Source organism: Leptonychotes weddellii, chromosome 2 (genome assembly GCF_054177405.1).
Source record: "Leptonychotes weddellii isolate Sample4059 chromosome 2, ASM5417740v2, whole genome shotgun sequence".
NCBI classification, from domain to species: Eukaryota; Metazoa; Chordata; class Mammalia; order Carnivora; family Phocidae; genus Leptonychotes; species Leptonychotes weddellii.
In genome coordinates, this window is record NC_138370.1 from 31,624,347 (window position 1) to 31,695,788 (window position 71,442).

Below are 71,442 nucleotides of genomic sequence, written 5' to 3' on the forward strand. Positions count from 1 at the left end.
CAAAGTTCCTATATATCCAACCCCTAGTTTCTCCTAATATTAACACCTTGCAGAACATTTGTCAAAACTAAGAGATTAACATTGATACAGTACTATGAACTAAACTCAAGACTTTCCTTGGATTTCACCAGCTTTTCCATTAATGTCCTTTTCTATTCCAGAATTCAATCAGGATGGCACACTGCATTTAGTCATCATAAGTCCTTAGTTCCTCTGGACTGTGACTTTTCCCAATCTTTTGTTGCTTTTGTTATCTTGACAGTTTTGAAGAGTACTAGTCAAATATTTTGTACAGTGTTGCTCCATTCATGTTTCTCATGTTTAGACCGGGGTTATATGGAGTTTTTTTTTTGTTTTTTTTTAAAGATTTTATTTATTTATTTGAGAGAGAGAGAATGAGAGAGAGCACATGAGAGGGGGGAGGGTCAGAGGGAGAAGCAGGCTCCCCGCCGAGCAGGGAGCCCGATGCGGAACTCGATCCAGGGACTCCAGGATCATGACCTGAGCCGAAGGCAGTTGCTCAACCAACTGAGCCACCCAGGCGCCCGGTTATATGGAGTTTTGGGGAAGAATACCACAGATGTGAAGTGCCCTTCTCATGATATCATGTCAGGAGATCAATGACATTAACATAGTACTGATATATGAACCTTGATTATTTTATTAAGATTCTGTCAGCTCTCTCACTGTAAAATTACTATATTTCCCATTCCATATTCTTTCTTTGGGAAGTGAGTTACTCAGCTCAGCCACACTCTGAGGGTAGAGATGGGAAAATTAAAATATATTTTTGCTATTTTCATCATGTCTGTTTCTGCATGTTTCTTCTGAGTAATTTTTTTTTGTCCTAGTTGTGAGTTATGCATTTTCTTGATTTTTTGCAAATCTGGTGATTTTGTGAATTTTATACATTATTGAATGCTGGATTTTATTTTGTGTCTTTCAAAGGTGCTGAACTTTATTCTGGAAGTCAGGTAGGTTATCTGCATATCAGTTTAATCTTCTGTGCTCTTATAAAACCTTTTGTCAGGCAGGTCTAGAGAAGCCTTTGTTCTAGATTAGTTAAGTCCTACTATTAAGGGAGGTCCAATCTGGGGCCTTTATGGTATTGAACAAGCTTTCTCCCCACAGTCTGGTAGAAGGATTCCCAATCCTGTGTGAGCTCTGGGAGTATTTTGGCCATAGCTCCTTAGTAATTATTCTTTACTTAGCAGCGATCTTCTCCCAGTCTCTTGAATGGTCTCCCAAAGACTAAGGAACACTTATGCACATTTCTGAAGCTCCTTCTCTGTGTAACTCTTTCATCTCTGGTATCCACCTCCCAAATTTCAGCCACCTCAGCCTCTCTGAACCCCAACTTCTGCCTCCTAAATTCAGCGGGACATTGGGTTCTGTTGAGGTTCCCCCAGCCCCCTTGTACCACAGTCCAGAAATTAACTCCCAGCAGAAGCCTGGGAAATTGTAGAGCTTGCCCCTTTCCTTTTCCTTCTCTCAGAGATCACAGTCCTGAGCTGCCTGTTACCCAGGGTTCAACAATGGCTAATTCATTAATTGCATCCAGTTTTCTAGTTGTCTATGGCAAAGGGACCATGACAGATCTTTTTGCCACTTGTGGTGGGAAGTGCTTCTAAATTTTTATAGTTTCTACATCTTCCCTCAGTTCCCTGACTGGGGTGGCAGCAGTGGGTAGCTACTTACTAGAGTTACCTTAGTAGCTGGTTCCCTAATACCTTTGTGGCTGGTTTTGCTTTTTCAGTTCTCCAATAAAACTGGAAAATTGTTTTGTTTTTTTTTTTTTGGAAAATTGTATTTTTAGTAGTCATTTACATTATATTCTCTCCATTAAAATAATGTGTTTTCTCTCTTCTATCAGGACCAATCACCTCCCTTTGGTTTAAAAGGTAAGAAAAAGAGATGGAGGGAGAGAGTTGGTAAGATGTATTTCTTGGATGAAGATTGGTAGTTTGGTAATGGTAGATATGGATGTTCTCTGTCCCTCTCCCCACTTCTAGCAAAGGAGCACTGGGACCAGAGCAAAGCTTGGTAAAAAAATTCTTAGGAGAGCATTAAAAAGTGTCCCCTGGAGTTGGAGGTGCCAGGGTCATGTGTCTGATTCTCCACAGAAGACCTCTGAGTGCAGAGGGTAGGTAGTTATGAGGAAAGGCACCATGATAAGAAGTTGCACAGGGAGTGGCCTTCCAGGGCTTCACAGGGCCAGAGTGCCAGGTTTTCCCTCTGGGCCAGAAATGGTGGCTAGGCTGAACCCATCTAAAGAGTACACTCATGAAAGCTTCCTCCAGGACCCTGACAGACAGCTTGGGTTATATACTTCTAGAAGCAGGAACTGAGGAGTTTGCTTATCAGTTGAAGGATTAGGGTTCTCCATTGGGAGGAAGAGAGGACTTCCAATAATTCATGAAAATCCCATGAGAGAAAGATCCTAGTGTTGGGCACCAGAGAAATTAGAGGGCACCTATTCCAGACCACTACACATTAGCTAAAGACAAGAACTTCACCCATTTTTGGCTCCCTTGACCCCACCCACCACTCCCCAACAAACAGGAAAGCCAGTGGGGGAGGAAGCAGGACCACCTACCCTTTCTCTGCCGTGGGTTGCAGTGGATGTGGGGAGAGAGAGAAGGAAGAGTTTAACTTGAATAAGAACTTAAAATTTTGTAGATGAGTCTGGACTATCTGGTACATGATCCTTACTACCTGCAAGGGACCAGAAAGCTATGGCATCTACATGAGTTCTCAGGCTAGGGATCCAATTGAGCAGGTAGGAATGGTAATAGTCAGAAAACAGAGAAGTATTTCATTATTTCAAACCAAATCCAGTTCATTCAGTAAACTAGGTACAAATCCTACACATGTAAAAATAGTTCATAGGAAAAGAGATGGGACTCTAGAGGTCAGAGACAAAGAGCAGGCTGCTGCCAGGCCTCTCCTAAGTTCACAACCATGGCATTGCTGTGGTGGGACTTTGGTTCAGGTCCTCCTCACTACCTGTGGGTGTGTCCCCAGAGGGGTGGAGCCCCAAATACTAGCCCCTGCTTTCACAGACACCTTAGACTCCTGTCCCTGACCCACTATGTGGGACTCCAACACCGCAGTGCTCTCATGGTCCACCAGGAGGGAGGAAACAGATTAGTCTTCAGACACCAGGCCTCAGCCAACAGTGTGAGGCTGGAACACATGTTGCCAAGGGAAAATGGAGCCTCTTTCAGGAAGAATGGCAGGGAGAAGCTAAGGTGGTTCCTACTCAAATTAGTTGCTTTTTCTTTCCTGTCTGTCATGGAACTCTATTTTATAAAATACAATAAAAACAAATTATCAGAAAAAAATTGAAGACAAACAGAGCATGCAAAATACAAGCTCAAAATTTGCATTAGATTCGATAGACACAAAACTATTCCATTAAATTGCAATTTCTGCACGAATTTCATTGTGTATCAGGGAGAGCCAGGCTATGGATCATGCTGTGAGTGGCACTAACTGGGCTCAGTTAAATGGCGGCCATTGCATCTCCACGTGGCCAATCATTAAAACCTGCAGGATTTTGACAGACCCAGGCTGAGAGAGCTTTAGTCTCTCCAGCCTCCTTGAGGCAACTTCTGATTGGGTAAATCTCCAAGCATCAACATTCTGGGCCCTCCATCATCAGCTCCATGCTCTAAATCTCTCTCTCTCAAGGTTCATGCTACTCCTTGTGCCTAGCATACCCTCTTCCTGACATGGCATGTCCAGCCCTAACTATTCTGTGAGGCCCAGCTTCAGTGCCACCTGGCCCATTTTTCCCATCCTCCTGGATAGCATTGCCCTGAGGCCTCTCAAGGGGGCTGAGCCATACTTCTCTTAAGCACACTTCATGTCTTGCCAACACTGTGGTGATTTATGTCCATGTCTCACCTTCCCTGTGAGACTGTAAGGTACTTGGGGGCAGGACTCATTTCTCCTTTATCTTTGCAAACTTCATAATAGTGGCACAGTGGCTACCTCATAAATTTGGGCTTTTATCAATGATTGAAAACAACAGAACCCTCTCCCTCAGTCCGGGTGGAGCCGGCTGGGCAGAGATAAATAGCTGTTTGTCTGTTCTTCCTACCTCGAGTGCCAGGAAGTTCCAGGCCCTGATGGACCCCAGCCAGAGAAATCCCAACAGCACTGAGGAAAATGGCTGGTTGCTAAGTGGACCCTTTTGAAGGGCTCTGTGCCTCTCTAAGCTCTTCAGAAAATGAGGACACCAGCTGTCTCCTGTCTCAGGCAAGCAGGCGCTTCTTTTCATCTCTCCCAGGCCTCTTACTGCCCAGCAGGGTGTCAGAGCCCAATGCCAGTTGTCCCAAGATGGGGAAGCAGACTTGACAGATGGAAGATAGGTTAGCGTTGTGTGAAGGGAAACCACTTTTGTTTAGACCCCCATGTGCATGGCGGGCACAAGGCTTGATTACAGGGTGAGGAGCTGTGGAAGGAATGTGCCTCCCAGCTGGAAAACAACCGTGGGCTGTTTTTGTTCCTGCATCCCAGGGTGCACCAGGACGGATGGCAGCAAGCAGGCTCAATGTGCCACAGTTCATATCTGCAGGAACCAAACCCACGTCCCTCCAGCCCCTCGGAGAGGCTGCCATGCCTGCAATTCCTCCTCGATGTCCCTGCCATAAATCAGGCGTGGCTACCCCCAAGTCACCAGCAGTCTGAGCTCGGCTACTGAGAAATGTGAGGAGCAGGGACAGCCTCCTGTGTGGCTTTGCCTGAACCTCTATGGCAGGGACAGATTCCCTGAGAGGGTCCCTGAGCTAGGCCCTGCCATGTCAAACCTCAAAACAAGAGTCCCTGTGCCGAGGATTGTATCCAGCTATGAAAGAGAGCCGAGGAAGAGAGAAAGAAGGAGGGATCTAAGAAAACAGATGCGGGTGTGGGGCTGGGAGGAGCCAGAGGGAAAGAGATGAAGAAAGATGGTTCTTTAAAAAACAAACAAACAAACAACAACAAAAAACAGAAAAGAGAAAAGACAGAAAAAAGTGAGCAGGGGAAAAAAAGAGAAAATAAAGAAATCTTAAAAGCTGGGGAGAAAAGAGATGGCAAATAAGTAATGTGAGCAGTAACGGTTTTGGAGAGCCTTGCTGATTGATATCAACGTTTCTTGAATACACTTCCCCTCCAAGGTGGAGCCCTTGACCCGCGCTCCCTCTGATGGTGCCAGAAAGGAGCGGGGCCACCCAGGTAAAGCTGTGAGTCTCTCAGTGAAGCCCAAAGAAGTCCCTTCCTCTCGCTCCTAGGCAGCCCCAGTCCTAGGAGGCCCTGGGAGGTGAGTTCAGGGCTAAGCCCAGTGCAGCAGGGAGCCGGGGAAATGGTGTCATCTCACGGAGGAGGTCTGCTGAGCTGCTGGAAAAGCTCCTGCATCCATGTATGTGTGCGTGTGCACGCCTGCATGCCTGAGAGAGAGAGAGAGAGAGAGAGTTGAGGGACGGATGAGGAGCTCGCCTGCCAGGGTTGGAAAATCTTGCCACTGCGAAGAGAGTTCTGATCACTTTTGATTTGGTGTAGCTGTTTTCCTCTTGTAATCCCCAGTGTGGTGAGCAGAAGGAGGTGGAAAAAACACTCCGTGAAGTCTTTTTCCATTAGGAGGCCACTAAACTGCGTAAGTAATTCAGAAATAAGGGTCTGCCGCACGCAAAGCTTCCAACTCATATATTCCTGGACTTTGAAGAACTTCCTTTGTTCCAAAATGCCCAAGAGAGAGGGGACAATATTTTTTTTAATTATTTTTGTGATAAATGCACATAACAAAGTTTACCATACTTACCATTTTTAAGTGTACAGTTCAGTTGTGTTAAGTATGTTCACATTGTTGTGCAACCAGTCCCCAGAACTTTTTTCATTTTGCAAGCTTGAAACTCTATACCTATTAAACAACTCCCCATTCCCCCTCCTCCAGCCCCTGGCATCCACCATTCTACTTTCTGTCCCTATGAATCGGACTACTCCCAGCACCTCATATAAGTGCAATTTTACAGTATTTGTCTTTGTGTGACTGGCTTATTTCACGTCACATAATGTCCTCCAGGTTCGCTCATGTTGTAGCCTGGGTCAGAATTCCTTCCCTTTTTAAGACTGAATAATATTCCATTTTGTTTACCCGCTCATCTACCTTCTGGCTATTGTGAATAATGCTTCTATGAACGTGAATGTACAAACACCTCCTCAAGATCCTGATTTCAGTTCTTTTGAGTATATACCCAGAATTGGAACTTCCAGATCATACTGGTAACTCTATTTTTAATTTCTGAGGACCTGCCATATTATCTCCCATGGCGGCCTACTATTTTACATTCCCACCAACACTGCACAAGCGTTGCAATTTCTCCCCATCCCGGCTGACACTTACTCTTTTCTGGTTTTTTGATACAACTCATCCAAGTGGGTGTGAGATGGTATCTCTTTGTGGTTTTGATTTGCCTTTTCTTCATGATGAGTGACATTGAGCATCTTTTCCTGAGCTTATTAGCCATTCGTGTATCTTCTTTGCAGAAATGTCTATTCAAGTCCTTTGCCCATTTATTAATCAGGTTGTTTTGTATTGTTTTTGACTTGTGGGGATTCTTTTTGTATTCTGGTTATTATGTTATCACATATACGATTTGCAAATTCTTCCATTCCACGGGTTGCCTTTCACAGCTGATCCTGTCCTTTGATGCACAGAAGTTTTTAATTTTGAAGTCATCCAATTTAATTTTTTTTTCTCTTCTTGCCATTAAGGAGCAGTATTTTAAGCCAACTTCAATACTATGGCTCTTCTCAAGCTGCCATTAAGAAAAAGAGCAAGATAAAACCCTGTCCCAGTGAATGCGATGTGTATATCCCAATAGCTCAGACCGGCCCCAAGGGAGCAGGCATGGACCAGGTTAGGAGCTAACCTTACATTCTGTTTCTTTCCGTGTCAGAGTTTGCATGTGAGGCTATCAGAAATTCTTTCTTTGAAGGCCCATGCTGAATTTAGGGTTTTGGTTTTGGGTTTTGTTGTTTTATTGCTGCTAGTTGGGTCCTACAACAAGGAATCTTGAAGAATTCACTACACATAAAAGATCCAAGAAAATGTCTCAGGTTTTCAGGCCAGCTCAGATCTTCACTATTTTCAGCAGAAGAGAATCATCTTAAAAAGTCAATAAATGGTCCCAAAGGAAGTGAGCCAATTGCAGGCATTTAACTGTTCAGAAAGAGTTGAAAGCATCTTATGAGAAGGTGCTCAGCATTCAGGGTCCAGCCTCTATGCTTCATGAGCCCTAATTCAGATCCAGTGTCAGTTGTTGGGTCCTCTGCCAAAGAAATACGGGAAAACCAGCTTTTCCCTAATTTCATTGATTATGTCAGCTGCTGATGGACACCATCTGTGAACCCAGACCAGCCTTAACACATTCAAATCTACTGGCATGAATTCATCATTTTCCTCTCCTCATGGAAAAAACAAAGCTAGTTTGTTGAAGACACTTTCAACCCAATAGTGCCAATAGGGGATGAGAAAGGGCCTTGCATGCATGGAGGGCAAAGCTGTTGGAACTCTGCCAACCTCATCACCCTGTAGCAGAACGTTCCTTTATCCTGGAAGGCCCCACGTAGGCCACAATCTGCAATGCTATGATGTCCAGTTGTTTCCCTCCATCCCTCTTCTTTCTTAACCAACCAGTCCAAGTTAATTGAGTGCAAAGCCATGTGCAAGGCACCATGCTGAGGGCAACGGCAGTGGCGAGGGGGAAGCAGACTAGAATTAGGCATGTATAATACTAGTAGAGTGTGCTGTGATACATAACGTGTATGCCACTAATATTAGACTTCATGGTGCCTACGGACAGGTTGAAGTGATTAAAAGACATCCCTGGAACAAGAGTGATCAATATGAGACAGACTTGGCACCACACAGCTGAATATTCCATAGTACATCAAGTATGGTGAGTGTTGCAGACGAGGGGTCTGTGAGGAGGGGAAATCCCAGTGCCCCGATACCAAAGCCACGCCACCCAAAGACACCAACACAAACTCAAGCACACATATCCCCAAACCATCACCTGCACAATCTGACCCTGATATACACCCACACACCCCCACACACAGACACCCATCCATACACATCCACACCCCGAAAAGAGATGTGCTCTTCACACGCAAGGTCAAGGGTAAATTATTTTTTAATTCTCCATGCAAGAAATGAGAAATGGACAAAAGCCCAGGGCTCCCTAGAGAGGTTTGGTGACCAGAGAAGTCACTCGCAGCTGAATTTATAATGTCATCATCCTTTGCCCCATTCCAAACAGGTTTCATGTGCACCCTGTAAGAAAACATACCCCAAGTTCCTCTAAGGGCTGGGTCTGTTGAAAGAGTAAATTAGTGTTCGTGGGAGGTGGTTGCTGGAATTTCAGGTGAAGAGAAGAGGCAATCATGGGTGTTTATTCTAGAATTCCACATGTTCTCCAGAGACATGCATTTATTTGTGTAAACAGATAATGGTCTTTTAATTGAGCTCTGGCTCATTTTCAGCACAAGTCAAGTTCAAGTGCTTTGTACTGTCTGGACAGTGACTGGGCCTTGAGGAAGTCCAGGTGGTTCTGACTGAGACTAGAAGCACATGACTTGTCCAATGGAGAGCCCAACTGATTCCAAAGGTCTGTGTTCCTGGACTCCTGACCAAGTTTCATTCCCAGTGGAATGCAGCTTCCTGGTTCAAAGATAAAAATCTTTGATTCCTTCCTCCCACCTACCCTATTCACAAAAGGTCATAAGAAAAAAAAAAGGCTGGCTTGGAATAGAAGCCCCAGAAGTTTATTTGGACACCACTGGCCCTTTGCAAATCAACTCAGTGTTTGAATGAGTTGAGTGCACATGAATCAGAAACACAAGGGTCATATTCCCTCTCAAATACTTGGGGTGCACAATGCAAATTTAGCCTAATCCCAAATTAGGAGTCAGGCCAGACCTTTGTTAAGTCCCCCTTGCTCCGATGTTTGGCCCAGCAACTGGGAACCCCAGCTGGTCAGGACAGGGCTGGAGCTCCCAGCCCTGAATTCCTGTGGCTAGCTCGTGATAGCCGCCTGACGGCCTGCCTGGGGTTTGGGGGGGGCCTGCACCCGGGCTCCATAATCCATACCAATAATACCAAAGGCATTGTGATGGGTCTTCCCCAGCAGGCAGAATGTGAGGCAAGCGATAATGAGAACAATGAAAGGGTCTGACATGGAAATTTCAGTAGGAAACAAGCAATTACATGAGAACAAACATTCCCAACGCCACTCACAATCATCAGAACACATAACAGTGATTATAAAAAACGATAGCAACAAATTTAGACCCGGAGCAGTTTGTGCTTTGGAAAAAGGAGTCCTCCTGGGATGGAGCTGTGACATTCCCTGGCACATGTGGACAGAGTGTGTGTGTGTGTGTGTGTGTGTGCACCTTTTGGAACACATGAATTTCATTTGACTTGATTTAAAGCTGGATCTCTTTTCCCTGCAGTTGAAACCACTTCTCTTGAACAAACACATTTCCATCCACCGGGCAGGGAGGAAATTGTGAGTCAGAAAAGAGGACAGGATTTTCTCTGGACCTGCTGTATGTTCAGTCTGAGGACTGCTGGAAAATGTTCAGACCTGGAGAAAAGAATGGTCCCCTAACTGTAGAGCTGCGCTCTCCAGCCCAGGACTAGAGGGTAGGGTCACAGTGAGGAGGGTCTAGGATGGAAATACCTTGCTAGGATCTAAACTGACGAGGTCACACCAGCTGTCCTTTTCTCATCGAGATTCATGACACCATCGATCCAGTGTCTATGGTTTTAAAGGTGAGTTCTTTCCTTCCGCTGGGTACAAATAAATGCAAGTCTCTGGGTGGCGCACCTCTACACAATCCCTGCTTCGTCTCCATCGTGAGATGCCTTTTTCACCCATCTCTAGCCTCCATATCATAAATAGCCCTTGGTCCTGGCTCTGCAAGGAGGAGGCATCCAAACGTAAGGAGACAGCCTGAGAGCATCATGAGAATATGCAAGGAGCTTACTCGTGGTGGTGGGTCCGCAAGTGGGGGGCAGAGCTAGGAAGGCTTCATGCTGACATTAATTACAGTTTAGGGCTGGTACTTATTTTTTCCTCTAGCCAACTACAAGCTGCCTCCTCCTCCCCTTCCTCCCCTGCGGGGCCCCTGGGGCCTCCCCCAGTCCTGGCCCAGGTCAGGCCCCAATTCACCATGCTGGAGGGGCATACTGCAGCTAGAAGTCACTGAGTCACCTGCCAAGACTAGCAGCCAAGTTTCGATTCCCGGTGGCCTCAGCTGCCAGCCTTGGGAGGCATGCTGACCCCAGAGGAATCCAGTTAATTCTGTGGAACCCACCCTGGCTGTCCGTGGGCCACACTGTGAAATCAGCACTTGGGTTTTGGCACGTGTCACCTTTATTCCTTCAGATTACTCTTCTAGGCGAAGAGGCAAAATTATTCAGATCTGCATAAACTCTCCAGAAAACTGGAGAGCCAAACTGGAAACTGAGGTCCTTACCCCACCCCCACCCCCACTCATTCCCAGTACAAACAGTGGCAGTGGATGCTGGTGGGGGTTATCCAAACATGCAACAGACGTGAGATCGTGTACAAAGCACTTTGACAGGGTCTCTTCTTCATGAATCTCTTTTTGGAAGAGAAATCTAAGAGACAGTTTCGGGTTTTGATTGCTTTATTTATCTTTCAGCCCTGACACCTAAAGAATCTCTGAGAATCCCTGGTGGGGGATCCCACCTGGCTAGCCAATGAACAGGCTTCCTGAGCACAAGTGGTTCTAGGGCCCAGGACTCAGGCACTCAGGGGAAGGAGTTGATCTCTTTCCCCAGCAGTTGAAAGTTTGCTGGGATCCAAATGGCCTGGGACCCACCAGCCGGTGTCCTTTTTTTCATCAAGATTCACAGCACCATCAATCCAGTTTTCTGGGTAAGAATTTCTCCTTGGAGCTCACACTGCCCACGGCATAGCTTAGCTGAAATCCCAAGGACAGGACCATGAGAATTCCAAAGCCTTCACCTCCGCCCCCATCCACCGACTCTGGTGCTCAGGTGATGGGAAGGTCATCCTAATTAAAACCACGTGGTGGGGTTTCAGCTGTGGAAAATTGCTGGATCCTTTCTCCTTCCTCCCACCTCCTCTTTCTCTCCTTAAACACACACATGCCACTTTCTCTCCCTTTATTTAAGCAAACAATTCTCTCCATGATTAAATACAGCTCCTTCTTATCTAAATAGTCCACAGATGTATAGAGACACAGGAGCTTTCTGCTCCTATTTGGAGCTTGTTCTGGTACCCATCTTCTCCAAACCTACAAAAAGGCCCTCGCTGACAGAAATTCCTAATGCCTGTTCCTCAGTAAATCAGCCCAGCTCGGCAGGCTGTCCACAATTTATCAAAGAGGTGGGATTTTTCCCTCCAAATACTTCAGTTTTCCCCTTTTCTTGGCCTCTCCCATAACCTAAGCTTGAAACTGCCCAGATGTGAACAAATGGAACATGAAAAGTCCCGATTCTATTGTCAGATTTTGACAGGACTTCAGCAGTCGAGGTAAATACCACCAGTTGGTCAACCTCAACGACCCCTGGTGGCCCAGGCCTGGGAACTGACGGAATTCGGTAGAGGGCAGAGGTTGGCCGTGCTCATGGTTTGCTGAGGAAGAAAAAAGGCAGGGATCTGTGAGTTTCCAGAATGAGTGGAGTGTGCGTAAGAAGAACCAGCCCTCAAGGCCTGGGACAAAAGTGAAATCGAATGAGTGGAGGGTTGAGAGGGTTAGCCCCCAGCTTTGGGTTTATAACTGTGGCTCCCCCATAGACTGATTTTCTTTCCAACCCAGAGCACTGTTAATACTGAGTCCCGAGGAGATGGGCTCTACATAGGGATCCCAGACGTGGCATTATTACAACCGGGAGCAAAGACACTGTTGAACCCCGCAGCCCTTCTCACTTGCCCCTTCCAGCCTCATCCTCAAAGTGTGCTCAGCAGACCTGTTGTGGGCCTCTCCCTACAACCAGGAGCCACCCCCTTACCCCATCAGAATCTGTATTTTCGGTCTCCAGTGGCTGGTGTGCATATCAAAGTCTGAGAAGCACTACTTGGGAAGCCTAATGTCCCTAGCTAAAGGAGAGAGGCTCATTCCTGCCCTCGCATCTCTACACTCCTCTTTTATTGACTCATACCTAGCAAGAATAACTCAGAACTTTAGAAAGGGCTGCAGTAATATGGAATATATAGGTAGGGCTAAGGGGATACCAAAATAATAGCCTGCCTGTCATTCTCAGGCCACTTATGTCCTACAAAAATGTTTTACAAGGTAAGATCCAACAGACTGCTGGCATATGAGAAACCTAGAGCACTATTCAAAGTTCAAATCCCCATGGCAAACCTTTTGAATCCGAATTTACAGGTGGAAGTCAGAAACTGCTTGTTAGCAAGCTCTCCCTTGATGATTTATGCTAAAAAAAATTTAAGTATTTTTCAATGAAATTTTGAGGTTTATCTGTCACTGAAGGTGTGTTACCTTAACTTTCCCTTACACCGGGGAAGACGTTGGAAACTTCCTTCTGATTATTTTCTCTCTGAAGGGTATGGATAAATATTAGGGGCTTGGAATGGGCTGGATTCCTGGGGAAATAATGAAATGAACCCATACTCGCATTTCTTGGATAGTTCTGGGGATCTATGCTAAAATTTAAGAGTGATTCCGTTTCCTTTGATCATTATTGGGTGATGGGTACAGATTTCTCTTCCTCAGGAGCAAAAGTGAATTGCTGACACTTCTGGACCCATTGTGGGGAGATGGCCTTAGAAGTAAGACCCACCTAGGGGCGCCTGGGTGGCTTAGTCATTAAGCGTCTGCCTTTGGCTCAGGTCATGATTCTGGGGTGGGATCGAGCCCCGCATCGGGCTCCCTGCTCAGCGGGAAGCCTGCTTCTCCCTCTCCCATTCCCCCTGCTTCTGTTCCCTCTCTCGTTGTCTCTCTCTCTGTCAAATAAATAAATAAAATCTTTAAAAAAAAAAAAAAAAAAAGAAGTAAGACCCACCTAACTTGGATAACAGTGTGACCCTTCATCTCTTTCTGCCCGAGTAGGAGAGCACCTGTATAATTCCCTGAAGAAGTGCGGAAGCTAATGAGCTTGAAAGCAAGGCTGCTGATCTTCGTGCTCCCCGCATCTCTAAGGCACAAGGTGTAAGCAGTCATAACCCTTGTCCCCAAACTCCAGTATGACTCCAGCAGCAGAAGCCAAGATGCCTTTGTACATACTTCATTATCTTTTTGCTGATTTGTTAAAAAGAAAAATTCAAAACAGCAATGGGAAATTATGGGTCGCAGTGACAGGGCTTCAGCCAAAGATGACAAAGACATCCACACCCAAGCTAAAAGACATTTTTCTTTTTCATTAACCATGGGGGAATAAAAAGGAAAATAATGCCGACATCTGCCTTGACTTGGCTAGCGAGCATATCACTAGCTCACCAGTCATGTACATTAGCATGGGAAAATCTTTAGATACTAGGGCACAGCTTTCATGGAATTTTCCCAAGTCCTCACACCATGCCTGAGAAATGGTGTCTCTGTGCTTCCATTTTTCGGTGACCCAGGAGTATTTACTCACTTCTGGGTAAAACTGCCAGTTGTCTTAGGCTTGGAGGTGCCTTGTTAATCAGAGAATGACATCAAATGAAGTTGTCACTATAAGTGCTTGCAGAATTAAAAGTCACACTGAGGAATTCCTTGGGCAAAAGGCATATCACCTAATATGAAATGGCTTGGGCTCAGCAAGTGCCACCCTCGGGGTCCAAAGAGAAGCTCGGCAGTCACTCAGATGTTGTTCCCACATGTCTAGCCCCTAGTAGTCCTGGGTTCCTGCTCCAGTGACATCATTGACCTGGGAACCCCAAGCTCCCTGTGAAACCCCAGGCATCCCCCATCTCAGCTTCTCCATCTTTTAATGAAACAGGTGGATGTGGTCTCCTCTAAGATCTCATGGAGGTCTAAGAATCCAGGTCCCAGAGAGTTTTCAAATTTTAGTTGGTAATTTTAACACGGAATTGGCTGAAGAGGAGAGAGCATCTGAAACCCAAAACATGGAAAAGAAAGGCAGTGTTGAAAAATACATTCTTTGTAGAACAAGTATGTAACCTTCTTTCTGGTCTGAAACACACACAGCCGGGAGAAACACTTCTGGAAGTTATTCACGGGAGCAGATGGTCAACGTGGGATGGAGGTGAGGAGAGTCGGTGGTGCCTCCCAGGGGCACCCCCAGCCCACCCACGCCCAGTTACCATTGCAAAGCTGTAAAGCTAAGGCCAGAAAACATCACTGAAGAAACTCAAGCAGGGCATGTAGACGGTGAGTGGTCTATCATTGGGGGTGGGGGGAAGGCACAACTCACATTATCATTGATTAACTGAGTGATTTTAGTCAAGTGAATATTGATACATGGCAGGAAAAGCATGAAAGTAAAATGAACACATATGGGAAAATTACTATTAACATAAGTGATAACATCAAAACATCTGGTAAAATGCAGTTAAAACAACAACACAAATGAAATGGAATGTAAAACATTTTCACAGTATTCAAAGCTTTTGTAAAAGATTTAGACTCTAAAAGAGGAGTGCTACGTGAGGGGACTAGAGGAAACAGGAATTTCACCCACGCCCTATGTATCTGCTGGTGACAGATCAGAATGGCCGCAAAGCTATTCTCTAGGGGTCACCCAAGGTGTGCTTCAGAAACAGATGGCCCGAGCCCACAACTGCGGAGTTCCAACAGAGCAACTAGTTATTTGGGAGTCTGATGAGAAACACACATTTTGTAGCTTTGGGCACTGGGGTTTCTGTAATTTACAGATCCAAATGAAAACTGGAGCTGTGACCAGATTCTGCCTTCAGGAGCCCTCATTGCTAAGGCACCAGCAGAAGAGCCAAGTGTTACACAGGATAGTCTAAAAGTAAAGTGTTCTTGGGATTCTCATCTCACTAAGAGAGCTAGCAATCTTCAAAGATTGAGCTGAGTTCTGCCAATGACTTCGCAGGATTCCACCCAGAATGATTTTTAACCTTTACAAATACGACCTTTGAACTAGCTAGACCAAATTACCAAATTACCAGACCTCCACTTTTGGAAACAGATGACCAAGCCGATAGTCTACACATTGGTTTTGTCGTACCCTTTGTTGAGAAAAACAAAGGTTTGTGATAAAAATGCAGCTTTGGGCCCATAGCCTCTCTTTTGTGCCCTCAAATTGCCGATGTGTTATAGACAAAGATAGTGTGTCTCTCAAATCCGCGTGAAGCTCACAGGTCCTGGGACTGTCTGGTTGGGGTAAAACCGGCAGCTGCAATTCACACTTCCCATTTACTGTGAACTCGTGCTGCAGATGTCTCTTCCTACCTGAGAATTCCCACTTAGAGAGTTGCGCAACACAGCCACCCATTCTTCCGCAGTCTCTCTGCAGTAACTGTGAATACCCCCACACAAACCCCTTCCTAAGGCCCTGCTTTGGACAGATGCCTGTTGCATCATGCTCTCTGTCAAAATGAGCAGATACACATGAGCACTGAACTCTTGAGTTCATCAACCCAAGCAACGCAAACGAAGGCCCAGATCCATGCCTTCATGAAATCATTCGGAATTTCAGTTAACAATAGGGAAGTAGAATATTTCTAATTAACTAATATATATACACATTTTTTTAAAAAAATCATCCAAAATTACAGGCAAATCACTTAAGATCCCCAACACTTTATGATTAAAGGTCAGAGAGAACCAAAAACAAAACGTGTTAAAGTAATAGGATCACTAATTGTGAGAGGTTAATTATATCAGGATAACCCTCAGGTAGGTAATGAAGTTGGCATGCTGATTTGCAGACTGGAGTCTTCAGGAGTTAACAGAATCTTCCGCTGTTTCTGTGTCAGTCCAGGGGCCTCGAGGGTGTCACCTCCCAGCATCACTGCAGCTTCCGGATTGGTATAAACATTTGCCCAGAGGGACAACCACTACCTCTCACCACCTTCAGGTGTTACAGAGAATGAAGAATAGGGCTTGAGGAGCAAATTAACATTAATTGCTTAGAGTGACTTCCTATACACTGAACAAGAGGAGTAAAGTTGCTTATGTGAATGAATTTATATACATCGCCTATCAAACGCAAGGGTTTTAAGAAGCATCTTAGGGCACTCAAGAAAACTTGCAGAGATGTGTTGCCTTTGAAACTCACTCCTTGGATGGGGACACTTTGGGCTTAACTTTCCCTCTGCAGAAATTTGAAAGAAAAAAAAATTGTTTTTAAGTGCAGAGGACAGCAGGCTGATTGTTCTGAATTTCTTTGATCGACAGGCAATCAGGTTGAAAGGAATCCACTTCTTCGCAGGGAAGGAAAGCACGGGGAGCACTGGGAGTTTTGACTGGCACTGGGTTGGGGCCAGGGCAATCCAGAACACCTCAGAAAAGGGGGCCACATGGTTACGATATCCGGCAAATCCACCTCACACCCCAAATGCCCAGTGAGAGAGCTGCCCCCTGGAAAGTAGCCTCAAATGCACCAAAAGACCCTCAGCCCAGTACCCCTTTCAAATGTCAATGTAGATTTAAAAAAAAAAAAATAGAAAAGTAAATAGGGTTTTGTTGTTGTTCTCAAAAAAAAAAAAAAACACAAAAGTGAAATGAGCAGACAGATGAAATTAGAACACTAAGCTCTTCACCCAATTACAATTCACACTGACTAGCAATTTGCAGGGCTGTTCCTAATGTTTTTTTCTTTGTTTTTTTCTTTAACTACTTTTTTTGAAAACCACTAACCATTGCCTTCTCCGTGTGAAAATCATGGTCTCTCTCATGTCATGGGTTTGGTGCCCACGGTGTTTCCTTTTTCTCACACAAAGGCAGGCACGTGCGGCCCTTCACACGTGCGGCGGTGAGATCACGCCCGGAGGCCGATGTTAACTGCCATTTACACGGCATCTGAGACTAGCTGATTCATGTCAAAAGATAATCACATGGAAAAGCAGAGTAGGCATGACCTCCCTATGTTTTCACTATTACATACTGTCCTTGTGCTTTTTCCCCCTGCGCTGACTTTCTGGAATTGATCTCAAGTTTTAAGTGTGGTGGTGTGTTTCTAAGGCAGACAGAAAGAGAAGCAACTCTGGAACTGAAAGCAACCCATCTTACCAATAGCTGGAACGTTCTAGTTCCAAAGGCTTAGATTAGCTGATAGATCCATAAGAAACTTGTAACAACACAAAGAAAGTTGCAGAACTGAATTTTTGCTGCTGTCTTTCACTTTTTGTCCAATCTCGTTTTTGGTTTTGTTTTTTGTTTCTTTGTTTACTGGCAAAATTTTCTTTTTTAGCGGCTGTCTCTGGTTGAAATGGTTTGCATCTGCTTTGACTCAGTGATGTGCTGTTCCACGCTGTAGATCCTAAAAGACTTCCTAATCTAAATGGTTTTCCTTACCGGGGCATGCGGCTTTAAATACTGGCAGTACTGGGTCTGGAGCGTGACTATGGAGGGGAAGGCGTGGGGATGCAGCCAGAGCAAAGCCAACTGGATTACAATGTTCTCTACCAACCGAAGGAGCACTGAGTGTGAACCCCCGGCTTCCAGGGTTGTCTGCTCAGCCCCACCCCTCACCCCAACCCCCGGGTCCCTCCCCAACCCACCCAGGGCGAATCACTTAAAGACTGACTGAAAAGTGGGACATTCATGATTTTTCATTTTCTTCATGAAGTTTTTGAATTCCTTGTTTTTCTTGTCCCACTTGTGGATAGCCGTCAGCAAGTACTGGCTCTTCACTTTCCGGCCCATGATGAGGAAATGGTGGCTGAGGTTGTCCAGCTGGTGACATGGGCAGTCGGCCCCGTTCTTCAGGTACAGGACCAGCTTCTTCAGTTCCTTCTTCTTGATGGGTCCCAACTTCAGGGGTTTCTTCTTCTTGGGGACAATCTTTTTGTCACCATTTTCTTTTTTCACTTCTTTGATTTTCATCCTCAGCGCTAGAGATGGTGCAGGCAGAGAGGGGAAGAGGAGAGAAGGAGGAAGAAAAAGGATTTTAGAACACAGTTTTCCATCTAAAACAATAACCCAAACTTAGCGCTCAAGAGGAGGCTGAAATGAAAGGCAACTGGCAAGTCAAAGAAAGAAGCAGTTTTACAGATGAACACCAAGGTCTTAGTTCATCTCTATGTTCTGATTTTGCCCCCTAGTTCCATGGTGTCTAATGGTAACTCAGTAGTTGCCCTGGTATGCCGTGAGAGTCTCGAATACATTTTCAGAACCAAATCATAGGGGCACCTGGGTAACTCAGTTAAGCATCTGCCTTCGGCTCAGGTCATGGTCTCAGGGTCCTGGGATTGAACCCCGAGTCGGGCTCTCTGCTCAGCGGGGAGTCTGCTTCTCCCTCCATGCTCTCCCTCTCTCTCTCTCTCTCAAATAAATAAATAAAATCTTTTTTTTAAAAAAAAGAACCAAATCATATTTCTTTTTTTAAAATTCAGTGACTCAAAATATCATACATACAATGCTTTAAGAGACGGGGATCATATACTTGAATATAATCCATATACTCTAACACTATAGGCCTCAGGATTCAAAGAAAAAACTCACCCCAAGTTTGCTTTGTTTTTTTTTTTTAAAGAGAAATCCATTGGTTTAGATTTTTAACATCCAAAGGACCTAAAATTCCTTGAAAGTTGGGTTCTGTAAACCAGACCAACAAACCCTATGTGTGCACATGCAGCAATGGGGAAATTTAAACAGTGCATCAAATGGTCATGCTTGAGTGCATCAAAAATCAGCGTCCAACTTCTGCACTGGAGAAATCACAATCCCCACCACTGCACCTGTAGGGAGTTTTGACAGCAGGTACTGCTGATGTTCTGTCAACCACAAAGCAACCACTGATGGGTGCCACAAATATTCTTTCCACTGGGTAGACTCACACAGGATCAAACTCTGCTTTGAGTTTTTGACAGAGAAATCCAAGTGAGGACCTCCTGGAGTCTAACACGGGACGTGGGCACAGCTCTTTGTAGGGAGAGAAACAGCCCATCCACCAAGCCGGGCTTCCCTTTTCTTTGTCTCTACAGACCCTGAGTTAACATTATTTTAATGTGAACGTATGGGCAGGAAATGTAGTGATGGCTACACAAGGTCTGTCGGTGAAGATAACTAAATTCACGTGGAGGCTTTCTATAAGATGCAAAAGCACTAAAAATACAGCATCACTGTGACAATCAACATCCCTCTCAGGCTGGCCAGCCCAGATAGTTCCAAAGAAGAGGAAAATCATTCTCCAGATGCTAGTCACCAGATAATCTGTGCATCCTCTGAATTCTTCTAAATTCAAAATTAGCAAGCCCCCCTCTTTTTAATAACTCAAAGCTCCCACCCACACTCCATGAGGAAAGGCTTGAATCTGAACAGAATAGCACTAGCTAACAATTAGGAGAGCATATGGCATGTCAGGAAGTGTGCTAAGTATTTTCCATGAATTTCCTCAATTAAATCTAACAACTCCATGAGGAAGGTATAATTATTTTTCCCATTTAATAGATGATAAAGCTGTGGCATAGGGGGTTAAGTTTACTTGGCCAGAGTCACTAATCCTCAACTTAAACCCATGTCTTAAATGTGCACTTTGAATCACTGTGCAGTCCATGCTGACTCTATGGCTTCAAAATTCTATATAATGAACCTCATATTTAGAGGACCGGCTACAAGGATCAAGAAAATAAGGGGGAGGAGCTCAGACTCACTTCCTGGTTTCACCCACATTTCAAAATGACTTCATTTACGAAATGGTAGAAGAGTTTCTCCTGCTTGAAAGAGCCTGCTCTGGCAAAGGGAAAACTGCATTTGCAAAGGCTTTATTATTTAGTATTTAGTTGATTAGAAAACACACCCTTGGCTAACCCGAGAATAAGAAGGAGGGGGGAACATCCTGGAAACAAACCTTTAATGAATGTGTCAAAGTCAGTAAATTAAACGCTCCCACTGCTTTCTTTTTCTTACAAAAAGAGTTCCAGATTTTGCAGTCTATTTAATCTCATATAATACCCTAGGCCTGGGATCCCTTAAGAAATGCCTCCCTCCCAAGGGCAGCAGAAAGTTCAGGAACTGGGCACTAAGCAGCAGAAGGCTCTCGTGGAGGATTAACCTTGACCTTTCAGGCTGGTCCAGGCTTCCCAGCACACATGGGAGTGAGTTGAGTACAGCTTCCCAAAGAGTTCCTTTCTTTAAGCTCTCCCCCACCCAAACCAGCCACTGCCCAGTGCTTCTGATTATGCTTGATTCCCATCCCCACTCTGGACAGAGGGTAGTGGGGACCAGCAGGCAGGAGTGTGGCAAACAGAGAGCAACAGAAACCATCTGTCCAGGGCTTCACCCCAGACGTGCCTCCACAGGCCGACACTTGGTTTAGCTTCCCTTGTGGGCTTACAAATGTGGTGCCTGGTGGTTCACTTGGGAAAAGACTTCAACTGTTCTGGTCTGTGGCTCACTGAATGAGAAGAGTTCTCAGTGGGGTTGAGTAAGGGACCAGCATGAGGAGACTCACTGCCCGGGCCTAAGCAAAGTCAAGTCTCCACCTCTGCCTCCCCTCCGCAAAACGAAGACAGGACTGGGAGAAACCACGTATCAGAGAAAGGCAGGAAGGAATACTGCAGGAGTGAGAACAATTCTACTCCTTTCACAAGACCCTCTAAATAAAGGTGCCCCACATTGTTAGATGAATCCCAAGGTAGCTCCCAAAGTCGAAGGCTGAAAACCAAGCCTTGCTATAGAAACAATCAATTACATCACCAGGTGAGATGAGTGCGTGCCCCAACTGACAATGTGGGCCCCCTCTTTTTTTAATATATTTATTTATTTACGAGAGAGAGAGAGCACGGGAGCAGAGGGGCAAAGGGAAAGAGGGTCATAAGGAGACTCCACACTGAGCACAAGCCCAACACCGGGCTCTATCTCACGACCCTGAGATCAAGACCTGAGCCAAAACCAAGAGTCAGACACTTAACCAACTGCACCCCCCAGACACCACGTGGGCACCCTCTTTTCTGCAGATTAGTGAGCCATCAGTTTTCGAGTGCCAGACTCTACAGATGAGCACAGGATAGGCTGCTCTGTGCGCGGCTCCGGATTTAATGCTCAGAGTAATCATGTTAAGAAGGCACCGTTAGTATTTATTAAAATCAAGGAGAAGGACTCAGGTTAAGTAATGACAACCCAAAGCCACAGTATGTAAGAGATAGATTCAGAATTAAAACCCACACTTAACCCCAAAGACCACACTCTTTCCTACTACACCATGACTGGGTTTAAAATGATATTGCTTCAGTGGAAACTATTTCACTCTTTTGATTGTGTTGCTTTTAATCACAACTCAAATCAAAAATTAATGTTCCTTTGCCATGACCGTGTAAAGGAATTTAGTTTACATAGGTGGGGGGACAGCGAGGGGAGAGGGGAAATCAAATGATGGAAATGTGTTATGCATTAGGCTCTTTATTTCTTGCCATTTGGCTCAGTTTCTTTTTTGAGGTGGGGAGAGTAAGGAAGGAGGCACATATGGCCAGAAATTACTAACATCTTTCCATCTTTTAAGGGTTTATTTTAGGGATGCAGATTACCAACAATGTTTGGATAGGCGATTAGCCGTCCAAGGTTGATTTCTCTGTGCCTTGTGGATATGTGTACAGCCCCCCACCATACAATATCCAGGGGCTTCTGGGACAGGGGTGGGTGCTGGCCCAGGAGCAGCCTGGAACTGATCACCACTTCCTCTTCCCCTACCAGGCCTCCACCATGCAGACAGAGCCTGGACCCCAGAGATCTGCCCATAGACTGTGTTCACAGTTTGCAATGCAAATGGCGGCGTGGGCAGGCAGGAGGAGCCGCAGGAGGCGGCAGCTGGGGCAACAGCTGGGGCACTGGATAGAGTCCTGGGTCCTGGGTTCTAACTGTGTGACCACAAAATCTGGTTTTGAGCTCCCTAAGTCTCAGTCTTCCATCTGTAAAGTGTAGAGTGCTGCCTGCCTTCCGGCCCGGGCAGCACTACCATCCAGAGGGCCCATGCTGGGCAATACTGGGGAGCCAACAGATCTCCTCTCTGGCACTATCCTCCACCCTGTGCTCAGGCTTCTCCGTCTTCACATGCCCTTCTCACCCTGGGGCAAAATGCTACAAGTACCTTGGGCCCTTGATCTTGGCTACCTGGAACACCTGGACCCTGAACTAAAACAAAACAAACAAACAAAACACTTCAGTTTTTTTTTAGCAACAGCCTAACATCTTCTGAGCGTAGAATATTACTTCCACCTCTCACCTTGCTGGTCACTGCCAGCAAGAGTTCAGAGACCCAGAAACTTTGAAAGCCCAAGTTAAGGTTGCGACGAGGGGTTGTCTGGGTATCTCTTGTCAATCTTAAAATAAATAACCCCTTATCTTCAGGTAGACCCTTAAAATTTCATTCCACTTTTAGTCACCTGAAACCACATTTTTTGCTCAGAAACGATACTTCCTTGGTAGCCTCCCCATGGGGCTTGGCCATAGTTCTGAGGCTAAAATGAGAACAGGAAACTCATTACACCCAATTCAAACCCACACTCTCCTCAAAACCATCTCTTCCTCCTGACCCTCTTATACTAATGGTGCCACCATGCGTCCAATTACCTAGACAGGATGCTTGGATGTATGGCAACCCTTGGCCAAGAGCTGGCCATTCATACAACCAATAATGTGGAATTGCTCAGCCGGAGTGCAAGAAGGATCCAATGCGAAAGGTGGGAAAGCTAAGTTAGTGATCAGATTTGTGACTCGGCTGATGACAGTGAAGAGTCAAGTACAGAGAAAAGAGAGAATGAGGGCCCTCAGGGAGCATCATCACTGGGGAGAGAGGAAGGGTTATTGTGAAAGTCATCAGAGGCACAGATGGAAAACCAGGCAGCCAAGTGTCTCAGAAAGCGCAGAGGGAGGGCATTTCAAATAGAGGAAATGCTCCTCCATCCCAAATGCTGCAGAGTTGAAGCATGAGTGTGAGACGAGATCATTCAACTTGGTGATTTGGGGGTCACTGATGGCCTGTGGGAGGGCTGAGGGTGAATTGTGGGGAGCTAAAAACCACTGGGAAGTGAAAAGAAAAGGTATGCCATACTGGCAACCATCAAGCTTCTGGAATGTTTGTGAAGAGTTACCACTGGCTACTTCTAGCCAAACACATTAGACTGAGTGCACACAATCATTTCCACTCCATTCTGCAGTCAGTTTAAAATCATAGTAAAAAAACAAAGTTATAAACACATGCAAGAAAACAAGAACATATCAGCATGCAGAATAATAGAAAGCAAATGGATGGTGAACCCTGGCTTGACAGGGAGAAGAAAAACTGAAACCAAATGGCTTATGGATAGGGATGCCTGCAAGAAACAAGCCAATCCATCCACACTGCAGGACCCATAAATGGTCATGAATGGGGGCCACTGGGTACTTCTGAACTCCATTACAGAGGTTGTATTGAATATAAGAATTGGCTAAAAGTCTGTAGAAAGACACTCAGATCCACCAGCCCTGGGCCATAAATTCGGTAAGAGCCCCTCACCAACTCCAGCAACAGCCAAGAGGTTTATCCTTTGTAGAAGGTTTGAACCAGACAGACTCTGGGCTTAGGAGCACCAGACTGCAAAAAAAAGGTAGGGTGGTGATGGGCTGGACTCCCTCCACAGGATTAAGTGACAGTCTGCACACTAAATAGTGAGTCCCGCAAGTCTTAGAACACTGCATTTATATCCCCCAGAGAGGAGTGATGAGTTTCTATCTAAAGAAACTAGTAGCCCTAAAGAGAAGACCTACAGCTCCCCCACCAGCAAAACTCTACACCAAGGCCCTAACAAGTTACAGGCCATGCATTCACACACAGAGCTTCCAACTTAGTCCTTCACTCTTCAACTCGAATGGCCAGCCAAGGGTCAGCAAGCATTTAAACAAAGCCTCGAAGTGTGAACCACAGAGACCAAAACATAAAAAACAAACAGGCAAAAAAAGAATTCAGAGATAACAGAGACCACGTGGGGAACACAAGAAAACTTTTTACAAAGATAATATTAGAGAAGACGTTGTATTCATAAAACCAGAATGAAAAGCTATTAGAAGAAATGTTGGGAGAACAAAAAGAGTATTTGGATATTTAAAATGTAAGAATGCTAGACAAGTGCTTTAAGATAAGGTTGAAACAGTTTCCTGGGAAGCTGAACCAAATGACAAAGAAATGGGAAATGGGAGACCGAAGGAAGCCGCACGGGGTCAGCCAGGAGCCTCCACATCTGAACAAGAGAGAACCAAGAAAGTGGATGGGAGAAATACCAAAGAAATCATACAAGAAAATTTCCAGAAATAAGCATGAATTCTTGGATTCAACAGTACTGCGCTCAACCAATCATGACATTTAGAAACACCAACATAAAGAGAACTTTTAAAGTCCTCTAGAGAAAAAGAGATTATACATGTAGTACAGAGGATCAGGCAAGCAGAACGGCATTGGATTTATCAACAGCAACACTAGAAGCTGGAGGATAATGGGTCAACGCCTTTAAAATTCCCAAATTCAACCCTGAGCCAAGCTATCAGTCAGTGTCTGAGTGTAGGATAAAGACATCTTCAGAAGTCCAATGGTTAGAAAAAAGTTCTCCTCCATATGCCTTTTCTTAGGAAACTACTCCATGATGTGCTCTACAAAAGTGCAAAACAAGTCACGGGATTCAGGAAACCAAAGATCTAACATATGACAGAAGCAACGGAAGTCTTAAAATGATTTTTCCAGAACAACCATGGGGCAGGCCTAAAGCTCAGTCAGTCCTGAAACCAGAGGAAAGAGGGCTGGGACAGATTACCTGCTGTATACCTGCAGAAAAGTTCCGGGCTGATTTCCTATTATAAACATAAGGAACTGGGAACAGAGAATGAGACAACTGCTATCTCAAAGGAAAACAAAAAGGTATACAAGAGAGGAAATACAAATGCAGTACACTACATGGCTCAGCTGCAAATCACATTTATTCATTGTAATAAATTAAACACTGAGTAATCATTTCACCAGAAGAGTAATATAATTATATTGTAAAGAATGGGGACAAGTGGACACATAAGACAGATAAATTTTTATCTTCAATAATACAATATCAGTAATTACTAAAAATTAAAATTAAAAATTAATGTTTATTTGGGGAACCTGGGTGGCTCAGTCAGTTAAGCCTCTGCCTTCAGCTCAGGTCATGATCCCAGGCTCCTGGGATCGAGTCCCGCATCCAGCTCCTTGCTCAGCGGGGAGTTTGCTTCTCCTTCTCCCTCTGCCTCTCCCCCCAGCTCATGCTCTCTCTCTCAAATAAATAAAATATTTTTTAAAAAGTAATGTTATTTATTGACTCCATTTTGCTAAATATCAAAAGAAGTAGCTACTTAGTTAGAAAATATTACCTGTGAGCTGTGGGAATTAGTGGTGGGAAGGCATCACATGGAGGACTGCAGTTTTTTGTTAGAAACCTTTTAACACTATGACTTTTTAAACTGCATTTATTTTGACTCAAAAACCTTAAGTTTAAGTAAATTTTATAGCTTAGTAAGTAACTTAAATGTATATAAACTACAAATAAATGATAAAATATGAGATCTTAAAAGAAACACAAAGATTACATTTCCAGGTCCTCTACTCTTCATTCGAGTGACGCTTGGTGTTAGGGTTTCTTAAGGGATTTCAGTAAGAATTGTGCTCCCTGCCTCTCTACCCAGAGCTCTCTGCTCTCTTCCAGAGCTCTTCCAACTATGGAGCAAGAAAGCAAGGGGATGAATGGGATCCTGGCAGATTTGGAGGACAACAGGGCAATGAAAAATCATCCAGGAGCACACACCACACCACACCCTGACTCCTCGTAACTTGCCTTTTGTCCTCAATTACTTTCTCCTGCAGAGAGGGCTGAAGATCCCAAAGAGATGATTTGAGGAACAGGGGGATAAGACTGGAAAACTCTTTACAAAGTGACCTGTTTCAGCCCCTTGGATCAGGAAGGCCCACAGATGGCCACCCCATGCATCAGCCCCATAGGCTTGGCTAACGCCCCTCCTCCAAACGAAAAAGCCCGTTCAAGATGGCAAGACCTAGCTAAGCACTTGTGACAAAGAGGACCTGATTTCTACTTCCTGGCCCCATTTTCACAAATCCTTTGGGTGGGCGACCCTGAGGCAGCCAGAGCCATCCCCAAATCCAACAGCGCAAATGAGATTTGGTAACAGTGCTGGGTCAGGGTTTGGCTGTGAGAAACCACAGCATCTTTCCGACCTGCAGTGGAGGGCCTGGGCACCAGGGCAAGGCTGGCTTTGAGGCATCAGGGCCCAGATGAGTCCTGCTGACAGAGGCCCTGCGATGGCAGCTTACCAGACTTCTCTGTTCCCAGCGGGAGCCGGTGCTTGGCATCATTCATTCGTTTAGCAAAAAAAGAAGCTTGCATTTGGTCACAACAACTCAGACTCGATCCTCTGACCACAAACCACACACTGAATACTTACGTGTGTTTACTAACTACAGGACATACGTTACAAAAAAACAAAGAACAAAAATCAATTGAAAGCAGCCTTCTTTTTCTCTCATTTACAAAAACAGCAGATGGAGAAAATGCTCCTGAGTGACTTATTTGGGGCAAATTATTTCGTTGAGGTTTTCCTGTTTTGTGGACCCCAGACGTCGTGGGGAGGTTGGGGGTGGAGGTGTCAGGCAGGAGAGAGGAGGCTACCGCCCCAACACCCTCACAGAAATTCACACACAGAGCAAACCAGTAGCCGTGTCAGCCACCCCGAATCCCGCCACCTAATTGCTTGATTTCACGGATCGCGTTAAATCCCCACTGATTTAAGCTAATGGTGCAAAATGAAAACCCCACTTTGAGAGCAAAGAGCTGCCTGGTGTGGTTTTATTTGGGAAGACGTGTGCACTGGCAGCCCAGGCAGCAGGGCCAAGGGCCTCAGAGTGGGACAAAGAAGAGCTTTGGCCCATCGTCCCAGTAGGCACCAGCTCCCTGCCCCCACCCCTGAGCAGGAGGCAGAGGAGAAGAGAATTGCTTAAATGCAGTCAATCATTAGGATTGATTGAATCTTGGCTCCAAGTCCCGGCCAACCTGCCAAGGCAAACAGTGTTTCCTGCTGCGGGGTCACTGGGTTTCCTCCATTCCTCTCCCTTTCACCCCCCAGTGTTCGCCCAAATGGCAAGGTGGGGTGTGGAATGGTCTCTTGGAAGGGAGAAGGTGGGGAGAGGGTCTGAAAAGCCACGAACTCTCCCTGTCTCTGAGAGAGATTTAAGAGAGAGGTCCTCGAATGCTGTGTCATCAGAATCACCTGGAGGACTTATTTAAAATGCAGGTTGCTGAGCCAGTGGCTGATTCAGTAGCAGTAGGACGGGGCCCAAGAATTTGTATTCCCATTTGGGAACACAAAACGTTCCCAAGTGAGGGGTGCCTGGGTGGCTCAGTTGGTTAAGCGGCCCACTCTTGATTTCGGCTCAGGTCATGATCTCAGGGTCGTGAGATGGAGGCCCGAGTAGGGCGCCACCCTCAGCGGGGAATCTACTGGAGATTCTCTCTCCCTCTGCCCCTCCCCCAGCTCGTGTGCTATAAATTAATTAATTAATTAATTAAATAAAATCTAAAAAAAAGTTCCCAAGTGATGTTGATGCTGCTGGTCTGGAGACCACAGCTGAGAACCACCGGTTCAAAGGATTTGAGGGTAAGCCTAGGGTAGGCTTTCTGATTTGTAACCTTGGTTATTCACAGTGGTGCACTCTGAGGACCCTTTCTTGGATGGTGTCCAAACATCCTGGAGGCCCAACATGCTCTACGCCCTCCAAACTCACTGAAGTTCCAGCTGAAGTCAGCAAGTTCAACACGGACACGTCCGAGACCCAGCTGACCTTGAGCAAGCTGGTCTGGCACCATTTTCAGAATCACCAAGGTCTCTGGGGCCCCTCTCCTCAGAGGTGGATCTTGCAACGTCAGGAAATCAAAGGCTTTGGTAGCAAAAGGCAGCACATTTCAGTGGAGAGGCCTCCAGCTTCCAGTGCGGACTCCCAACACTAACTTTTTGTATAAACTTGGGTAAATCACTTTACTTCTCTGGTTCTCCATGAGACCCACTTGGACCAGTTAATCTCAATTTCCATTTCAGTACTGGCAAAAATCTTTCTAAATCATCATACTTCCTTTCTCTGTCTTGAAATCCAATATAGAAACACTAATCATCCTAGGGAAAGGATCTTCCATTTCAGACGGCAACTGCTGCCCTCACCTGCTGACATCACCTGGGGACCTTGCTTCCGTCGACCGTAGCCCGGGCCTACAGTGAACACGTTGGCACGAGAGTCCAGTCCTGATGGTGCAGTTGCCTAAACTCAAAGACAGACCCAGAACACAGCACAGGGAACGTAGTCGATGCGAGTGTAATAGTTGTATGGGGACAGATGGTAGCTACACTTGTTGTAAACATAGCATAACACATAGAGAGGCTGCATCACTATGTCATAAGCCTGAAACGAACATGACATTGTGTATCAACTAGACTCAAAAGAATCTTTTTTAAAAAGCCCCAGAGAATCTGACACAGTCCAAGCCCAGTGGCCAGCACGTCTGCATGCTAGCCCCTTCGATAGTTGGGAGAGGGGGCCTAGGGTGGACCCCGACCCCTTGGCTGGCCCTGGGCCCCTGGCTGGGATATCCCTGAGGAAGCTGGGAGCCCAGGCCTCTGGGAACTGGGGGCAGGCCCACCTTAGCTGGTATCCCTTTATTGTTTTCTTAGCTGATCCCTCTAAAGGCAGAAGGTGCACTGCAGGCAAAATTCATGTTTCTTTCTCCCCATCCTTCTGGCCCAGCTACAGCCCATCTTCTCCCTGAAGCCTCCCCAGGCCGGTCCAGCTTTGACCTTCATGGCCCTCCCTGTCTGAACCAGGATTGAGCACAGCATGCTAATTACCCATGAGTGTGCCCCATCTGCCCCCTCCCCGTGCCGGGCATGGACCACGCTCATCTCTGTTCACCGACTAGTGTCGTGCCTAACACAGCACAGAGCTCAGTCTAACATTTATCAGATACCCAAATGAATAAAGAGATAGAAACAGCAAACTCACTGCCCTGAAGTCCACAGCCTTACTAATGAGACTGGAATTAGTTGCACACACCTCTGCCTTAGGACTGACAACCACCACCGTGGCCAACAGTCATTGAACACCTGCCTGAGCCAGGCACCGGCCTAGGCGCTTTTATACGTACTAACTCCGTGAATCCTCTAACAACCCTCTGAGGGAAATTCTCTCATTATAACCCGTTTGCTGATGAGGAAGCAGAACAGTTCAAGTAATGCACCAACGGGTCAACGGCAGAGCTGGAATTTGATCCCGGGGAGTCTAGGGCACAAAATGTGAATCATATCAGAGGGGAAGCTAACTCTACCAGAAGGGGCTGAGGCAAGGTCGTCATTGTCCAACGCCTCAGCACAGATGGTGCTTGGGAAAGGTCCACATGAAGAGGCAGACCTCGCGTGAGGCCTGAGCAGGCAACCGCTGTCCTCTGGGTCTCCCTATTTCTTCTCTTGACCATGCAAAGAATGTTCTCGGACAAGTTCACCCCAAACACTATCCCTCAGAAGTACTAACAGAGAGGTGCCATTGAAACTCTTGAATGGTACTGATAATTAAGATGATATTAATTTGATATGGTGAAGCAATTAAGTAAAAAATCTCCGCTCTTAAAAAGCCTGGGATGAGGAAAACTGCAAAGTAATTTTAGGGATGGAAAATGCCTATAATATGAGGTTAACTGCAAAGAAATCACTCTGCAAAATTGTGTATATCGATGATGTAGGGGAGAGAAAGACAGCAAAATGTTATCAGCAGCTGTCTCCGGATGCTGAGGGGATGGGCGACGTCTACCCTCTTCATGTGCTTTTCATGATTTCCCAAGTTTCATGCAATAAATACATATATTACAATCGGGAGGGCGGCAGGGGGGGGAAGGTCTCCAAAAAAGAAGTCAGTCATTTCAGGAAAAGATGTGGTCAAATGACATGTTTAAAACCTACCATTCAGGACTCTTCAGCTCATCAACAGTGTTCAGAGGTTATTCTCTGTTCCTTGTTAAAGGTTCTGCTGCCTCAGGAGGGGAAACAGGTTTTCACAGAAATCCCAGGAGACACCAAATTAAGTATCTACTGATCCTGTGTGCATTTGACCAGGATTTCCCATCCAAAAAAAAAAAAATCTTTTAAGATTTTATTTATTTATTTGTCAGAGAGAGAGCACGCACGTGCGTGCACGAGAAAGGGGGAGCGGCAGGCAGAGGGAGAAGCAGCCTCCCCGCTGAGCAGGGAGCCCAACACGGGGCTTGATCCTGGGACCCTGGAATCATGACCTGAGCTGAAGGCAGACGCTTACCCGACTGAGCCACCCAGGCATCCCCCCCCCAAAAAATGTTAAATTCCTTGCTACCTCATAGTTTCCAGGGGCGATTACCACAGAGACACCCTGGGCATGGGGTGGGGGACCAAGTGCATAATTGAGCTTCTAAACTAGGACACTTTTGAGACAGAAAGAAGGTAACTGATTATTATGCCAGGACAAAAGGAATAAACTGGGACTGTCCCAGGCAAACTAGAATATTCGGTCATCCGAACAAGAAACTGGCCCATATGTAAGGAGTGCGTGCCTGTTTTGAGGATGTGACTGGGTGTAGAGCCGGTGAACAGGAGGCAACAGAGCCCTGCCTCCTCTCTCTCTGGGCTCCCAGAGCTGCCCAGCAGGTGCACAGGCCAGAGAACAAGGCCCACTTTGTCTAACCCAGGAGATCCCAACCCTTCCAAAGCAGTGAAGCAGACATCCCCGACTGGGGCAAAGCAGAGTCCAATAGCATGGAACCACCATTCAGCTGGTAGGAACCTTAGGACACAGCCCAGAAGTTCCAAGCTGTTCCCTCAGTCTAGTGAGGAAACCGACACCTAGTCAGCGATTTGAGGCACAAAGCTGTTTGGAGTATAATAAGCAGAACAGAAGACACCTGTCCTGGGGTGTCTTCCTTCCACTGTGGCAAGCTGCTTGTCAGGTGTGAGGTGAGGGAATGTTCTCACTCAGGACTCACTGTCCCCCTTTTCCCTCCCAAGGGCATTCTAGGTATAAAAGGACTCAGAAGAGAGAAGCACCTCTCTGACTCATCATAGACTTCTCCAAAGTACCAAGCTAAGAAAGCTCCAAAAACACAGGCCTATGTCCAAAAGATTCATTCTGGGATTTGCTCTGAGGCAGAAACAGAAGCCTCATCTCAAGACCTGATGCCACCCCTCCCCTGATATTAGGTGCTTCTTAGTCACTCACATTTCTTTCTGATCCCACATATCTACCCAACTTGCTGCGCTTAAATTTTCTGTTTCTTCCCCCAAGCCCCCCATCACTCTAGGCTTTGTGTAAACAGCAGAGAGGCTCGGAAGACCCAGCTGACCTAGCGACCTGACCAACTGTGGCCCTTTGCAGGCCCCAAGTCCCAGCCCGAGCCCGGGCACACGGTGCACACCTTCCCCACCCATCAGCTCTGTGAGCCTAAGGGGAGCATGTGGTGCAGGGGAAATGAAGGTGGGGAGCACATATGCCCCTCCCAACTATGCTCTTTTCTGTTTCTTTGGGAATGCCACTTACTAGAAAGAGACAAGACCAAAAACAAACTTCCCCGTAACTGTAAGGCTGTGGTCCCCTAGGGCCCCAGAGAAGGGACAAATAGCCCCAGCCCAATGGAGAGCCACATGAAGTCTGGTGAAAGGGCAAAGACTCGGGGTACTGCGGAGACAGAACACAGCAAGAAACAGGTGTCTGGACCACCTTCTGGGACCATGCCCCCAACTCCCACACGTACTCCTACCATTCAGGTGGTGAACGCTATCTGGGTATTTACCAAGTCCTGGGCACGTTTTCTTTCCATGTGCCCCAGTACTCTCTACATAGATGCATCCCTGCCTACTGAACACAGTCAAAGCCCCAGGGGTCAGGGGCTGGCTCAGAGCCCCGTGGGACAGGGCTGTCAGTACCCAGCTCCCCCAGCAGCGTGCCCATTACAGAGGGTCAGCAGAGCTGACCCAACATACTGACTTTGCCTAGTTCCTTTCCTGGGCTCCCGTGCACCACCCAGGCAGCCAGGGGGAGGCCTCTCCCGCAGTTAGCTCCTCCCCAACCCCTCTGGACTGTGCCCGGGGCACTCGTCACACCACCGCCCCCACCCGCCCCCCACCGCACCGGCCTCACCAGCAAGCTCTGCCTTGGTCCAAAGCTGGAGAAGTCTGGGAGGCTGGGCCGGTCTTTCCCAGATTTGCTGGAGAAACGAGGTCAAAGCAGAGAACGATGGATGTGACAGCACAGACAAGGGAAGACGGAGGACAAATGTCCCCTTGCCTACAAGCACAGCTCGAGCACTTGCACAGTCACTTTGGTACACAGAACGTCTAAGCTCCTGGCTCCCATCCAAAGATTTCAGAGAAGTCGGTAAGTGGGAATGCGTCTTGTCAGCTGTCGGATGCTATAAGACCACCAGTACCAGTTTATATCTCTTGTGGACGGATGTGCACAGAAAGGCACCACAGAAATAAGGCAGTGCCAATCTACAAAGAGTGGAGGGTTTGCTGTGAAACTATCCTTAATCTGGCAAGCACGCCGGAGCTGATTCTGATCAGCAACCTGCGGGGCTGTGGGCAGCGGTCGGAGGAACTGACCCAGTGACGCAATCTCCAGATCTAGGATCCCTGTGCAAAGCTGCTGACCGTCTGCTTGTGTTCAAGTCTACCCTGATCAGGATTCCTCCACGAAAAGGCAGCTATGGTGCCTAACGCTCAACCAATACAGTTTTTCAAGGGTCTCTATTTTTCTGAAGAGCTTAACCTGAGCTGCTGGAGCAATGCGTTAGAGAACTCCGTGCCAGGGGCACGGCTTCCCGAGCACGTTCTGGGGAGCCGGCTGCCCTCCATGTCTGGATGTGACTCTCCCAGGTTGGGCAGCACGGCAAAGGTCACCTCACCTCGGGGGCTCTGTACAGCGTACTTCGTGGCTCTCGGCTCCATTCACAAACATGCCCATAATGTTAGCAAGTAGGGCTTGCTAACATCCCCTGTCTCCAGCAGCTACACATCGGAGCCACTGGTTCTATTCCAAGCCGCTCCCTGCCTCCCAGGGGCTACCAGGAGCCAGGCCCTGCCACGTGGGATGCAGCATCCCTTGGGTTCCCATCTCAGGCCTGGAATTTCCTCTGCCGAGCCTGGCACTCCAGACCGACAACACTTTATTCAGCGGAAACCCCTCCCAAGATTCACACATCAGTACCCACTGCATGAAGCTGCCTTTGCTTCATGTAGTTGTGGTTCATAATGCCTGACGACCACCCTCGACAGTCACCTACCAAGTCTGCCTTAGGGACCCCTGGTACTGACTGTCAACACCTTATTTAGTTCATCTTCCCAGAAACCTAATGAACTAGGGACTACGATCATCCACCTTTTCTTTTTAGAGAGAGGGGGAGGGGCAAAGGGAGAGGAAGAGAGAGAGTCTTAAGCAGGCTCCATGCCCAGAGATCTCACGACCCTGAGATCGTGATCTGAGCTGGAATCAAGAGTTGGACATGTAACCCAATGAACCACCCAGGCGCCCCCTATCATTCACCTTTTAAGACAAGCAGATTTAGGCATATAATTTCCCAAAAGACACCAGCTAGTGACCTAGAGCCAGGATTCAATCTCAGGAAAGTTGGCCCTAGAACCCTACAGTGAGCTGAATAGAGTTTCCCCAAAACTCCTGTCCACCTGGAACCTCAGAATGTGGTTTTGAAAGGCAGTCTTTTGCCGATGTGATCAGTTACACCTTGCTGTAACCGGATACCTGTGTGGGCTGCCCTGGCTGACCACCTGCTCTGTTGTGTGACCTTGGTCAAGTCACTTAACCTCCCTGAGCTTCATTTCCCTCAACTTACAAGAAGGGATAATTGCATTTTCCACACATCGCAGGGTCGTTGGTAGGTTCAATATAAAAATAAGCTCATGTATAAGAAAGCAAACTGTTCCTGTTATTTTTAAATCTCTACTGTTCTGAACATTTTTATTTTATACCATGTGAATATATTGCCATTTCAAAGCTGAATTACATATTCAAAAATAAATTATATGTTTAATTTATATATTATGAGTAAGTATATATGTATAGAGCAATGATTTATTTATACTTCATTCATTCATTCACTTGTTTTATTCCCATGAACTTCTCAATTTTCAAGTACCCCTCTGCCTTCAGGAGAAGCAGAGAAGTGCAAATACAGTTTCCTACTGTGTTTAGGCCAAAATAACTCTAGCTGTAGATTTTTGATTCTTTTCCTTATGGTCTTTCAAGAAGCTCTCTGTAACTGTGTATGATCTCATGCTTCTTCATCCCACTCCCAAAGGCTGAAGATTCCGACTATTTCACAGATAGAGCCCTGCTGAATTCAAATTCTTGCTTTTTATGATGTGACCTTAGACAGCACGGGTCCCCTGCCCTGGTTCTCTCTCTCTTTCTGTCATCTAGGGTTCAATGTCTTTGTTTCTTGAGTGTCAGGACACAGCCACATCTTTGCTACAACAGAAAGTACTTCTCCTTGACCTCCTCCAGGAAACTGTCACATTTATCTCCCGCTCTGTGTCCCCTACAAAGTTTGTGGGTTCTCCACTTGAAATGGGAACGGAATGATCTCTAAGGCCTTCTCCTGGGAATATGCTGCGTCGTCCCTATCAGGCAGACCTGGTAGCTGGATAGGAAGCCCAGGGAAACCATCCTTGGAAAGACGACATGCAGGCACCAGATCGCTTTGTTCAGCCATTCTCAAGATTTGCTTAAAGACAATCCAATGGAGGGAACCAGAAGGTCAGACCAAAATCAGCAGGTGAGCTTATAAAGCCTCCCAGATCAATACTACTTCTTCGAGATGGAGAAAACAATGCATTCCTCCAATTTTCTTGTATCTATTGATTAGTTCAACTAATGCACAGAGTTGATTAGCACCTGTTCCTTTGCTCCATCCAGCCTATCACTGTACACGGGTGTCCTAGCGGGGCCAGAACACAACTGAGGGCTGTGCCCGCCACCCTCCCCCACCTCAGCCGTGCGCCAACCCCAACAACATCGCCTCTTCGCAACTGACTGGTTACATGAGTACATGGGACTTCCTGGAGAAAATAAAACGCTAAGTTTCTTAGTGAGTGAGACCCATACATAAGCAGGCCCATCTACAGGCACTGTCAGGAGCCACCATCACTGAGGGAGGATATGAAGCCACTGGAGACGTCTAGGAGGAATGAGTGTGGCTCATTAGCACTGACTCAGAAGCTGGATCTGAGGCGAGGAGGGAACTGTGGCTCCAGGTGCAGCACAGGGGCTCTTGTGTGGATCAGCCACGCGGTGGGGAAAATGTGCTATGTAAAGATATCAAAGAGCTGCTCCACCAGAGGCTGTGACACATTAGGGCACATGAGGGCACAGCAAGGGCGGAGGGCCTTTCCCCTGAGAAGCCCCGCGGGCCGAGACGAGGGGAGCCCACGTTGGCTCTCCAAGAGCCGGGAGCCTCAGCCCGACATGGAACTGCAGCTGAGCAGAAGCCGGGCTGGCCATGCCGCGGGATCTCCAGCTCAGCCAGCAGCAGCAGGGACAGCAGGCCTCAGCCAGCAGCCTAGCAGGCTAGCACGGTTTGGATGGCATTGTCATCATTTGTATCCAGAGGCTGCTGGGCCAGGGGACATTTGGTAAAGTCCCCGATGGTCCATTCAGGAGGAAAGTAGAGCATAAGTGTCCCTTTGGATAATCTCAGCCCTTCTTCCCTCAGGTCAGACACCCTGCCCCAGGCTCCAGTAACTTCGTAACAGAGTGCGTGTCTGATGTGCGCCAGGAATTTGTCGTGGCCACGCCAGTCCTCTCCAGGTCCCTCCTCTTCCAACCCAGCAGTCCGTGCTGACCGGTTCGGGGTGAAGCTTCCCTTGAGGGGAAGGTTCTGCTTCATGGCCTGGTGTGTGTTGGAAGAACACTAACTTGGGGCATAGAAGCACAATTCTTAGAGTGGAGGGGACCGAAGAGGCCACGCAGCCTAAGTTTCGCTGCAGAGGCCGGGAGGAATGAGGACCACAATGTCGGCTGTCAGCAGCTGGTCAGGCACTAGAACCGGAGCTGCTGACTCCCCGAGGCCAAGGCAGCTCCCCTCCCCTCGGCTCCCAAGAACTTGCCCTCGATCCAGTCCCTTCGCACACCCGGTCTCAGAAAGACGGCCCCCAGCCCCTCCGGTTCCAGCCCACGGGATCATGCAGCCTCCCTTCCGGCCTCCAAATGCAAGCAACCCAATTTCAACGCCAGGACCAAGTGCCAGAAACCAGAAAACTGAGCTCCATCCAGGCTGAAGAAGTGCAACCCCAGCTCACTATCAGATAAGTCCTTTCCTGCAAGAAATGTGGCTGTGGTGAAGGAGGGAAGCCGGGACCAGAGGCCCCTCTGCCAGTGCCCCACGCCCGTCAGGGAGAATCGAGGAAACACTGCCCGGTCCTCGTTCTGGCCCAGGGCTGCCGATCAGATAAAACAGCGGGCTGCAGGCCAGCACGCCATCCCCTCAATTCGGGAAACTTACTGAGCCATCCCGGGGCCTGTCCAGGTGAGCCCCTGACCTGCCTGCCCCTAAGGAGCACTCCTAGGTAAGGCAGGGACTAGGAGAGATGTGCGTGCTCCCATTAGCGCACTCGTTAGAGAGCACACCACCAGATCACACCCACGGCCACGTCCGAGGTAGCTGTCCACCGGTGTCTCATGCCAGAGTTTCTCGGGGCATGGGCCCCACAGGACCATCCATATGCTGAGGGCCCCAGAGTAGGAAGAGGCAGCTTCTCAATGGCATCCTGGGTTGCTCATTCTAAGAAACGTGGAGGGCAAGGAAGGAGCACGGAGGGTTTTCAGCTGGCCCGAACTAGATTCTGCTCACCAACCGATTCCCGGAGAGCATCAGGAGAGGGGGATGGGGTGGGGATGATGAGCAAAAGAAAAGTTCCGAGTTCTTTGCTAGGCTTGCCTGCTCTCTACTTTGAGCAATCATTCAAAACAAGGAAATCTGCCAGAAGACACATTAAGTCTGTAAGAAAAGAAGGCTCCAGGCAAAGAGCTGTCAGTCACAGAGAAAAATCAACACAGTCTATTGATTCTCCTTTCCCAGTGAAGGGGCAGCTTCATGTTCAACCTTCTCACCGCCCTCCCCCATCCCATACAGTTACATGACTGTGAAGGCAGAAAAGGATTTTGTAAAAAGTCACCAGGAAAACTGATACCAGGGAGTGGGGGTGGACCAGATGGCTCTGCTTGTATGAAGGAAAGGGCAGGAGAGGGAGGCCCAAGCTGGGGCCTGCACTTCATTCCAGCTCCATTGGGCCTCCCTTCTGACAACTAGAGGCACGTTCCCTCAGAGTCATAGCCATCCAAATGCTTCAAGCCGTCTGGGCCTCCCTGCAGACACACAAGTCAGAATGACCTCGAGGCTGAGTTTGCACACCTAGAAGTTGCCCCTTTCCTTGCTGAAAAGGGGGTCTACCCATGACTGAATAGAAACATATCTCCAGGGGCGCCTGGGTGGCTCAGTCGTTAAGCATCTGCCTTTGGCTCAGGTCGTGATCCCAGGGTCCTGGGATCAAGCCCCACATCAGGCTCCCTGCTCAGCGGGAAGCCTGCTTCTCCCTCTCCCACACCCCCTGCTTGTGTTCCCTCTCTCGCTGTGTCTCTCTCTGTCAAATGAATAAATAAAATCTTTTTTAAAAAAAAGAAAGAAAGAAACATATCTCCAGAGTTCCACGTTGCTGGGTGATCTCATGAGCTGAGGCCGCAGTTTATTCCTCCCCCTTCCTTGGGAAAATCATCTGACGGCCTCACGAGAAAAGAAGTTCACGCACCATGGCAAGAGGCCATTTAGCCTTTGAATAGCTCCTGTGGTTGAGACCCCGCTACCTTGTTGATCAAAGTTTTACTGCCTCAACAAGCCGGCTTCTACCAGAGCTACGCAGAACATATCTTCCCTTTGCTGGACCAGACAACCTCAGCGCTCTCATCTCCTGTCCTCCTGACACTTGTAGTCCTAAGAAGCAGACATCTTTAAACACACAGACTCATCCAGTTGGAGGAGGATATGGGAAGAGAACTGCCAGGCCCCTTGGAGAGTGGGAAACATCCAACCTGAGCCCACAACACCTAGGTGCAATGGCCCACAGCTCACTTTCCCCCACTTCACAGCTCCTACCTGCACAAAATATCTGCCACCAGCCACCCCGGGCCAAAGGGGTGCTGAATACTCAGTCTCTGTGCTGGCTTCGGTGCAGAGGAACAGCACAGAGAGTGCCAATAAAAGTCACTCTCGACTGAGGGATAGAGGTTCCCAGATGTGCCACATCTGCCGGGGCGACAGTCCCCTCTTTGGGGGCAAGGCTGTCATGAAGTCTCAGGCCTAAGTTTTCCAAGGGTCCTCTCCCACCCAGTGCCTTGGACTTCGGTCTTCAGTTAATATTTGCCCCCCTCGTGAGCCCAGAAATTATCAGGGGTTACATCAGCCTATATTTTAATAACCTCCAAAACTCTTTCTAAGCTTCTCTGAGAAAAATATCACCATTACTATCCCGGTTCAGATTTGATATATCTGTAAACTGCATTCACCCTTCACTTTTTTCTTTTTTAAGGATGTGTGGCTTTGTGTTATGGGTGCTTTAGGGAAAATACGGCCACGCTGTGCATGCTGACAGCCCCTACTTGAACAGAAAGCCTTTCCTGAGGTTGCCAAGCTGAACTGCAAGATGGCACCTGTGACCAGGGGTGAGTAACTGGGTAGATGTGAATTTGCACCTGTCATTTCCAGGACCTTTCAATACGATCTCATGAGGTCTACACACCAGTTCTGACAAGGATGCACAATTATCCTTGTGCGGGAGGTGAGAAAATAACAGGACTGGGCCGAAGTCTCATGGCTGGTCAACTGTGGAGCTGGCATTACAATGTGAGGCTGAGGTCTAGAAAGCACATGTTCCCTGCTTCCAAGCTGCTTTTCCATCATGCTCTCCTTCCCCATGCGGGCAAAGGGGTTCCTGTGCCCTCCATTCCTGGGTTTCCGAGTAAGCACAGGGAAGAATGAGAGCCCTGGGAACGTGGTCAGGAGAGGGATCCCAACATGGGACCAGTCCAAGGAGAGGGGCTGAGGTCAGGACGCCCAGCAGCCACCCAGGCCCTGTCAGGGAATGCTGACCCACGGGGCAACAACGCGTTGCCCTGTGCAGTAGGCCTGCAACCCCAACTGAACTCTTCAGTTCGGGCATCCAAAGCACTTTTCATCTGCTGCACACTCTTAGGCACAGTCTTCTCTTCCACATGTGCCAAAGATGAAGGCCCAGTGTTCCCCGTGAACGTGCCTGGGGGGCAGGGAGGCACTGATAAAGATACTTGATCAGGAAACCCAAGTCACGGAGTTTTTGAGGAAGAAAATAGTACGATTCCAGAGCTGGAAGAAGCGTTAGAGATCACCTCAGGTAATCCCTTCAATTTGCTTAAGGAATAGGCTCAGAGACTTTAACAAACTGGCCTGAGTCACAAAGCTACGAGTGTCAGTGTTGGAATTAGAACCCAGGACTCCAGAAATTGTGTTATTTTCTATCACATCGCATATTATCTCCTTGCACAGAGTTCTTATTTTTGTTTTTTGACAGGTGGGTAAAATGAGTCTCAGAGAGGTTAAGTGGCTTACTTGGGTTGACACAGTAGGTGGTAGAACCAGGCCTTGGACTCAGGTCTGTACGACTCCTAAGGGTATGTGTGCTCTATCCAATATACTTTTAAGATCCTTGAGATGACCCCATGTCCTTTATGATAATCCCTGCTGACCGCTCGAATCTGCTAAGGAAGTAACTCCTGCCCAGAGAACCAGCAGTTCTAAATGGACTTGTGGAAAAAAAAAAAATTAAAAACCTAAACAAAAGAGGCCTAGTTGGCGTTTGAGGTAATAAACAAAACACCAAGACTATAGGAGTGTTCCCCAAACTTACAAAGATGGCGCCAGGTTCGCACAGAGACAGGCTGTGGAGAAAGCCCTTATAGATGTCCCTAAAGCCTTCCCAAGGTGGGGAAATCAGTGGCATGTTCTCAAAGGCCTCTCTCTGAAGTGCTGGCGGGAGGGGAAGCCTCTGACCTCACCAGTGGAGACTAAGCTCCTGGAGAGGCCAGAGTGGCTGTGAGAGGCAGGCTGCTCTTAGCTATGCAAGCAGCTGACTGGCATGGCCATGCTCACCCCGCAGATAAGCTGTGCATACGACAACACGTGCACAGCCCCTGGTGCCCCACGGCTCCACACGTGCATCTACGCCCACACCTCAGACCTAGCCATGCACACACAGGCGTGAACACACACGCGCACCGCTCACGCACCCCATCTGTGGCCGCTCCCCCTGTCCCTAGTTGTGGCTACAGCTCCTCTCACCTCCCTCCGCTAGAAAGCCAGCCCCTCGGGCTCTGGCTAATACCGTTCCCAGTCCAGCGATTATGGGGCTGGCTCCAGAAGCACTTGCGTTTGCTGCCTGCCTGGGCCACTAACAAGATCTGGAGAGAAAAGTCAGGGCAGTTTATGACAGCTCCTAATGATGACTGCTCATGGTAAGGACCAGCTCTGCCGCGACCCGGGTCTGAGCTGATTACAGGCTCCGGCTCCCACTCCGCACGCCCAGAACAAAGGTTTCCCGGGGGGCCCTGACCGCAGCAGATGCCCGGGCCGCGTGCTGACCTCATCAGGCCAGCCTTCGGGGGCTCCTTCAAGTGGGTGGCCCAGAGCTGGCCCAGGCCTGGCCGGCACTGCCCTGGGCCCTCTCTTAAGGATGTGATTTGAGGGCCTCCTCTCTTGCCCCTCCTCACCCTTACCCGCAGACTCGACTATCCAAAATATCTTGCCTGAAGTTCTGCTGTTAGCATTTCACTGCTTTGGATTAATGAGTACCTTTTCTTTCCAGTCTCCCTCCCTTCCCAAGGTCTTCTTTTAAGATGCGAGTAAAAGTAACATTCCAAAATAGGTTTCTGATACCTCTCCAGTGCCAACAAGACAAATGTTCTATTCCTTAGCATGGCATTCAAGGCCCTTCATGACCTGACTTTTGCCTATTTTGTCGATCTCATTTCTAAATGTTTGCCTCCACACACATAAGCTGACTGCGAATAGACTCACTGCTCCTCAATATGCAGATAATGTCATACCTCCACGTCCAGACCTCTACTGGGACCTCCACACAGACCATTCCTCCTATGCCCATCTTTTCAGCCTGACAAACTCCTACCAATGCCTGGGAGAACACCACAAGGTATCTCCTCTCTGGAGCTTTCTCTGACCCCTCCCTGTGCTCCCACAGCCCCCACTTCCTAGCTATTCCAGGAACTTCAGCATAGGATGACTCGGTACTACGTGTATCTGTTTCCCCCTCTGTATCTCCTCAGAAGGTAAGCCCTCTGAGGGCAGCAACCACATCCCAATCATCCCGCCCAGCCACTCTTATATGCGCTAATCAGGGCTGAGGCTGACAGAGGATGCATCCTCAATCCAGGCATTTATTAAACCTCTACCACTCACATGCCATTAGCCCATGGAGGGGCTTCCACCTCAAAGGCAGGAAATGCCATGTGGAGCAGGCACACAAGGGCCGGGTGCCAGGCCTGGGAGGCAGAAGAGAAGCACCTTCGGGAAGCCCATGGCAAACTGGAAGTTTTGGCCTCCAGAGGGCCCCAGGAATGAGGCGGGGGAAGGTGCCCCAGTCCCCCATGAGCTCAGCCACAGATAGACCCCCACCTCCACCTCCAAAACTCACCAGCTCCTACTCCGACGGAGGCATGACCAAGTGGGCTACTCTCACCTCATCTGGAGGCTCTGTACAAGGTTTCTCACTTAGGATCCAGCATAAAAGGCACTACAGGATAGAATTGGGCCCACTAAAATCTCCCCTTGCCTGTACTTATCTGCACGGGTATGAGCGAGCTTCCAGCCAGCTAAGGTTTTACTTCCTTGCCAAGGGCTCACTTCAGAGCTCGGAAGACCTGCGGGGAGGAAGAGACCGTCTCTTTGGCTTTGACTATGGGAGTCCCCTCTTCCCAGGCCTGGGAAGAAATGATCCAAACGCTTCTGTGTGCACAACTAGAATCTCCTTGGGTGTGGATCCCAAAGTGAGCATATGTAGTACAAAGTATTAGCAAGGCCATGTAGTCAGTACATGTTCAACCACTGTCTGTTGAATTCAATCTGTGCAAGAGCACATACCTGCTGCAGATAGATTTGCAAAAGAAAACACACACGTATACGCATCATACACCTGTTTCTAAATGAATATGGTTAAGAGTAAAGAAGCTGTAACCTAAGAGGCTGGACACCACTGAGCAGCATGTGGCACTTTGCAGACATCTGAGCCCCTTTGCGCCTCTGCATCTCAGAATAAAGGTGGTAACGCTTTCCAGGTAGCCTTGCTCCCTCTGGGTGCAAGCAGTCACAGATTATGTGGGGGTTAGAGGCTGCCCTCATCTGCTGCCTCGCCCTTCTACTTCTCAACTCCTTGCCCAGAGTAGACGGCAATACTTAATGACTGACCTCCTTTCCTCCTGCAGCCGTGAGCGGCCTGGGAGGTGTCTGGGGCCCATGGCCACACTGGATGGGTAACCACTGTAACACACCTCCTCATCCCGACTCCTCCAGGAGCTGGGCACCCCACCCTCCCAGCGGGCTACACAGACAGCACAAAAGCCAACTCCTTCCAACACATCTCGGTTCAGGCTTTGTGTCGCCAAGTCTTCAGCCAGAGCAAAGCCCTAACACAGGATGCTGACTCAGTTGTGAGAGCTGACAAATGATATTCTCTACCCGTATTTGTTTACCTGAATTGGGTTTTGTCATTTAAGAATTACTACTATTTGTTTGGGGTCTCAACTCCTTTCCCAGTCCTTGTCTCTTGACACCAGGAATTTCCTTTCTCCATTAATCTTAATTAATGGATTAATTAATCTCCATTAATCTCCAGTCTTTAGTCTTTACTTTCTCCATTAATCTTAAGTTTGAAGTTAGAATACTCATTCCTCTGGTCAACTTCCCTGAATTTCTCCAGCCCCCACGGAAGACCCTCCTTCCTCAGGCCTGAGAGCTTCTGAAGTTACCAGAGAACAGAGACAAACAAGCATGGCCAAGGCCTGCCTCATCCACCAGATTCTTAAATTTGTTGAGGATGAGAAGCAGGTTCTTGGCTCAAAGCTGAGACCAAAGGAAGCCTGGAAGGAGCACAGGCAAGTCTCTGGGTCCAGGAGGTCTGCGTGGCAGGCTGGTGCCACCGCCCCCCAGGGACTCCTGCAGGAGGCCGCTCACCCTCCAGGTGCAGCTGTCTGTTCGGGTTCAAGTGCCAATTCCAGGCCCCCGTTTCTAACTCTGCTGCCACAGACACAGAGATAGGGCTTTCCTTCAGCTCTAAAGCAATTTCCAGAAGCTGAATGGATCTGTTGTGGAAGACACACCTGCATGAACGAATTTTCAAAGGGCTCACAAAGAGAACAGAAGACATCTGAGGTTCTTATAGAAGGATATGTCCTGGAGAGCACGCTGATCAAGGACGAGAGCGAACCAGAGAAAGCCGTTCTCATAACCCTGCCCGAGTGAGTGAGAACACAGCGGAGGAGAAGCTGGTTCCTCATTTTTCCCCACTGCCAGAGCACTATTTTGGCATCTCTTTACAACTCACAGACATCCTTTCAGAATTTGTAAATGATTTCCCTTAAGTCCTGCCCTAAAGAAATACTTTATTCCCCTAAATATCTGCAAGCCGGTAAGCACATGCTACCTTCACACCCATCCCTCAAAAGCCCTCGGAACAGCCTGGCCCCACACACCCGCAGCCCCTCCCACCCCGAAAGACCAGCACCAGTTACTCTCAAGACTTAAACACGAGCACGGAGGCTGTCTCTGCACTTGAGTCCAGACCTCCACCCCAAACGCCCTCACCAAGGACACAAACATCACCTCTTCTCCTGGGTCCTGGCTTCCTCTCGCTGACCCACTAAAGAAGTCAGGATGAGAGGGACCCAGGGTGAGGCCTAAGTTACAGGAGGCCCCTAGGAACACCTTTAAGCTCGGTCCTGCAGTAGGGACCCCACCCAAGGCCAGGGTGATCTAGAAGCTCCAGACTCCTGGACCAGAGCTGTCCAAGAACAAGCTGTTTATAATTCAGCCGTCCCTCCCCGAAAAGCCACTATACACGATGACCACAATATCTTCCTTTGAAAGACCTAGAAGGTTTTCTTTCATCTCTTTTCTTTTCTACCACCATTCGTGTGTTCATTCAGTCCCTCTCTCAAACATGTCATGGGCACTGACAGAGCCAGACCTGCCCTCTCTCTTCCAGAAGGATCGCTCACCAGCGAGCAAAGCCAATGGCCCCAGGGACATGTCAGCCGCACTCCTCGAGCTACCATTCAAGCTCAGCAGAATTCACCGCCCCCGCGTCCCGGTCCCAGCCCCCTACCAGTCTGGTCCGACGAATGTCTATTTTCCAAGAAACCTAAACTGGCTGCTTCAGGCTCACGTCCCTCCTCACACATCACAGGCTGTTTGTGGGATGCTGACATCCTGAGGCTCGCCCCTCTGAACCAGGAAGGCCCCGGTGCCAGCACCAAGTGGCGCTCGAGCCCAGGGAGGCCCACCCGGCACAGGACGCTCCTGCACCCACGGGCCCCGCCGGGTCTTGCTCCAGGCAAGGCTGCCGTGCCAGACTCTCAGGGGCCACATTGGGAGTGACAGTGCTAGTGACAGTCCCGAGACCTCTTACACAGCAAAGCTATCGCTCAAATATTTAGTGTATGTGTCTGGCTTTCACACGGAATTTGCAACCTGCCAGTTACCAGTGTTTACCTTGGTAGAAATTCACGGGAAATTTTAGTCTGAACAGGCCCAGAGTTTATTTTACTGCCAGATAAACAACTTTCTTTGATAAATCATCCGTGTGACAGTGTTCCTGAAAGACTAAACAAAGATTTCAAACTTAATCTGTAGGCCTTTGAGAAGTCTTCCAAAGCTAATGCATGTTTAATTGGCTGCTCTAAGCAGGGTAGGGCAGGGCAAGGGCCTGACATTTCTTTGGCCATTTGTTCTCCTTTAAACACACACACACACACACACACACACACACACACACACACAAATTGGAGCTTCTGGCTCATTTCTGCAAAACTGGATGGAATTTACCAATATTTAAATGCTTGCTCGCTTCTCTGAAATTAGCCTGTTTTTGGTTAAAGGGAGTGCATCTCACAAATACCACAAGGCCATTGTTGGAAAAGAAGCAAATGCCCTGGAGATCCAGCTTGAGAAAAAGAGGGCGGAGGGCAGTATAACACACAGGGCTTTAAAACCTCTCCTAAACAGAACCCAATAAATTAGGAGTAGAAAAACGCATATCAGGAATTAAATTTCTGAAAATCACATACAAACAAACAAACAACCAAAAAAAAAAAAAAAACAAACCACCTTCAGGAGGCACATCCTAAAACTGCATACAGTCAGTCCAAGCTCCATGGGCACAGCGCTTAGGGTGTCACCAAATTAAAACCCAGATCTAACTTCTAGAAAGAATACACAGGGTTGTTTTCTGTTTGGTTTGGGTTGGGTTGGGTTTGTTTGGGTTTTGTTAACTGTAGCACCTTGAAGCTGCATAGAGCTTTTCAAGTTTTTCCAAATGGGCTTTTAAAAAGCCTTCTTCAGTCTAATCCTCTCTAACCAGAGAATTAACCAAAACATTCCATTCCACTTCCTAAAAATTTTTTGCCAAACAAGCTGATTTCGCTCGTGCCAGAATGCTCCTACCTAGGCTAATTTCCATCCTGAAACTATTCTTTCCAATGAGAAGAGATAATCATGATTATGAACTGAGCTGCAGCCATATTCCCGGAACCCCACACACCTGACTGAGTCAATTCTCCCCATAACACAGTAACACAGGAATCACACTCATATTTTGCAAGTGAGGAGACAAGCTCAGGGAGGTTCAGAGGCTCTCTTGTGGTCGCTCAGTTCATAGGGTTGGGATTTAATCCAAGTCTCCCTGGCCCAAAGCCTATGTTCTTTCTACTCTAGTGCACTGTTTGCCTCCCCACAAAGAAAGAAACCGATGGTTGCTGAGCTCTTTCCCTGTGGCAGGCACACCTACTAGTCCATTTCCATCCCACAGACTCTGAAAGCAGTGAAGGAGCACCCTATATCCTCTTCCCAGGGAGCTTCCCCACCATTCCTGGCAGGAGGGGACCTTGATGGCATGGGAGTATGTGAAGGAGGACAGGTATGAAATCTGGACCAGCTGCCCAGGTAAGTGCTGGTGGGAACAGAAACCTTAACGGATGCCAGGCAGAGCGGACTTGGGCAATCACATGACTAACTCCTTTATCTGAGTCTTATTTTTCTCAGTCCGTGACATGAGCCCTGGACTGGATGATCTCTGAGGTTCCATCCAGCTCAGTGTGTCTTTAGAATGACAAAGGGATACAAATGAGCAACATGGCACCCAAAGACATGGGCCGCCTGTGCAAACTGTGAACAGCCCCCGTTTCCCAAATTATCCATTCCCCCCACCTTTCTCCACCCACACCCAGAAAAGCTTCAGACAACAGAGGTGAAGCTGAGGGTCAGTCCTTCTCGCTCCCCTTCTCCAGCATAGTCTATCCATACATCACATGATAAGGGGGATGTTTTGCTAAGTGAAATAAGCCAGATACAAAAGGACAAATATTGCAGGACGCCACTTACATGAAGTACCAGAATCGTCAAATTCATAGAGACAGAAATGAGATGGTGGTTTCTGGGGGCTGGGAGGAGGGGGAATGGGGAGTTAGTGTTTGATGGGGACACAGCTTCAGTTTGGGAGGATGAAATCTCTCCAAAAATGGATGGTGGGGAAGACTGTGTGACAACGCACGTGTATTTGATACCACTGAACTGTACATCTAACAGAGATGGTAAATATCATGTTATGTATATTTTACCACAATAACTTTACAAAAAAAGAAAAAAAAAGATAAGGAGGCTTAAGAAATGGGGCAGGGCCACTCTTAATCAGAGAATCACCAGTGGAGAGGACCTCACAGGACACCCAACCACACCATTTGGCCACTGACTGTCCCAAGGAGTAACCGAGTCAGACCTGGACTTGGCCGCAAGGAGGGGAAGTCGTGTGTCAGCCAATCCTGAGCCAATTGCACCCGCAGCGAAATCACTCTTAGGACAAAGAAAAGCAGCCACTCCGGCGTGACGCAAGGAAGGGACAGGGCTGAAAACAGAATTAGGTTTGGGAAAGATTTCAATAAATAGACCGAGAACAGAGAACAGAGGGCTCCCGAGATGCACCTCTCGTTTCTCTGGGGAGAGCCACAGGGGAGGCCTGGGACAGGTGGCCGTCCCTGAAAGGGCTACTTCCGTCCCTGGAAGGATCACCGCAGTGAATGTTTAGTGAGTCCGGCCTGGGTTCCTGACACACCATCTCTTCTACTCCTCACCAAAACCTATACCTGGGTCTATGAAATAGAGGGAAACTGAGGCCTGGAGCGGGGAAGGGATTTGCCCAGTGTTGCAGGGCACGCACATAGGAGAAAAGGAAGGACTGAACTCAGTTCCAGGGAACGCCGTGCCCCATCCACAGATTCTCGCTTCTCTGTCCTTTCTCATACTTCAGTATACTTTCACAGGTTCCACTCTGCTAAAGCAGAGTGATTCTCACTGAAATTTGCTTTATCCAAGTATCTTCCTGCCCGCTAGAGCTAAGAGAGAATTAGGCATGGAGACAGGGAGCACCACACTCACCAGAAGGGGAAATGTGGCTCTTCCCCACCTTTGCCCTGACGTTTCTTAGCATGGCTTCAGAGTGCAAAGTGGTCCCCATGTGGCCTCAGCCCAAACTGCCCAGGGCCTGATTACTCTGGCTAGGACCCCAGGTTTGGGGCCTGCTCAGTCTCCAATCTGAGACCACAGGTGAGCAGGGAACAGACATCACTACCGGCCCAGCCAACCAAAGGCTTCAAGGCTTCTGGGTCAGCCACGGCCCATGCACCGGACAGCAGGCCCCCGTGCACAGATGGGAAGGCTACTCCGAACAGGACCCAGGCCGTGAGCTGTGGGCTATGCTTCCCGTGGATGAAAGCGCCGACCCCACGTTTTCCCTCACATGAAATGCCTTAACGATCCCTTCCAAGTATTTACAGATCTGTGGATGGGAGATGTATTTCAGGGGTCTTCAGCCTGCCAACTCCACTCCGGGAGCTGTGTGCCTTCTCCCCTGTCTATTTAATTTTACTTTCACTGAACTAGATTTCTGGATGTGAGTGCTTTTGTTCTGTTTTTAACATACATGCATATACACTCAGTCACGCAAAACAGAGTGTGAAGTTCTCCTTGAAATTAATAAACATGTTGTACATAGTCACTTGGAAAGGAGCTTTCTCCTTTTATCTAAAAAAAAAAAGGAAGTCCAAGTCCAATTTCCATCTTCCCTACCATCCCATCTGACAAACTTTTATTTCATGCCTACCATGGGGAGGAGACTGCTCCTGGGACTGTTTGAGTACAAACAGGCCTTGTTTTGTTCATTCTAAGACACGGATTATCTTCACATTTTAACATGAAGCATGCTTCCTTTGTCACTGGTACAAAACAAACAGCGCATCTCATGATTAGTGGGCATCTCACATTAGGTAAAACAGGGTGCAGGACAGAGACCCTGCTCTCCAGCAGCTTACAGATGCCACAATTACTGTGTTACTGTTACTTTCCAAGCTACACCTTGGGTTTCCTCCCGCAGGTGAGGAAAACTGGCCTCCAGCACAGTAGCTTGGAAAGGCTGAATCTACATTTTGCAAGAGATCAAAGTGCCCTTCAGAGTAAAACACTGTGCCTCCAAAGAGCAGCACAGCCAAGACACCTTGAAAGATGAGTAAGGCAGAGCAAGAACAGATTAGTGAAGTTTCAGGAACCTCTGAAAAGACTTCTTATAGGAAATACTCCCAAATGCTAACAATGAGAGCTGGTTTCTTTCCTTTCCTATTTGACTCCTTTTGGTATTACAAAGTATGGTTTTACTCTTTATGAGGAAACATATAAACGGAAAAAAAAAAAATCCTTCCAGAAGGCAAGGAAAATTTCTGGGGGCAAAGAAATCTTTTTTTCCACAGCAAGAAAATACTGGGGTAAAGAAGTTGCCACCTGAACTCTCAGGCTCAAAAAACTGGAGAAGCCAGTATGAGAGGAAGCTCTGAACTCTTAGCAGAAGTAGATCATCATGCACATTTCTAGCAGAAAAGCTTAAGAGTATTTACAGATACTGGAGAAGCCAGGGAGACTGGCCGGAGGCGGGGTCCTAACCTCCCAGCAATTATAAATCAGATCTAGACACCCATAGGATAAGCTAATGTGAGGGAAAGATGCCTTTGGGCACGGAGTTGTTACCAGCAGGATTACGAGTGGGGCAGCTTGCAAATACGATATTGGTCTGTTGAAGAGAAAGGAGCGGCACCCTGTTGTCACATAGCAGGAAAAGCCGAGAACAAAAAGCAGAGCAGTGCATCCCAATTTCAGCACAGCAGACAGGCTGGCCACCATGTTGAATTCAGAGACTTTGCACCATCTAACTTTCGGCTTTCCCACATCTGGTACTTGATCCAGGCTAATCCAGCTGCATTCCTGAGTATCAGCACACAGGTGTTTCTACTGATGCTTTTCTCTGTTGGAGAAAAAAAATGTGCTCGGAACTGAGGGGCGGGGTACGGTGCAGAGGTAGAGAGACTAGTGGCCGAGCAGACCTGCCAGAGATTTTAAAACGCACCGCCTGCGAAAGAGGTGACGGGCTGTGCACGCCCAGCTCCACGGAGGCTGCAGGAGTCTGAGGATGCATTGGCAGGAGGGCGAGTGTGTGCACTGACCCGGAAGGAATGCACCCCCTTATCCCTCGAGCTCACAGAAAGCCTTCCAACAACCTGATGTCTTCCCACCGGGGATGTCAGGGCCACTTAATGCGAAGTTTGATCCCTGGAGTAGGGAGTAAAACATTCTTTTTCTTCTCTGTTGTGTGTCAGCTTGCATTGCTGAATTTCTTTGTTTCCTAACTGAATCCCATCAGCGTGGCTGACTGCCTCACTTACTTGAAATGAACTGAGCTAAGAAACAAGTTTCTCAACTAGGCTGCATTCTCCAGGATGCTGAGAAGGGCAGAGTTAAGCTCAGCCCCTGCAGAGTTGGGGGGAAAAAAATCCGATTTATGGCCTTATAAGAACATTACAAACAAAAAACTAAAAAGTCTCTCCTGCACCCAGTTCAAAGAAGCCTGGCATACACCATACCCATGCTGAGGGGATAAATGCCTCTGTGGCAAAGCCCAGTGGCTCTTCATCTTCTCTTAAATGAGGAAGGCAGCAGGCCAGAGAGTAAAAGAACTCCAGGTGGCAAAGTCAGATTCCTTATTTATGAAGTAAGTGGACTTGATATGATGACCTGTAGGGTCCAGGAGGACCTCAGAAATTCTCTGAAGCCAAGAAAATCAGCTCAGGGCGAATGGAACACAGTCCCAAACAACTCATCAGTCAGATCTGCCAAGACCTGACTGGCTATTAAAACGAGATCTACCCCTCCCTCCCATAAGCAGTAAGCAGGTGGCTTGCTGACTTAGTAGGCAGCTACTACAGTGGGGCAAGGATATCTGTCCCAGGGGAGTTACCTGAGCACCCTCTAGATCCTTACCCTACACCATAAGGTCAACCTTCCACGTTCAAATTCCTTCCCAAAGCCTGCCTCTTCGGCCCACTTCCAGGGAATGTCTCTAGTTGAACTAGTTGCCACAAAACCCCCAATTACCAGAACTTTGATGAGTAAGTGGGAGTGGAGGGAGGAGACCTGATGACAAGTTCAGGGTGGTAAGCTCCAAAGACTCTGAGCATAAAGACACGGATTCTCTTCTCACAAGTTAACATTAACAAATCCTTAACATTAACTTGGCCTTGAGTTCCCACAGCCCCCTCCTCAGCTGGTGAGTTATCTCATGACTCCATGACTCTCTAGGAAATCACTGATTAGTGTTTGGTCAGTGTTTAAGAAAAAAATTTTAATTAAATTGTAATTTACTCTAGGTAAGTATTTTTGAGTATGGTGTCTAGCACAGTGCTTTGCCCTCCAGAAATTTTGAATGAATGGATACGTGAATCAATGAATGACCAGATACACTGAATTTGAGCTCCCTAATAGGAAGGCATGGTCAGTCAATCACTTCCTTCATACACTGAATTCCAGAGTTTTCCATCACTCTTCCCTCAGGAGTTGAGCCTGATAGAAGTCACAGGAGCATAAAACATCAGCTAATATATTACCTTTCAGAGTTTACTTTAATATGGTTCCTGGATTTGCGCAAATATCAAGGGGCCAACTTCTAAAAGTGAGTGTGCTCATTTACAATATCTGAAGAGGATCAGTGAAATCCAAACGGGACCCCTCGGTTATCCCTTGAAACGATTCTTTGGGATCACAGCCTATCTCAACAGATTCTTCCTGCCCCAGTGACACCGCAAAAGGCTTCTTGTCAGGATTTCCAAGAGATTTTTTTTTCTCTATCCCAAATGCATCTTTGGGAAGGAATCTCAACCCCATTTGTGGAAGAAAAGCTTGTTGCTAACACAGCGTGGGACTGTGCACCCACAGACTCTACAGCAGGAGACCTGCCATGCTCAGCTGGGCTCTTGGCACCCCCAATGAAGCAAGGGGGTGAGCATCAAGAAGTAAAAGTTACTACCAGATGATGGAAGGGTCGGCATAGTCTGCACACATCACCTCAGATGCCCTCTACCATTTTCTTCGGGTTCATTTAAAACGGCAACCAGAAAAAAGGATGTGCCTCAAAGACAGGCAGGAAAATGCATTCTAGACCAAACTTCCTAGAGGTCCCGCAGGCCCCCACCAAGAACAAAGGAGGCAGAGATGCCTAGTGCACAAACAAAACATGCAAGGCATATCCACCCTCAAGAAGCTCTTTGCAGCAAAGAGTCTGAGTTCTCCCACTTGCGTCCTCAGTCACAATGACAGTCCCGAGAATATGTGTGTCATGTGTATGATTTCCTTCCATTTGCATGTACAGGTCATATTCGTGTGACTCGGACACAGCCCTTGGCCAGTGGACCAGTGGAAGGCCCTTCCATATGCTTTAATATGCTTGGTTAATGAAAACATGCAGTTGGTCGCCCTGAATGGCCAAAGACTCATACCTACCGCTCTGCTTTTCCTGGTAAGAATTCTGCACGAACTGCAGCCTCAGGGACACGAAGCAGGAATTGTGAGAAATGCACCGCTCAGTGTCAGGCTGAACCTTCCTTCAGCAAAGCAGGCCTGGCCTAAGCAGAGCCACTTCTCAGCATCCATATGAAATTGAAGGAGTCAGCCTTCCAAACGAATGCGGTTGACATTTACCTTTCCCAGAAGAGACAGACTCAGGGTGTCTGGAGCTGTTCAGGTCTTCTATGAGGCTGACTACAGGGGGCATCCCTAAAAGCCCCACTGAGATCTGCTCCCCAGGCCCTACCCAGCCCTTCTCTTGGGGCTGTAAGGGCTGATTTGGAATTCTTTTTTAACCCAGAGTGGTTTGGGAAGAAGGGAGAGAATTCTCGGTACTGGAGGGAGGTCAATTTCCTGTGCCAGGAAGGACCTGATGAGGGGACCATCTGAATGCCCCCAGCGGCTGGACTCCCCCTCCCCGGCATTTCAGAGCCTGGGTAGAGTGGTGCTGACACCTAGGGGTGGATGGAGAAAGAGCCAGTGTGGAGGGAAGGAAGGCCAGCCAAGCAGCCGGCAGGACCTCCTGGGTGCACCTCTTGGGAGCATCCAAGGAGTGGTATTGCTCCCTAACTCCTCCCCATCTGTCCTCAAATCTGCCACCTCCACATCTAGTGAAGGTCCCCAAAAACCTGTCCCGGGATCCTTCGCACAGAAGGGCAGAAGCCAAGTATGACTTTAATAAAAATGAGCCAGTTCTCCACCCTATCTAGATTTCCATGGGCCTGAGAAAAGCAACCATTGGGGGAGAATGAAGGGAGAGAATACGAAGCTCCAGAAAGAGGCATCCACAGGCTCTCTGTTCCCCAGGGATGCAGACCAGGAAGAAGCAGGGACTATGCCAAACCTCCCAGAGGTGGCCAGGGGTGCTTTCTTACCAAACTCGCTCGCACAGAGATGTTCGATTATGGCTTCAGATTTCAACTCATTGTCACACGGAGGACACACAGTTGTGCCTAGGAAGGGAAAGGAGGAGAAAGAGGAGCTGTGAGTGACAGGGATAGGGGATCTGGAAGGAGCTCTCCCTGGGACCAGGCTGGAAGTAGTTAAAGGTCTTCTGGAATTTCTGAAGGGCAGCTGCAGAATCAAAGAGTCCTGGAGCCTTGGACCTAAAGCCAACAGACACAGTTTCTTGAAAACCTGGGGGCTAGAACTGTGGAATATGACACAATCACGTAAACCAACCTTATCTGGGGCTAGGCAGGGGCGGGTCTGTGAACTGTGGCTTGACGGGGAGTGCGCATCTATTCCAGGTGTTTGTTTCTGGTTCCTTCTCCCCTCGCCCTTAAATATCCCTCTCTGATCCCTGCCCCCTTCCCATTCCCAAACGCCCAATGGGACAGCAGATCAATCTGACCTGCTCTCTAGGACCCAAGAAGGAAACTCAGACACACCAGCCCTAGCCACAGGCCCCGAACACCCCTCTCCAAAAGGGCTATTGCAGTGCAAGTTCCTGCCTGCGCTGCGTAGGGGGAGGCAGGAGCACCTGGGTGGGGGCTGGGGGCAGCACCAGCAAGAGCTGCCAAATGGGAGGGCCGGGAGGGCGGGGGAGATGGGGGACCCTCTGAAGGCGTTTTCACAACACTGTGAAGTGCTTTGAAGAGGAGGTGTGTGTGTGGTAGGCATGAGGGCCACTGCCAGGCACTAGGCACAGAGGGAGGAGACTTCTGAGGCCAGATCCAGAGGCCTCCTGCAGGCCAAAATGCCGCTGGAGGGGACCCCTGGGAGGTGGAGTGTCTCTGTGGGAGGCCAGCGAGAAAGCGGGACAGTGGAATCCCCGGACGGCTGAGGTGGCCTATCATCATCACCACCATCCCCACCATCATCCATCAACCACGAGGAGTTTAATCCATGATCTAGGAAATCTAGTACATTCGAAGGGCACTCCGCCCCTGGCAAAGCACTGGGGTCCAAGCCAGGCTGGCGCTGAGGAGCAGAGGAAAGTCACCCCAAGGAAAAATGGTAAGATGGAAGGCCCTTTGTCCTGCCCTTTCCAGCGGCCTCCATGGCAGAGTCTCCTGCCTGTGAGGTCCCCTGTGGCTCAGTGAAATGGGCCAAGCCTCCCACGGTGGAGACGCTATGGAGAGAGCTGCACAGCCTTGCCAGGCCAGCACTGCCCCCAGGACATACCTGGTCCACAGCCGGTCACCCCCACTTCCACACAGGGACCACACCCCTTCATCTTTCTTCAGATTCCTCTCCCACATTCACTCTGTACCCAGGGCCAAACACCATCCAGATGCTCAGTGCAGCAAGAACCACAGCCACACTCCAAGCACAAGACTGTGTGACTGTCTTTTGGCCCAGAATTTGGAAATTTGCTTTTCGGCCAGAACTTGAAATTAGGTTCTGGAGGTAGTGTTTCTGACAACGGGAAAAACTTACCCAGAATTTCGCACTATGGTTCTTGCTTCCATGGGGAGAAAAACAGAAGGAGTCCTGAAATATGGGAAGGACCATGTTACCTATCCCGGGAGAGTAAACCGTGCTTTGGGGTTTTCCTTGTTCTCTTATTTACTTTTTTTAAGTGGAAGTTATCACACTGGGAGTTTTTATGAATATAATCTTGACTGAACAAGTAGCAGGGCCCGGGCAGTGAGAATATCAAACACTGTCCCCTTGGCACACTCACATCATCCCCTCTGGACCCTCTGAGTTCCCTGAGGGGCTCTGTAGCCCACGAGGCCATTTTCTTCAGGCCCACCAATGAATGTTTGACCTTCAGCGCTTCTCAAGGTAGAAAGAGCTCATGGGGTGAGCTAACCCCCATCTTGACTTTTCTTTTGGCCAACTCTGGAGCAGCTTGATCCAGGGAAAGGAGGAATGTGTAATGCAATATTAATCTATGCCCCCCTCTGGTGTGTCCTTGGGGCCCTGCAGGCTGCCTCAGCGGGAATAATCCACCATCCATCTGAGAGGTAGAACTAAACTGCTGTTTTAAGGAAGATTTAAAATAATGTTTAAAGCAAAGGAACCAAAAAACTGAAAGGTTTTGTGTTTCATTAATATTTTAGGGGGAGGAAAGGAGACAGTCCAACACTAGAGTCACGATTAAGTGATTTTTTAAAAATCAGGACACACACGGACACAGCTCTCTCTCCCTCTCTTATACAAACACACACACAATACACACACACACAAAATTTACACGCAAACTTTCTCTCTCACACACACAGCAGGTCTTCCCTGGCCAGCTCCTTGACGCCCCGAGACAGACCCTCTGGAGGCTCTCAGGACATGTGAGGGCACCGTGGGCTCTGCAATCCGTGACTAGAACGGCCAGGCTGATCTAATGCATGACACGTCTGAACAAAAAAAAAAATAAATAAAACTAAAAATATATGCTCATTCATCCAACTTCAGTCAGTGAAACCTGGCTGGAAGGGGGAGCAACAATGTACTGGCCTGGGAATGGATAGGCCTAATGTAAGCGTGAGATTTAGAAATAACTTTCCTGGAAAGTTGACAAAGTTATGCCTCTCCTGTAACAGGTAGGGACAGATGCTGATGTAGCCGCGGCGTCAGCCTGTTGGAGGGAAAAGTATCTCTTGACTTCTCTCTCATTATCAAATTGATCTTTACTAGCACATGGCCCCTAAGGTGTGCCCAAGACCCCAAAACATGCCCAATTACATGAATAGCATGCAGAGATATGCGTTGCCTTGAAAACTTGGCTTTAATTTCAAAGACTAAAGAGAAAGAATAAAAGTAGTGCCTGTGTATTTATTCTTACCCCAAAGTACCAGTTCCCATTCTGGAGCCACTAGCCATAAGGTCATGAGGACTGGTAGTTTGGTCTGTCTCAACCTGCCCCTGCAAACACACACACACACACACACACATACACAGCCTTCCCACCTCCATGCTTAGCTGACAATGGCCATGCCACCTCAGAGGAAGTCATGTGGGGCTCCTGTGGGACTCCCTCCCACTGAAGGGCTGCAGTGCTGGGGAGGAGTGGGTGCTCTCTCCTCTCGGGCCAGAACCTCTCACCAAAAACAATGAGGGGAAAACCAGTTCCCAAGCCCCACACCTGACTGGTCCTCTCATGGCTCGTCTCTGTTTGGCAGCTGGCCTTGGGAAGGTGCCTGCCTAGGCACTCCTGGGCTAGAGGGGAGGACAGAGGAGGATGGTACCAAGGCCCAGACTCAGGAGGCAGCAGTCAGGTAAACAGCAGCCCAGGGGTCAAAGGCAAGACAGCAATTATATGATACCCCCCACTCCACTCCAGCCTTTGGGGGGGGTCAGTTGGGAGGATTCTTCCCCCCTATATGTAGGCACTTTGGCCAGTCCCCCATCCTCCCCTCAAAAGGTGTTCCCCCAAAGGTCTCCATGGGCATGGGCTCTTCCCTAAACAACCGGGAGTGGAGTAGAGGCCTCTGGGGCAGAGCTGGGCTAATCTCCCAGCCAGCCAGTGGCCAGCCAGTGAGGAAGGGGAGAAGGAAAAGCCTGCGGGCTGCCTGCTGGGGAGGGGGGGGGGGGGATGGCTCCACACCAGCTGAACACAAAGTGCTTTGTTTGCTCTAGGTAATTGCTGAGCTCTTGCTCCCAAAGGGCCGCACTTCCCCCAAAGGTTAACCCTGTGCAGACACCCAGGAAGTGGTGAGCAGAGGTGCCCTGGGCAGTGCAGCCAGACTGCTGTCTCTCCCACCTGGCTGGGGCCCAGGCCACCCAATGCCGGTCACTTTGGACCAATCTCCTCCCTCCCTAGAATAAGCAGGAGCATTGCAAATTCAGGGCTCCCTTTCCCCATACTACCACCCTCACACTGGAAGAGTAAACCCTTCAGAGGACATTTCTCTTTTAGGCATCCCTTCAAGATGAGCTAAATCAGCCAAGAGCCCGTCCCCCACCCTAAACCCCCTCGGGACAGCGCCCCTGTGCTAAGCGCATCTAGGTATGGCTCCCCATCACGGCCTATGGGACTTTGGGCACATCTTTCAGCCTCAACTCTGCTCCTGAAGAATTCGTTCCTATAAAAGTCAGGCCACCACGCTGGATTTTTGGTTTGTTTTGATTTGGTTTTCGCCTCTCCCGGATTTTTTTCCCTCCCACTCAAGAGCTGCCCTTTAAGTGGGAGGGGTTCCGAGAGGAGGCTCAGGCTCCTCCGTGGGGCTGTTCAGAAAGTCTCCAATTTGCGCAGCCCCACTCCCCAAGGAGAGATGAACAATGAGCTAATTGCATTTTTATCTTTCTAATTACCTGAGGATTTGTGTAAATGGGAGAAGCAGGGGGTATGCAAGAATGAGAGTACTCACTTTCCAGCCCCCAACCCTCCGCCAAGCAGTTACCTGAAAAGGGTGGAAAAACAGAAATCCTGTTTCTAAACTTTTTTTTCTCAGCCAGCTCTGCAGTCCTCCCGGAGCTACTTGGCTGAAATGACTAGCTAAGGAAAGCTCGGGGAAGGGGGGCGGGGGGGTGGAATTTTTTTTAATCCTCACCGAACCTATGAAAATAAACAAAGCTGCGCCTTAGCATTTTCTCGGCCTTTCTAGGCTTTCTGCGCTTTGGGTTTGGGTTTTTTCCTCCTGCGGCATCCCGTCTCGGGTGTTAAAAACTTCCACGGGGACTCGGTTCCCTCCCAGAGAGAGAATGGCTCTCCTTTCATACGGAGGATAAGGCTTTGTCTCAGGTATGGAAAAAGCGAGCCTGGATCCCAAAGAGCCGCTCCAGGCACCGCTTCGAGCTTGCTAGGGGCCGAGGCGCAGCCGCCGCTGCCGGCCGTGCACCTGGGTCGGTAGAGGTGCTAAGCGACACCTCGGACGGACGAGAGGCTTTTAAAACTCGTTCCGCACAGCTTGAGAGCAACCTCCAGGGAGCATGTCCGAACTCCGGGGAGGAGCGGCGGGGCGAGGGTCCGAGTGGCAGGGGCTTTCCCCGTGGCGGGTCCCCCGGGCCCCCGCCCGCCCGGGTTGGGGGGCTCGCGCGCGTGGAAAGGGCCGGCCTGACCTTGGGGCTTGGAGGCTTCGGTGGCATTGGGCGGGGTCATGGCGATGCAGACGTCCCCCTCGGGGAACTTGTCACACTTGAGCATCTCGGGCCAGTAGAAGCCGAAGAACTGCATGACGGGCTCGCACGAGTCGCGCACGGCCTCGCAGAGCCAGCGGCACGGGTAGATGGGCCGGTCGAGGCAGACTGGCGCGAAGAGCGAGCAGAGGAAGACCTGGGTGCCGATGTGGCAGTTCTTGTTGAGCAGGGGCACCCAGCTGCTGGCCTGCTGCTTCACCTCGGCCATGGTCTCGTGCTCCAGCAGGTTGGGCAGCACCATCTTCTTGTAGCCCACGTTGTGGCACAGCCGCAGGTCCACCGGGATGTCCACGCACTGCGGCGGCTTGGTGTAGAAGCGCCCGCTCTGGTAGGAGCCGATGTCCGACTGGAAGCTCACGTAGTCGTACTCGCTGGCCGAGCCCGCGGCCAGGAGCCCGGCGGCCAGCGCCAGCAGCACGCCCGAGGCGGCCCAGCGGCGGCCCCCCGCGCCGCGCCCGCTGCCCATGCTGGCTCGGCGCACCCGCTCCCGCGACGTCGGGGCTGCCTCGGCCGCCTCCCCGCGCGCGTCCCGCCGCAAACTTCCAGGGATCTCCAGGGACAAAAGGCGCCGTCCCCAGCGCTGCCCGGCTTGGCGGCCGCGCGCTCCTTGCCCGGTCCTCGGCCGGTGGCGGCCCTCGGCCTGCGGCAGGCGCCGCGGAGGGAGCTCGCGCGGGGAGAGGAGCGCGCGCGGCGGCCCGAGTGCTGCCCCGGCTCCCGGACGCGCGGCGGGCGGGCGGGCGCGCGGCACCTACTCGCGAGGCTGCAGGACTCGAGTGCCCGGTGCTCCTGTTGCAGAGCCCTCGGAGTCTCCCCGCGCAGCCAATCAGCTCCCGGCGGCTGCGAGCCGCACTCATTTAGCACGTCAGTCACCGGCGCAATTAACCAATCGCTTCACTTGCAAGGGGGTTCGGTTTATTAGAACTAAACCCAGGTCAACACCCCTTAAAAATCAAAACCAAAAATAAATAAATAAATAACGGAAGAAGTGGGGAAAGGAGAGGAAAAGAAGAAGAAAAGGACAGGGAGAGAAAGAAGGAATAGATAAAAGTGTGGGGTGGATAAAGAGGAGCGTTAACGCTGGTCAACTTGAGTTGGCTAGAAGAGAAGCAAGAAACCTTATCAGTACTTGCAAATCCACGCGATAATGAAGACTTTTTATTTTTTACGCTTTTTCCTAATTTCAAGCAGCAGCCCACTAGACAAGCAGCCCACCTCTTGGGTTTTGTCCTCCGCAGCTGCAATACAAAGGCAGACGGTTTCGGACAAACCCAAACCCGGGCTCATGAAGGCTGAACCCACCGAGGTCTGCTTTTAAATCCCCAGCCGGTCCGGCTCGGGTCCCGCAAAACCAAGGGGAAGGTGTAGTTGGGGCTGCTCGCTGGTTTAAAAGTGCAGCTCCTTCCCAGATGGGACAACCGGACGGTGGCCCTCAAACACACCGGAGGGTGTTGGTCATTGTTGCAACGCTGCTCAGTGTGGGAGGAAATATTATTCACAAAGGTGTTAGCTTCAGGAGGACAAGAAAAGAAAATTAAAGAAAAGAAAAAGACCTACCCGAGTCCCAGCCTGACAGCACGTCTGTGTGCGCACACATACACACATTGACATGTTTGTGGTGGAGAAAGCCAAAACATTAAAAACACATGTGCACTTATCAGTGTGGCTTGTGTAAATATCAAGCCCCTCACTCAGGCACACATGCTCCATTCAGAGCTGGCCCAGGAACCTCAAGTCAAAACCAAGAGTCCCTATTAAGGCAGAAGGCGAAAAGAGTGTATTAGCAGAAATAACAGCCAGGCCTTCTCCTGTAGGCAACCCCCTCCCCCAAAGAAACAGAAGTTTCCCGCCCTCAGAGTTCCTGGAAATTTTTTGTATACTTTAAAAATCACCCTGAGAGGAAGGGCCAAGCTCCAGAGAGCTGGGAGTATGACCATGACTGACCCCAGGGACAGGTGACAACAGCAAGCAGCTCATGAAGTTGGCTGGGTCTCCACCCTGCTTGAAGTGTGCGTGGAGGGAGGCCAAGGATACTGAAAACCCGCATCTGAGCAGTGTGATACCACCCCATGTGGCAAATGGGCCACAGATCTCAGAGCTCAAGGCAGATACCATAGGAGGTGCGGCCTCGCTGGGCCAGCTTGTTTGTAAAGCTCTGGGGAAGCTTGCTTTGGACTCCACAGACCTAATTTCTTGATGGACAGATTCCAAGTAAAACTACTAGAGTTTGGGAAGAAGTGAGGCTCTTTTTTTAAAGCACTCATGCCCATACAGAGATTGTGATTCTGCACTGTCCACCCTGGAAGCATCTGCAATCGGTCAGCCCTGCTGTCATTTCTTGGCTAGTGAAAGGTGCACCAAAGCAAGAGGGGCAGAATGGAGTGAAAGAGATGAGAGCCATAGAGCAAGACTTTGGATGGCCAAGGGTTAATCCCTAAACAATCGGTAATGCTCAGCCCGAGAAGCTGGGGTAGACATTCCTCACAGAGAATAGACTGCAGGAGACCAGGCAACTGTGTCTCAATTCAAGGGGCATTTAGAGAAAAAAATGCTGTTTGGTAGGGGGTCTTTTTCTTTCCTCCAGCCAGGCCCTCAGTCCCAAGCCAAATGTGTCTGTTTACTCACTCATTGGAAAGAGTTGTGTTTGTAGATAACATCCTCTCACCTCTGAAATCCAGGCTTAGCTGACCTCACCCTCATGTTTGCAGTCTCCCCAGATGGTGGGAAGACTTGGGTCTGTCCACCATTAAAATTCTGGAAAGTAGCCCAAGTGACTACACCTCCCCCAGTCTCGGAGGTCTCAAGTCAGGAGTAAACCTCACACTCCCTCTCATGAGAGGACCTACCCCACACCTGGTTGTTCTTTGTGGACTTTGATCACCCCCAACTCCCAATTCCCCACTCGGTCTTACTGCTTGAGAGAGGGGCCTCTTGAGCCATGCCAGGGACACAATTGTCTGGAGGATAGACAGGGAGTGTGGGTATAACCAAGAACCCAGAATCCTAAACCCAGTAGTATACTCCTGGCTCCTCCTTTTTTTTTTTTTTTAATTTTTTTTACAATTTTATTTATTTAACAGGGAGAGAGACATCGAAAGAGGGAACACAAGCAGGGGGAGTGGGAGAGAGAGAAGCAGGTTTCCCGTCGAACAGGGAGCCCGATGTAGGGCTCAATCCCAGGACCCTGGGATCATGACCTGAGCCAAAGGCAGATGCTTAAAGACTGAGCCACCCAGGCGCCCCTACTCCTGGATCCTCCTAAGGCCCAGCTGGAAAGGAAGGACTGACTCAGTCTCAGTACCACTGATAGACTTGAAACCACACCTGAGATTTTGGAGAATGATGGCCTGCTGCCAATCAGTTATACAGTATATGACAGCACCAGGCAGAGCAGCCTAAAGACTGCATTTTAGAGGGGCCTACGGGTTGTTGTTGGTTTGTTGTTGTTGTTGTTGTTTTGTCCTTTTTCATATTATCAAAACTTTGTGCTTCAAAGTCCTATCTCCCTTTCCCTAATAGCAAGAATGTGTGTATGTAGAGGAGGAAGTTCGAGAACAAAGTTTCTTTAAACATGCTATTGACATGACAGAGCTCCCAGAAACCAGGGTTCTAGAGTGAGAGAGCTGTGAGCCAGGAGGCACATCTTACCTCCCTGAACAGTTTGAATGAGCAGGGGGAAAATACAACTTTAAACTTGTTTTTCATTTCAAAAAAGTTCTGATTTTCCCACACTGCCAGATGCCCATACATGAAAGTTGGAAGTGCATTCCCTGTTGCTTCATAACACCAGCTTAAGGAGGCATTCTTCCTCTTCCCATTGCCCAAAGCTGAATGTTGGGGCCAAGCAGAGCCATGGAGGGGCCTCCCAGTTGCCTACCTGGTGGCCTCTTCCCACACACAGAGCTCCTTCCTGCCTGTTCCTAGAAAAAAAGGCCGGGGGGAGTGCTTTTCAGTCTCTTCCTCCTATCCTGTCCCATTATCCTATCATCAGTGGTTTTTCTGACGCTCCAGAACTACACTCAGCATCCTCTCCATCAGCCAGGAGCAATGCAGTAGGGCAAGAGGGCGTCCTGCTGTGGCTGGGTGGTGGTGGGTCTGGTGCAATGCAAAGAAAAGCATTCTGGCCCAGAGTCAGGAAATACAGAGTAATGCCTTGGTTCTGCATCTCACCGGTTGGATGACTTGCACTTTATCCCTCTGGCTCTAGAGTTCTCATCTGTAAAACAGAACTATTAATTCCTGTCCTGCTACTTCGGAAAATAAAATACGCTATCTGCTTTTTAATATTTTTAGCATAAGTATGTCCCAATTATTGCATGGGTCGTACTTATACCGTAAATTATTCCTGTTTATGTGAAATTTAAACTGAACTTCCATGTCCTGTATTTTATCCGGCAAGCCCACTATCCATCCTTCCAGCAGCCTTGCCTGACCTCCTCTTGGTCCATCACCTCCCTTCTCCACTCTTAGTCAGATGAACCCCTCTCTCCTCCCTGCACCCAAAGAGAGCACTTGTGGACACTTCATTACAGCACTTGCATGGACATTTTAAAACTGTTCGCTTTGGGGTATCTACTATACGACTGTGAGCCCGTGGAAGGCCAGGATCTCGTCATATTTTGTCTCACATGGGCATTCCCAGCATCTATCACGGTTCCGGGCATATAGCCAGTACTCAGTAAGACCCTCAGTCACAAAAAGAGCACAGGTATGTAGTAGAGGGAGGCAGATATGTGAAAAACCCAAGCTGAGAGAAGCATTACACCTGAGCATTGATTTTGCACTGCGTTTCCCGAGAACCAAGGCAAAAAGTAAGCGTGAAACACTCACATAGCTCTCTTTGCCTGCAGGAAAGAAAAATCTTTCCTAGATCTGAATTCTAAGGGAAATGATCATGAGCGCCTTATACAAAGGCTGCAAAGAGAGTATGGGACTTTTGTATCGGCTCTCCTCTCGTGCAAACGCAGAGCCGACCTGATGCAGGGATGCCGCCAAGGGCAGACTCACCTCTCTCTCCCCAGGGCACACACAGAGTAGGCTGTGCTAGAGGATGGCCAGAGCGTGCGGTGGTGAATGTCGCAGCCAGTTCCAGGAAGAGAGCAGAACTTCCTGTAAATCCTGCATGGACATGGACATGGCAGTGAACACTGAGCCCCGGGCCCTAAAGCAATCTTGTTAAAAACAGTGGCTGGGGGTGGGGGTGCCTGGGGGGCTCAGTTGGTTGAGCGTCTAACTCCTGGTTTCGGCTCAGGTCATGCTCTCAGGATGGTGAGATTGAGCCCTGTATTGGACTCCGTGTTCATCGGGGATTCTGCTTGAGATTCTCTCTCCCTCTCCCTCTGCCTCTCCCAGTGCTTGCGCATGCTCTCTCTCTCTCCCTCTCTCTCAAATAAATAAGTCTTTAAAAACAGAGACTGGGTCCCAGAAGGCCAGGTTTCCAGAAGCCTCTGACAACACCTGGGAGTGGGGCAGGGCAAGAGAAGCTGGGAGGGGCTCTAGCCCTGTGACACCTGCTGCCGGGGCCTGACCTCAGAGCTCAAGGCTTCACTGGGACACCAGAGAGTAGGGAAAACAGGCCTTTAGTGACTCCTTCCCCTCTATCCCTGGGAGGTGAAGTGGTCCATGCTTCCCTGGCGGCGGGCCCGTAAATCTGCCAGGACTGCCCCAGGGAGGCCAGTGCCCCAGCAGCAGGACCCATTCCCCAAGAAGCCCTGTGCTTATTTACCTAACCCTTCGTGGCAGGCACACCAGGCAGCTCCACCACCTTTCTCCAGAAGAACTCGGATACACATGAGGTGCTGCGGGGAGGAACGGGAGAGCGCATCATCACACTCCTGCTCCCCGCTCCGGGAGCCTTCGCCTCTGTCCAGGGCTGGCTGGGAAAGCAATCATGTCTGAGCCTCCCTGGGGGCAGAGGGGGCAGCCTCCCTCCCCCGCCAGACTCCCTCCACTGGCTCAGGCACAGCCCAGTAGAGTGAGTGTCTTCCCACTGTCTTCCCCAGGGGCATCCTTCCTGCGTTATGGCCTTAGAGACTCACAAAAAGCCTCGGGAGCTGGGAGAGAAGTCCATTATCCCCATTTTACAGAAGACCCAGAGCTCAGAGCGGTGGGCCCCTCACCACCATTCCAGCCACCACGGCACTGTGGTGCAGGACACACTCAGATCAGGAACACAGATCTTTGGATTTCAATCCTGTTGACTCTGCACTAGGCTGAACTGCCTTTGCTAAATGCTCATCCCTGGGGAGAGAAACCTGGAGAGCCTTCTGCTGTCCTTAACGTCTTATCGTGAATTCATTTATCAGACTCTTCCAAGGGGTGGGCCTGCTAGAAAGAAAAGATGGTTTTGAAAGAGTGGGGAGGATGGAGAGCTAGGCCTGAAGGTCTGGACAAGGGCATGAGGTGTTTTCCTATGGGATCCCAGGACAGAAAAAGAATAGGATGGAGTCGTGAGTACATACAGGCATCAGAGTGGGAGACTGGGGACTACTGCAAGGACGGGTGCCCTGGCCTGTCCTCAGTTACAGAGTCACCCCAGTGCTCTGTGCAGGCAGCTGCCCATAAGCATGTACAGCTGGCCTGCCATCATGGGGATGCCCAAAAGAAAGGCTCCAGGGGAGAAAAGACTATGAGTCACGCCAAGAGAGAGAGCTCGCTATATACCCATGAGAGGGGGTGCCTTTCAGGTACAAAAGCTGATCCAGGGTGTAAGGCAGGAGGTCTACCTATGGTCCTCTCTAGAGCCTAGACGTTCCCAGAGTTCTGTGATCATTCCAGGAGTGATATTTAAAACTTTTAAAACCTGGGGTGGCCAGATGCCTGGGTGGCTCAGCCGGTTAAGCGGCTGCCTTTGGTTCAGGTCATGATCCCGGGGTCCTGGAATGGAGTCCCGCATCGGGCTCCCTGCTCAGCGGGGAGCCTTCTTCTCCCTCTGCCTGCCGCTCCCCCTGCTTGTGCTCGCTCTCTCTCTCTCTCTCTCCCCCTAACAAATAAATAAATAAAATCTTAAAAAAAAAAAAAAACCTTTGGGGTATGTCACATGAAGATCACCTGTACAGGTGGGTACCAGCTGGCCCCCAGCACTGGGACAAATCCAACAGAGATGTGAGTGGATATGCAGTTCCCAGGATGTACCATGCTGCCTTGTGTCTCTGTGCCTAAAGCTCATGCTGCCCCGGCAGACCTGCCTGTCCCCCCAGCCCCGATCCAAGACTCAGCTCTCCACCTTCTCTTGGGCCATTCCCCGGAGCCTCCCAGCGGGAGGGGGTCAGGGCGGTCCTGCGTCTGCCCCCTGGGTGCCACAGCTATCTGAGTGCCTCTCCTCAGACACTCTTTGCTTGTTTACATGTCTCTAGAAGCTTCCTGAGGACAGAAACCATCTTTTCGTCCCCCTATCTCCAGTACTTAGCTCAGTGCCTGCTGCACAGTAGGCGCACAGTGGACGTGTGATTACCAAATGAGGCTGGTCCTATAACCCAGCTCTAAGCACTGAGAATCAAGTGCAGGTTGGTAAGTGGGGCATCCTGGAAAGCATTTTTTAAAATAGACAAGCTTAGAAGGCACGCAACTTGACCTTTCCCTCTTCTTCCTGCTTAGAATTCAGCTGCGACGCCAAGAGGTACAGCAGGCATCCTGCAACCATGAGGATAAACGCACAGACGCTCGGGCAGAGGAGCAGAAAGATGGAAAGAACCTGGTTTGTAAGAAATGACCCGATGGCCTGCCCTGGAATTCTTGTTAGGTGAGACCTACAATCTCTCTCCCCCACTTTTTGAAATCCAGAGTCATTTGGGTTTTCTCTTTCATACAGCTAGAAACAAGCCTAACTGACACAGATCTGTAGTTTAGGGATGCTCCAAGCAGACAAAAAACTCAAAAGCTTCAAGTTCTAATTTTTACTGTCTCCTAGTACTTTCCTATTCAAAGGTTGGTCCCCCAGACCAGCAGCATCCGCATCGTCTGGGAACTTGTCAGAAATGCGAAATCTCGGGCCCCACCCCAGACGTGTCCGATCAGAATTTACATTCTAACAAGATGCCTAGGTGACTTCTATGCATATTTAAGACTGAGAAGCACCATCCTAAGAAACTCTAACATGTGCCTGCCATTCTCCTGTTTTGACTTCTACAGCAGCGAAGCACCCTATCTCCAAGTGTCGGGGTTTGTCCCACACGTGCATCACATTTCTCTGCACCCCTCAATTTAGCATCCCCCTGGAAGGGCCCGCTTTTCTGAACAGGAGACTTAGTCACAGACAAGCTCTTGAGCCACCCCGCGGGTAAAGCATTCAGACAATCCTTTAATAACAAAAGCCAGTTCTCCAGCAGGAAGGATAGACAGGCAACTCTCTTTCGTAAGGAAGCCGTACTGCAGGGGCCTTAGCAAGTAAAGGGCGTGCATGGAAGAGGGACTGCCCCTTGGCCCCTCCGAAGCTGCCTGCAGCGGCCAGGAGTGAACAGACCCTGCTTTCTTCCCCACACACTGTAACTTAAGCAGTTGTGTATCCGGAGGCTTCTGTGATCTCCCAGCAGCGCCACACTCTATCATATTTAGTATCATTCACTATGCAAACGTGGCCTTCTAGCCATCCACCTAACACTTGGAGTGTTGCAAGAAAGCCATAGCCCCCACCCCTCAGAAAAGCATAATTTGTCCACCCAACCCTTTTGTTCTTTATTTTTAACTATAGTCTAGGCCACCAAATTACTTAATACACGGTTTAAAACTCCATAAATAACAACTCCCCAAGTAGAGCCACTCAGCCTTGGAGAGCTTCCCAAGTTCCGCATTAACTCCTCGGGTGTGAAGGGTTTCCAACCATTTCGGTCCATAAATATATAACTGGCTCCTTCCTAAATTGCCACATAATCCTTACCACCATCACTTATATTTTCTTTTATTGCCATTATCATTGGCACCTTGACAGGAGAATAAATTATTCTTTCTGGAGTATGAAATGTTCTGCATCTTACACCATTTTAACTCACCCACATTCCCAGATATATTATTTTATTTCCATCCCCTCCCCAAGGAAATTGCGTCCTTGCAATTAGCAGGGATTTCCGATTGGAGTTTATTCTGTTCTCTCTTTTCTCCTGACATAACCTTTGCCCAGACTGAGTCACGTGAGAGAGGCTATCTAAGATGTATTCCCAAACCCCTAAAAGTGTACAGGTAAGAAAGAAAGACACACATCAAAGCAACCAACGGGGCAGTTTGTGCAGAGCAGAGGGTTGGGGAAAGGGGAGGTGTGAAGAGCCCAGGCTGAGGAGATGTCACAGTCGGTCAGGACAGCCTGCTTCATCCCTGAGCATTCATCTGCCCACTCATTGTCCAGCAACTGCGAGAAGCCAAGGGCGAGCCCACCAGGAACCTACCTCCTTGTGGCATTAGGCCCGTGCAGGTCCCCATAGCCCCCAGGCCTAACACTTCTGTCAGACTGGAAGACAATTCTCTTTCGCCATCATTCTGTTCACGTCCCCAGCTCTGGCCCTGCCCAAACCATCCTAAACAAGCAGACTCTAGGGCTTCTGAGAGCTTTCCAAAGGTTGGGTAGTTGCTGTCATTGAGAATAGGTACGCTTTCAGCAGATTACCTAGGATGGCAGGTAGGAAGAGCCAGGCAGTGCTAAGGTCCAAAAAGGGGAGAAAACTCTGAAGAATGAGCTCACCTAGCCCCAGAGCCAAGAAAGTCACACTTGCAAACCTCTGTCTGGTTCGAGAGACACCTAACCCAGCTGGCCACACCCTGCCTTCCCTCTTCACTCCTCTGGCTGAGGTTCCCTCCAACTCTCCAAGGTGAAGGGAAGTCCTGGATAGAGGCCTAGCTTTGCAAAACACAAGGAACCGGAGGGAGTGTCCCAAGACTCACACAAGCCTCTCCTTTGTGCTTAATAAGGGCGTATATGATAAATGTGTGAGCCCAGGCTCTCTGTCTCCAAACCCTCTCCCCTTATCTTCCACACATCATATTTCTCCTGGTTCAGGCATAACTGACCCTGGAATGAAAGATCTGCAGACTGCTCAAAACAAATCCCATGACCCCTCTCATTCTCCAGAGGAGGGATGTTCCTGGTGGGCAATGGGCGCCAGACACAGGTTGCATGATCCGTGGATGTGAGGGAGGCAGGGCAGGACAGGGGCAACTTGCCTGATCCTCTCAGCAGCCGAGCCTGCCTCTCCATGCCCGTTCCTGGCTCTCTTACTGGACGCTTGGCCACTCTCAACACCCCTTCCTCCCACTGCAGGCGTTCCAGATGGAGCACCTTCCTCACAGCTGATTATCAAGGGCTCTTCCTGGGAAGTGAGAGACCCGTGGCCCCTGAGCAGCTCCTCCCTGGGGCCAGTGCAGGGCTGGAGAGCAGAGTGCAGGGGAGGGAGCGTCTGTGGAATGCAGCCCTCTCCCCAGCACTCAGAGGCCAGCCTGAGGGGCATAATAGAATACATTAGTCCACAGCCCATTCAGCGCTGCCTCTTTAAGAACAATGGCGGCAACTGAGCTGATTTTTGCCAAATGACCAGCTTTAGTCCATTCGGAGCACAGTGGAGCTCACCAGACAAAGTCCATATTCAGGACTTCATAGGGGGGTGGCCCATGGGCACTGGGGCACCAGCACCAGATGACTTCCTGGGACCCCCACTCAAAGCAATCCAGGGAAGATCCTCGAGGCTGACACCGGGCCCTGAGGCCCAGCCCTAGACAGAGCCCACATGGGCCCAGAGGAGGGCAAAGAAATTGCTGCTTGAAACAGGCAAGACAGATTTCGTTCTTAATTTGAGGGCCCTGGTACCAGTGGCTGATTCCAGAACAATCTTTATCATTTGGAGTTTTACATCGGAAAATCCAGCTTGACAGCTGGAAGAGAATGATGCTGGGATAATCTCAACCCTATATGGATGGAAGAAGGAGCTAAGGAATCTAGTTTTCCAGCCCGAGGTACTGAGTGTAGACATTTGCAATCTCTACATTTCTCTAAGCTTCAGGTCCTTAATTCATGAGGAAATGGGCCAGACGGCTCTAGACCCCTTCCAACTTTGAGATTTCATGTGAAAAGAACACTATGACCACGCTTCCTTTACTTTATCCCATTCTGCACTAGGAACTCCGAAAACACCAGAACTTGGAAAACTGAAGAGCCCCGTGCAAATGTTTGCGATAATTATGACCTTGGTAAAGATCAGTGTGAAAAATGCAATGCCAACACCAAAAATGGAGCTGTTCTATGTGATTTTTTTTTTTAGTCCTAAACAGGTTTGTTTAAGTGGGGAGACCAGAGAGCCACGCCGTTGGCATAGCTGTGACAAGCAGGCACCAGCAATGCCCCCCGCAAAACCAACCCTGCCTTCTCCCACGGCATTCTCTTTCCTGCTGTGGACATACCTCGGATGACCGTGAGGGGAAGACCCAGGACTTGGTCATAGGCTTTCAGCACTTTTCTTTGCCTTTTTCCTCTTAGCTACTGCATTATCAGTATGGCTGATACAAGCCTAGATTTCTTTGTGCACCTGAGAAAGCCATGCCAAAGTTTGGATAAAGAAAATGCGGGATCTGGGTGCCTGGGTGGCTCGATCAGTTAAGCGGCTGCCTTCAGCTCAGGTCATGATCCCAGCGCCCTGGGATCAAGTCTCACATCAGGCTCCCTGCTCAGCGGGGCGTCTGCTTCTCCCTCTCCCTCTGCCTGCTGCTCCCCGTGCTGTGTTCTCTCACTCGTTCTCTCGCTCTCTGTCAAATAAATAAATTAAGTCTTTAAAAAAAAAAAAGAAAGAAAAGAAAATGCAGGATCTTAGGAGAGAATATTGCCCTGCTGGTTCAGACTCAGACATCACCCATTCAGGGAGCTCTTTCCTATTTAAGTGGCACCCAGCCTCTCCCTATCCCCTTTTCCTGCTTTATTTCCCTACCTACTTCTTATGATCTTCTAACACACTACATGTTTTGCTTATTTATTTTACCGTCTGTCTCCCCACCACCACCATCAAAATGTAAGCTTCCCAAGGGCAGAGATTTGTATCAGTTTTCCCATATCATATCCCATAGAACAGTGCCCTGGTACCTGGTAAGCACTCAGTGAATAAAGACTTGCTGAATGATGAATGAATGAATGGATGGATGACTGAATGATATACAGAGAATATAGAACACAAACATACATATAGTACGATTCAGATTTTAAAGAAAGAAGAGTAGGAAAAGAAGGAGGAGAGGAGGGAAGGAAGGAAGGAAGGAAGGAAGGAAGGAAGGAAGGAAGGAAGGAGGAAGAAAGGAAGAAAAGGAAGGAAGGAAGGAAAAAAGCTAAAAAGCCTGGAAATAGGTACACTGAAATGTTAACTATCTCTGTTTGTTGGACTCATAGGCAGTTTAAACTGTCTTCTTTTTGTTTTTCTTCATTTTCCAAAATTTCTACAAAGACCATAATTTTTTTGAAAAAAAAAAAGAAGGTAAAGGATAAATAATAAATTAAATTAAATTAAATTAAATTAAAGGATAAATATTAAATTAAATTAAAGGATAAATATTAATTTTAAAGAAGAGAAGATGGGTGAGGGACACTTGGGTGGCTCAGTCGGTTAAGCGCCTGCCTTTGGCTCAGGTCATGATCCCAGGATCCTGGGATCGAGTCCCTTATCGGGCTCCGTGTTCAGCAGGAAGCCTGCTTCTCCCTCTCCCACTCCCCCTGCTTGTGTTCCCTCTCTCACTTTTTTTAAAAAAAAAAAAGATGGGTGAATAGCATAAATGTCTTTCTCAGGCAGAAGGAACAATGTAAGTCTCTAATACTAGCTTCAATTACATAGGTTCTTAAAAATCCTGCCTCATTTGAAATGTCAGGTGATTATTACAAAAGACTAAGTGTGGGAAGGGGGGGTTGAACAATGGCTCACATTTCTGGATAATTGCCCCCATTGTCCAGGTCGGGATGAATTTGGAGTCATATTCTACATCTTTCTTCCAGACCACA

At 48.7% G+C, this 71,442-nt stretch overlaps 1 protein-coding gene across 1 annotated transcript; it reads right to left on the minus strand.

Moving 5' to 3' along the window:
- Positions 1-13,404: 13,404 nt before the first annotated feature.
- On the minus strand, positions 13,405-59,194 carry SFRP1 (secreted frizzled related protein 1). The gene is made up of 3 exons (XM_006746585.3): positions 58,413-59,194; positions 53,342-53,419; positions 13,405-18,032 (listed from the first exon to the last, which is right to left on the minus strand). Exons 1-3 carry the CDS (start codon positions 58,954-58,956, stop codon positions 17,710-17,712), a joined length of 945 nt encoding a protein of 314 aa, XP_006746648.3. The 5' UTR covers positions 58,957-59,194; the 3' UTR covers positions 13,405-17,709.
- Positions 59,195-71,442: the final 12,248 nt, after the last annotated feature.

Coding starts and splice junctions, on each gene's coding strand:
- SFRP1 (XM_006746585.3), bottom strand. CDS start 58,956: ATGGGCAGCGGGCGCGGCGCGGGGGGCCGCCGCTGGGCCGCCTCGGGC. Junction 53,420..58,412: donor CGAAGCCTCCAAGCCCCAAG/GTCAGGCCGGCC, acceptor TTCCCTTCCTAG/GCACAACTGTGTGTCCTCCG. Junction 18,033..53,341: donor TCTCTGTGCGAGCGAGTTTG/GTAAGAAAGCAC, acceptor CACCATCTCTAG/CGCTGAGGATGAAAATCAAA.